The sequence below is a fragment of the Cantharellus anzutake genome (assembly GCF_015039405.1).
Source record: "Cantharellus anzutake strain C23 chromosome Unknown EI90scaffold_18, whole genome shotgun sequence".
In the NCBI taxonomy this organism is placed as follows: Eukaryota; Fungi; Basidiomycota; class Agaricomycetes; order Cantharellales; family Hydnaceae; genus Cantharellus; species Cantharellus anzutake.
Window position 1 is genome coordinate 39,665 of NW_024066968.1, and position 67,291 is coordinate 106,955.

Below are 67,291 nucleotides of genomic sequence, written 5' to 3' on the forward strand. Positions count from 1 at the left end.
CTAACAGCCCTCACCGTGAGAACTCGAGGTCGCAAGTCGAAGACTCTCGACATGTATATCATCCTATGGAATCTGTACCCTATGGGTCCTCATCACTCCGCTCTCCCCCCAGTACTCAACTTATGATGTCACATCACAATCATGGAGATCGTGAATACTCTGAGGCCCACTTTCCCGTGATGCTGGCACATTCGCTATGCAAACGCCAAGTAGCCGCCCATCCACTGTCTGTTCCCTCCTTTGTCAGTCATCATGTTTCCCTGCCAACGGTATGTTCCCTTTGGGAATGCCAAGTCACCGAAGGCCCTGTTAGTCAATCCTCATTGCACGCTTATGATATCAACCCGCTACCAGTACGTTCGCACTGCGAATGCCAAGTACCCGATGGCAGCTATGCAAAGTTCTCACCCATCTCACAAGTCGTGACCTCGCACACAGTATGCTCCATTGAGGAGCGCCAAGTACCCGTGGCTGACCCGTCCATCCTGGTATCTCTGACTACCTACCATCAATCCCTTAATAGCTCACTACATCACCAATCACAATCAATGGGAATTCGATCGTCCACTCCCAGGCAAGACTGGGATCACTCATCGATTACATATCCCGTTATGGTACAGACTAGACATGACCTTCGTCTTCCCACTATAAGAACGGATCGAGGAATGGGGAATTTCCCCCATCCCCATAACATTGGTGCCCCAACCCTGGTGCGAGAAACTTGCACCATGCCACCAAAGATGGTGTCCCTGTTGGGAGATGAACCAGTCACCCCGGTCCAAGTGACACATGAATTGTATCCTCCTTCCCGCCCCATGAGGATCAGTCAGTCAGACCGTAGATCCAACTCGAGAGATACCTTGCCAGTAGGCAAAGATGTGCATTCCTCGCCCAGTGCATTCCTAAGACAACAAGCTCTCAGGCAAGTCATCAAAGCTCTTGGAGAGTTTGAAGGTGGAATTTTTGAGGATTTGAATAACTACATGAAACGTATATGAAATTGGCGCCGTCTCACTCCCGCTGATCTTGAGAAAGAGTCTGTTGGAGCCAGTCTCGAAGGAGAGCCTTTGAGATATCGACTAGGGACTGTCTGGCGGGTCGAGCTAACTGACCTGCTCATGAAAATTACCGAGTTCACCCAGCTAGCCACCAAGGCCAACTTAGCTGCAGGTGATTTCGTAGTGGATCCCCAAGGCGACCTCGCCCTGATATTCACCATAAGAGGATGGTCATCGCCGAAGGACTTCAGCATTGCTTGGAACTTCCTAGACCAGCATTTCAACTCCTTCGAAAAACATTTTGACGCCATCAAGAAAGCTGCTTGTCCTTCACGAGAATTTGACGAGTTGCGCATGAGTGGACTCAGATTGGCGAATGTCTCGCCCGCCAAGTTTACGGATCCTGGGCAAGTCGAGGAGGTGTGGTCGACCGAAATGCGACCCACTCGTCAACCTGAAGCCCTCCCATCGGGATGGACCACTTTTGAGGATCTCATATCTCCCGCTGAAGAGACCACTTTCATTCGTAAACGCACCCTACCATCCAGGGCCTTCCCGGTGCCCAGACCAAGTATTAATGTCGCTGCAGGGATGCTGCCCAGAGACGAACCCTCAAGGCCGTTTGTCACGATTCATCGAGAGACCAACGCCTTCGAGAACCCCAAGGAAAACGTGGGTTACACAGAATTTGTGTTGAAGGTCGGAAGGAAGACAGAGCTGGGACCTGTCAAGGATAGACTCGATCCTGACAATCGTGGACCCAAACCCCCTTGTGTTCCTCTCCATCCGGCAAATGAAGGACCCATTGGATCTGGAGATCCAGATCATGATCCAAGACAACCGCCTCTCGACCCCTGGCAGCCGCCACCATGAGGTACGGGTCCACCACCCCCATCAGGACCACCGCCTCCACCTGGACCACCTCCTCCGCCCAGTGGGGCTCCATACCTGGGGTACATTCTACCCGTCAGATACGCTGGGGCACTGCCCCCTCCCCCGCCTCCCGGACCTGGAGCGTTGGCAGCGCCTCAGCAGAATCCTGGATACAGACCTCCTCCTCTCGACCGTACGCAACCTTATGTGGATCGCAAATATACAATGTCAGACTTCCTGGAGTTTGATGGTTCGATTGACAGCTATATAACGTGGTGCAGTACATGTTGGAACCTGGCCAGGCACTCGCCTGCTTTCGCCCAACAAATGACCCGCATACTCCCTGATCGTTTCAAGGGTGCTCTGGCAGACTGGTGGTCGACTGTACCGGTCACCGACAAGTTGTATTTTACCACCAATTGGGAAGATTTACACGGATATGTGCTACATTTCTTCCTAACGCCCACCTTCCTCGACAAGATTCGAGATCGATTCCATGCTTGCAGATACCGTAAGGGTGAGAGGTACTCTAAGGAGTCCCCACACGATTCGCGACTCGCAAACTACGACTCTTGCACATCCTATATCCACTTGCCGATGTTCCTGGACCAGAGGTCTTGAGGGGCAAGGCCCAAAGACCCCTAGAAGACATCCTGAAAGGATGGTGGGCCCACCTCAACATTGATCAGGTCAACACAGCCGAAGAACTCTTACAGCTGACTAAACTTAAGCATGACGAATTAGTAGCCAGCGACGAGTTCAGTATTGACACTTTAGCGAACCAAGTCACCTGCATTAATTTGGAGAGGAATAAACGTGGAGGAGACCGTGTCGAGACCAGAAGCGTTGCCGTCGCGTCCGGGAGCCAGACCTACCCTACAAGCAACTTTAAGTCGCGGAAGAAACCGCCCAGACCGTGTCAACACTGTGGAAGTGTGAACCATTGGGACAACGACTGTCCCCCTAGGAAGGCTGATAGAGCCAGGAACGACTGTGAAAGGTTTGCTTACTATTTTGGGGATGGTACGTTCCATTCCCCCGTTCGCCTCAGGCCTCAGGTAGTCCGTCTAAATATAAGCTTTAATGTGCTGTATATTCAACGGGGTAGAGGTAAAAGGCTACCGGGCCTTTACAACTACTCCGAGGTATATATATGTAATTTACATATCTCGGCACAAATAAATAAAGAAATAAACACATCACTATAATGGGAATTATAGTGATGCAACATAATATAAATATCACTATAATCGGAATTATAGTGAAGTAAGGTTAATCCCTTACAGACTGTAAGGAGCGTGACAACTCGTCCAAGTTGGAAAGTACCTACCGACGGGCTTATGCTGCCTTAGTGGAAGGTCAGGAAGCAGAATTCGCAGTGGCCTACACAGAGTTTTGTACCCTGTCCGATTCCGAGTCGTTGGATGTACCTGACATAGATAATGCCGAAGATTCTTCCTTTTCTTACATTGCAGCCTGTATGTTGTAATGGGTCTATCACCACTAGACTCGAGACAGAAGAGAGGGGGAGGGTTGGAGTGGTCGCTTGCACAGGTTTGTTAACTGGGAGTGGATTCCACTACTCCTCACTGTCTAGCTAACTATACAGTTGGTCACGGTATCACGGAAGAGTCCGAAAAGACAAATAAGGAAAGAACAATGAGACAGGGAAACATTAGGCTCTAGTGACTAGAAATGGAATCAGAAAAATCAGGAAAAATAAGAAATATGTAGGAGGGAACATTGGCTAAGGGTGGTAGAATCGCGGGATTTGGCTTGTTTATGGTACACCAGCAAATCCCCGTTACAATGTGGAAGGAGATCCTGCCCAACGAGAGACTCATTGGGGCCACCCTGGTCCTGGGCGAGATATATGAAGCCCGTAAGATATTCGAGCGACCCCCGGGTCAGCAGTCCTTAGGATCTGACGCTTGTTGGGTCCGTTGTCGCATCAACACAATAGACGGGATCGAGATAGAAGCATTGGCCGACTCTGGGGCAGCCTGCACGCTAATATCGACTGACCTGTACGACCGTATTAAAGGAGAGGGTACCCGCATAAAGCAAGGATTGAAATTGAATTTGGTTCAGCTAACAGGGAAGGCTAAATGCCAAGGCTACATGACGATTGACTTATACCTGCCCTCACAACGAGGTCATGTCCTGTTGCGAGGTGTGGAAGCTTACGTACTCAAAGGGATGACCATCCCTCTGTTGATAGCCGAAGACGTGCAGACAGTGTTCCAGCTGCATACTATGTGCCCACCCGAATGAGAATTCTGGCAAGTGGCAGACTCAGACCACCGGGTTCCCCTCAAGAGCCAGATTCATCACGCGCCCATCTATCCAGTTATAGCCGGTCCTTCTCATTCTCGAGAACCCAAACAAATGAATGTCTTGGGTACAGGTTGACTAAAAGTCACGGAGGATGTGACTTTAGAACCGTACACAGTCCACCTGGTGGGGGTCACTGGTAACTTCGACCACAACTCGGGAGTTCGCCTCGTCGAAGGACGGAGGACAGGATGGAAGCAGGGTGACTGCCTGCCACCTCCAACTATGCTCGTAAACACTGCCCATCCCATTAGGCTGCCCTTGACCAATCTGAACCCATACCCGATCAAAGTCCAGAGCGGGACAATGATAGCATCCATGAGCAATCCCAACGAGGATCTAGATAGTGCCAAACAACTAAGCGAGCCTCAGATCCGTGAATTCCAGAGTAAAGGACTATTGATACAGGCTGTCGCAGCGGAAGCCAACATCCTGGGACAACCTGAGGAAGTCCAAGAGATTGACGGAGCTTTGGTCGGACCAAAGACAGCAGAGATGATACCTGGAGACGAAGTCCTTCCTGAAACTTTGGTGGATGTGGTAGACGTAAACCCAGAGTTATCATCCGATGAAAAGGAACAGCTCTGAGCCTTGGTGCAGAAGCATGAGAGGGCTTTCGCTATGGCTGGGAACCTGGGACGATATGATGCCCACGTGCATATATCATTAAAAGAAGGCGCAAGGCCCATCTCGCTTCCACCGTACCACCCCTCCCCTCTGAAAAGAGAGATCATCGATAAACAGTTAGATGCCTGGCTAGAGATGGGAGTGATCGAGCCATCCCAGAGTCCCTGGGGCGCCCCGGTTATAATCGTCAGCCAAAGAGGGAAGAATAGGCTCTGTGTGGATTGGCGAAAACTGAATGAGGTCACTATCCCGGACGAGTTCCCCATTCCAAGACAAACGGATATTCTACAGGCCCTTTCTGGTTCCCAGTATATGTCAACCTTCGACGTGCTATCAGGGTTTACGCAACTTGAGTTCGATCAAGAATCGAGAGATAAGACGGCTTTTCGTACCCATCGCGGATTGTTTCAATTTACGAGGATGCCCTTCGGGTGGCGAAATGGCCCACCCATGTTCCAAAGAGTCATGCAGGAAGTCCTAGCTCCTTTCCTGTGGCAATTTGCCCTAGTGTACATCGACGACATTGTAGTATACTCCACGTCCTTCGCCCAACACTTGGCACATATAGATCGAGTTCTCGATGCTATAAAAAGGGCTAACCTCACGCTTTCGCCGCCCAAGTGCCATTTAGGATACCAGAGTTTGTTGCTACTGGGTCAAAAGGTATCTCGCCTGGGACTCTCCACTCACAGGGAAAAGGTGCAAGCCTTACTGGAGATCGAAGAACCCCAAAACAGGAAGGCGCTGCATACCTTCCTTGGAATAGCGGTTTACTTCTCCTCGTTCATACCTCAGTATTCACTCATTGCCAGACCCCTCTTCGACTTGTTGAAAGATGGGGCTCCCTGGATCTGGCACGAGCCGTGCAAACAAGCCTTCTCATTGCTGAAATACGCCCTAGCCATGGCTCCGGTCAGGGGACACCCCATGAAAGGGCTGGGTTATAGGCTCTATACCGATGCATCTGACGTAGCTTTGGCGGGTACGCTACAGCAGATACAGCCGATGACTATTAAGGACCTCAAGGGGACGCGTGCCTACAAGAAGTTGAAACTCGCATATGATCAGCAGGAGCAGATCCCTGAGTTGGTAAAGAAGCTGAACGCCAGGCAAGATGATCGCCCCCTACCTGCACAGTGGGCGTCCGCTTTCGAAGAATCTACCGTCCAGGTGGAAAGAGTTATTGCGTATTGGAGTCGAACATGCAAGGGTCCGGAGACCCAATACTTGGCAACCAAGAGAGAAGCCTTAGCAGCTAAGGAATCGTTGGTCAGGTTCACGCCGTTCATCGAAGGTGAGGACCTACTCCTGATCACGGACCACATGGCACTGCAATGGGCGAGGACCTTCGAAAACTACAATCGTCGCCTAGCGGCATGGGGTCTAGTCTTCACAGCATTCCCAAAGATGACCATAGTCCACCGCCCGGGCCTTGCACATTCTAACATAGACCCCTTATCTTGCTTGGCCCGGACCCTGGAAACGATATCCCCGAACGTGGAGAAGCTACTCAGCCTGGAAACCAGCCTGGCTCAGGAGGACCTTATCCAAAGTTGGAGCATGTATCTGCACAAGGACCCAGCGAAAGGAGCCTTTGTGGTTACCAGGGCACGGTCTAACGTCGTAGATAAGTTAGACCTATCTGTCAGGGGATGGACCCCGGGTCCCCATGACCCCTCTCTACAGTCCACAGTCTAGCCTGTAAACACAGCCCATCTCAGGGCATAACTACTGTGGGTAAGAAAGTGTATAGATAAATGAAGAGTAGGCTACACTTGCCTACTGTGGGTAAGAAAGTGAGAAGAAGGTTAACTTCTCACTTTCCCACAGTGGCCCCAATATGGCGAAAACTTCCGGGGATACCCGGAAGTCACATGAGGTGGGATCCGGGGTCGGATCATGCGGCGCGCGGAGCGTGCGGCGCAGGAAGTGCACGGGAAGTGGAGTGGGTCCGGACGCGGGTCCGGGTCCGGGCTAAGTCAGGGTATGTGCCCTGACACTATTGCGTAGCATGGATATAGTGGACGAAGATCAAGTGGAAAAGAGCACAACAAGTTTATGGTTGGGTTTAGCCCCGAGAACAGCCGAGGAATTCCATCTGGCCTACTACATGGACGAAGAATTTGGGGACATATACCGTAAAACTCTTGATGGCGGTGTATCAGGAGGCACCTACCAAGTGTCGGAGGAAGGGTTGCTACTTTGGGACGACCCGCAAGCCAGCCGACGTCTATGTGTCCCAAGAAGTCTGAGGACCATGATCCTCAAGGAAATTCATGACACCCCTCACGAGGCCGCCCACACGGGTATAGAAAGAACGCTCAAGTGCCTGAAATCTAAGTGTTATTGGAAGGACCTTGGAAAGGATGCTCGACAGTATGTGGAAACTTGCGACATCTGCCAGAAGATCAAGCATGACAGAGACGAAATGCTGGGTCTGCTGAAGCCCTTGCCTGTCCCTGACTTGCCATACCACACAATAACCTTGGATTTCATGATGGGATTACCCCCTCCTAAAGGAACCATGCAGCCAGACGCCATCTTGGTAGTGGTAGACAAGTTCACGAGATATGGGCATTTTATCCCATGCTCTTCCACCACAGATGCGATGGGTGCTGCAGACTTATTATGGCGCCATGTGATTAAACATGTGGGGTTGCCCGCAGTAATAGTCAGCGACCGGGATCCTCGTTTTCTCTTGACGTTCTGGTCTTCCTTAGTGCATCACTTTAACACTAAGCTGGCGATGTCTTCGGCCGTGCACCTGCAAACAGACGGACAGACGGAAATAATGAACCAGCAATTGGAAGTCATGTTACGAGCTTATGTCAATAAGGACAGGGACGACTGGCATGAATTTTTGGACGTTCTGATGTTAGTGTACAATAATAGTCCCCATTCTACTACAGGAAGAAGCTCCTGCTACGCTACTGATGGGTTTCCGACCCCGTCTGCCCAGCTCATTCCTAGTTCCTGAGGAATCCCTCAACGTCAAAGCAGAGGAAAGAGTAGATGTGTTGAACATATGCAGAAGATGGGCACGAGAAGCGATCCATCTGGCACAACTGCATCAAGTTAGAGCACACAACGCCAAACATAGGAGAGTAACGTACGAAGTGGGAGACTTGGTACTGATCGATCCTCATAAACTCAACCTCCTGGAAGTAAAGGGTACAGGGAGGAAGCTAATGCAGAGACGCATTGGACCATTCGAGGTGATGGAGGTGATAAACGAAAACACCTACCGATTAAAACTTCCTGACTCCTACCCTATGCATAACGTGGTGAATGTAGCGCACCTGAGGCCTTATCGTTCACCCGGTGACGTCTCGAGACCGTTACTGTCCAACCCCAGGGACGATATGAAAGCCTCGGAAGAGTTTGAGGTAGAAGAGGTGGTGGGGCACAGGAAGCGGAAAGGGAAACTCCTGTACAGAGTGAGATGGAAAGGATATGGGGTGCAAGAAGACACCTGGGCAACCGAAAGAGACCTCCGAAACGCCCCCGAGATCCTCAGAAGGTATAGATCAAAGGCAGGCCTGAGCAGACGTGAATAAGCGCCCACTTCCTGATCGGGTATTCACACAAAGTCGATTAACGGCACGTGAACAGGATACACTTCGATCACCTCCCATCTCCATCGTTTTCCTCTTGCGATCCCATCAACGAACCTAACTGACAATGTCTCTCAGACTGGCAAGTATGAGCTGCAGGCCCACCCCATGTAACTCTGTTGCGATCATGGACGAACACAGACGGGACTGCCCAGGTCTCGAGGCAGCTGAAGTATCATCTGAGCCCTTCAAGAGAGCCCCATCCGACCCTATGTGGTTAAATGGGCAGCTGGGACCCCTCGACCTGACCTTCTCGCACGTTGCTTTGCACCACATAAGACCCGGTGCTCGATCTCTGGATTGATTGTGGCTCTTGCTACCTGAATATCACCACCTCAACGAGGCCGAAGTGCTGAGAGAAAACGGGAACCAGAACGTTCCACCTCGATCTCTGACCCCATTGCTGGAACGATGGGAGTCTTCAAAGGCCACCGCGCTCAAGGCTGAGACCCTCATGAAATTGCGATTGCCTAACGAATTGAGGGAAGTAATATACAAAGTCGAGTCCAAGTTGGGTGGCGAGCACGAGTTGGACAGTCACATCTTTGCCTTCCAGTTCGCTCCCTGGCAACACCCCTTCACCATAATATCTCGATATACCTATATACTCCGGATCATTTCCCTCCTTATCGCTTTCGTCAATTACACCCGGATCCATGAACACCTGATGGAAGTAGATGTCCAAGAGGGACGTAAGATATCCTGGTTGGAACCCCCGAAAGGAATTTTTCTCGAAGAAAGCTCAACTGATGATCGACTGACGGCAAGTTCACCCAAGTTCGCAGTATACCTAGCTTGTCAGCTGCCATGTCGTGTAATCAAGAATGGATTGCTCGAAGAACTGGACCTGAGCGGACATGCCGAGGTGGCTCCTAATTATCGACTCCCATTGGCTCAAGGGACTGAAGTCCCTTGGTTCCTCGACTGGCCCAGATGGGAAGATGCGCCCGAACCATTGCCTGGTGTTGAAGACAGGGAGGCCTACAAATTCCGACTCCTGTGGCCTGGTCCACCCCCTTCCAACAAGGACCCGTCCACCCTCAAGTTGGTGGAGAAACATCGTCTAAGCCGGACATTCTACTACCCGGATACCGGACGCTTCATGACTCGCGCCGAGGCACAAGAGGTGGTCATGGACGATGCTGAGCGACAACTGGCACAGCCAGATTCACTGACTCCTTTTGACGAAGGCTCAGATGAGCTGACATCGGGAACGTTAGGTTTGAACCTAGGAGATGCTTCCATGCCGCCTCCATCTCCCAACTGGCCAGGTGTGGGGAGTTCGGTCTTCCTACCCCCTCCGAATGTGGTGGTGCTGCAACCAAGCGTTCATCCTACCAACACCCCATCCGCCCTTTCCACTGACAACTCTTCCGCCTCATCCTCTCCCTCAGGTTTGTCAAACCATAACCGCTGGAGGAAATTGCCTTGAGAAGAGAGAAGGTCCCAACCGTATCCCAGCCGAAGAGAAGGATCAGTCTTGGGTCATTCGGGACAGGCTCGTTGGCAAATGGGGAACGAAACCTGTCGAACTCATATCGCCCCGGACCTAGTTGATCCGACTACGACAGAGACATGGATAGAAGGTGGTCTTCTCGACCTACGTCTTGGGAATCAATTGCTCGAAGGGACAGTCGCTCCAACCCGAGAGACTTGAATCCCGATCCTTCCCCTTCTAGTATGGTACCATATAGCGCCGGAGTGCCTCAGTCAATTCCGCTGACGCCAACCTTCACGATGCCGGTCAATCCTACATGGGTGGTGGACAGCAACACCAACACCACCGTGCCCACCTTCGTCGTCAACCTGGCAGCTCCTCCAATGACTGTCCATCCTCCTTCTATGACCTGGCCCTACCCCCCGCCCGTGCAGTACCCGGGATCGGATCCGCACCCATCCTCCTCCGGTGGAGCTCAGTACGATTCCCTCCATCCGGATTCCTATCACAAGCGTTTGAGAAGCCGGTCGCCCTGGAGAGACGACCCATGGAGATATGCCCCTCGGGGACCACGTCATGGTCGTTAGGAGACTGGGGGGTGATGTTATGGATACAGAGTCTCCAACAACCATATCTGTCGCATAGTCACGGACTTCTCCTCTCTATCGCTCCCCCTCTTTCTCTCTTTCATCCTCTATCCCAATACCCTACCCTCCTTATTTGTTCTACCCTTTCCTCCCCCCCTTGTGCAAAGCTTTCCCCATTGGGGTTTTGGTGCTGGCCGAGGTTACTTGTGTTTCGCGGGATTTCCTGCAACCTTACCATTTGTAGATAGTCACGTGTCTTGTACGGAAACGGCCGAAGGCGGTTCCTGCTAACTAACAACTGCTCTACAACTGTCTTGTGTGTCGTCTTCTGTAACAACCCTCCCTGTGACTCAACTGAACCCGTGTTATTGTACAACTCTCAACATGTCTTATAAGTCTGGTTATATCAAGTCCTCTAATGGCCCTCGCCATGAGAACTTGAGGTTGCGAGTCGAAGACTCTCGACATGTATATCATCCTATGGAATCTGTACCCTATGGGTCCTCATCACTCCGCTCTCCCCCCAGTACTTGACTTACGATGTCACATCACGATCATGGAGATCATGAATACTCTGAGGCCCACTTTCCCATGATGCTGGCACATTCGCTATGCAAACGCCAAGTAGCCGCCCATCCACCATCTGTTCCCTCCTTCATCAGTCATCATGTTTCCCTGCCAATGGTACGTTCCCTTTGGGAATGCCAAGTCACCGAAAACCCTGTTAGTCAATCCTCATTGCATGCTTATGATATCAACCCACTACCGGTACGTTCGCACTGCGAACACCAAGTACCCGATGGCAGCTATACGAAGTTCTCACCCATCTCACAAGTCGCGACCTCACACACAGTATGCTCCATTGAGGAGTGCCAAGTACCCGTGGCTGACCCGTCCATCCTGGTATCTCCGACTACCTACCATCAATCCCTTAATAGCTCACTACATCACCAATCACGATCGATGGGAATTCGATCGTCCACTCCCAGGCAAGACTGGGATCACTCATCGATTACATATCCCGTTATGGTACAGACTAGACACAACCTTCGTCTTCCCACTATAAGAATGGATTGAGGAATGGGGAATTTCCCCCATCCCCGTAACAGTCAAAGTCCGAGGTTGGGACCATGATGGAATCTCAGAGCAAAGGCATGAGCGGTGTCCAAGTACGGGGTATGGGATGGTGGCAGAAGGTCATAACTTGGTGGAGGTTGGGAGAAGAGGGATGGAAGGAGAGGAGTGAGAGGGAGGTGATGTCAGGTCTGAAGGTGGATATCGGAGCAGACAGGGATAGGGTAGGACTCTGGAGGTGGTGAAGTGGAGGGTCCAGAAGTTGAATTGGGATCAGGTATGTATGGATATGACAGTTACCCTTTTTGATTATTTCACCTAATAAGGTACTCAGGTGCCATATGGCACCAATATTTTCCATTTATTGTTTCTAAAAATAATTATTAGATATAATCCTGTACATACCAGATTTTTGAAAAGAAGTTCTCCCCTCCCCCAATTTCTCTAAGGTGCTAGGATGCGCTAGAGTTGGTGAGAGTGTGTGGAATTCCAACAGTAGGAATAAGGGCAGCAGTTTAGCCCACAATGAGTGGGTAGTAGATTTGTTGAGCCCAGACCTAAACATAGAAGGGCCAGTTGGTCCGGTCCAGTCTGGCACAGAAATGAGTGGGGATTTTCAAACTGGGTAAAGGACAAGAGCCTGGGAAATGGAAGCAAGGAAGGAATAAGTAAACAATAAGTGGCAAGGGTTATTGATGGGAAGAACAATAACTGAATGAGACCAATTGTTACGAGGATGGGGAGAACTCCCCTTTCCTCGATCCGTTCTTATAGAGGGATGATGGTCGTTGTATCTGGTCTGTACCATAACAGGATATGTAATCAATGAGTGATCCCAGTCTTGCATGGGAGTGGACAATCAAATTCCCATCAATCATGGTTGGTGATGTAGTGAGCTATTAAGGAATTGATGGTAGGTAGTCAGAGATGTCAGGATGGACAGGTCAGCCATGGGTACTTGGTGCTCCTCAATGGAGCGTACCGTGTGTGCGATCGTGACTTGCAAGGTGGGCAAGAACTTTGTGTAACTGCCATCAGTTACTTGGCATTCACAGCATGAACGTACCGGTAGCGGGTTGTTATCATGAGCGTGCAATGAGGACTGACTAGCGGGGCCTCCAGTGACTTGGCGTTCCCAAAGGGAATGTACCATTGGCAAGGGAATATGATGACTGACGAGGGAGGGAACAGACGATGGATGGATGGCTACTTGGCGCTCACATAGCAAACGTACTGGCATCATGGGAATGTGGGTCTCAGAGTATCCACGATCTCTAAGATCGTGATATGTTGTCGTCCATCGAGCACTGGGGGAAGAGCTGAGTGATGAAGTCCTGTAGGATACAGGTTCCATAGGATGATATACAAGTTGAGAGTCTTCAACTCGCAACCTCGAGTTCTCACGACAAGGACCACTAGAGGACTTGACATAACCAGACTTATAGGACATGTTGCAAGTTGTACAGTCACACAGGTTCAGTTGAGTCACAAGAAGGGGTTGTTACAAGGGACAGCACACAAGACAGTTGTAGAGAGTAGTTGTAGTTAGTGGGAACTGCCTTTGGCAGTTTCCGTACAAGATGTGTGACTATCTACAAATGGGAGGGTTGTGGGAAATCCCATGAAACACAAGTAACCTTGGCCAGCACCAAAACCCCAATGGGGAAAGCTTTGCACGAGGGGGGGAAAGGGGTAGAACGAGTAAGGAGGGTAGGGTATCAGGATAGAGGGTGAAAGGGAGAGAGAGGGGGAGCGGTAGAGAGGGGAAGTCTTTGACTATGTGATGGATATGGTCATTGGAGACTCCATATCCGTAACACCAATGACCTAGTGCCAATAAAGAGTGGATCAAATGCCGATATTGGCAAGTTAGGTGAATGAATAAATGAGCATAATAGGCACTTGGCAAGGAATGATATGCTGCTGAGTGGCAAAGGCCAAAGGAAAAGGGGGTCAGCATGCGGCACCGACACAAGTCCATGAAATGGAACACAGAGATCAGTGCAGTGCCAATATGTCCACAGACAGAGGGTGGTCCATCAGTACTGTCACAAACAAGGACAGCATGATGGCCAGCAAAGGTACAGAGGGGTGTGTTGACCTGACTACAGGGGTGTCAAGGACAACCAGAAGTGGGCAGAGGTGCAGAGGATGCAGAGGTGGGCAGAGGTGCAGATGCAGTGCATGGCTGTGTGTGAGGTCTCAGTGGGTAGCTCAGCACACTGAGCCATAAGTGATACAATGGTGTGTATTTTACGGTGGTGTGTAAGCAGTTAACCAGAGGTTCCCGCTTACCCACGTGACTATATGTATCTTTAATTACATATGGCTCAGGGTTTGGGGCTATTGCCCTGACATTCTCCCCCCTTGCATTGCATTTGCAATGCATACAAGGTTGATGATGAAGAGAATAAAATTTAGAAAATGAGTTACATTAAGTTTGAAATTATCAATGAGTGTTTTATTGTCACCACTTTAAAGTGGGTGATTTGTACATGTCAGTGAAAGAGAGAGAGAAAAATTTTTTGGGAATAAATGAGTGTGGGGCTGTCACTTTGAAGTGAACGGTGATACATGGGTATCACAGAGAGGAAAGTAATGGAGTTTTTCAAAAATGAATTTTGACCCAAAGGTTGTATGTCTTTGGTGTTCCTCACTTGTTCTGTGAGGATTCATGTGTAAATGGTGTTTACACATGAGCAGTGGTGGATGTGGGTTTTTTTGATGAAGTAGAGATTTCTGCAATTGTTACTTGTGGTTCCTCACATACAATATTGTGTGCAGGGCCTCGAGTTGGGGGAAGGTGTTTTCACAGGCGCCTCAATGGCATATTACCATGTCACTTTCCCTTTCCTCAAGGGTAGAGTTATTGCCCCGGAGGAGGGTTTTCCTCTGGGTTGTTCATCTGGACATCCTATTGCTGCATCGGATGTGATAACGTAGCCTGGGCTACATTGTTGAGCTGTGGGCTCGATGAAGTGGGCACTCCCTGGGTGGGAGCGGGTTGTTGCGTTCCTGAGCTGCTTGGCTCAGGTGTAGAGTACGGTAGGTCTACCGTTCTTCCCATGGGGAAGGGTGGTCACTGGCCTGGTTGTCCAGCACAGAGACTTGCATCTCTTTCCCAGTATTTGCAAGCTTTCGCTTCCTGCTCTGCAGTTCTTGCAGCATGTTCCTCAGGAGTCCTGAGTGGTTTGAACTGGGACTTTATATAGGCAGCTTTGCCTAGACTTTCCCAGGAGATTTTTCCCTTGTTCTCTGGGGAATTGTACTCCTCCGTGAGTCTTGCAATACTGTCAGGGCCCGGCCTCCGTCCGGGGGCGGCCCTACCTCAAAGCTGGACACTTGCGGTGTCCCAGGCAGCCAGGTGCTGGATCCTATCCCAAGCTCCTCAAACTCACTAAGCGGGGATTGAGTTGTCATGTATTATGGAAGGTAGCTACAACTTGCCTAAGTGGGGATTGAGTTGAGAAGAAGGGTAAGTTTCCCTATTCCCCGCTTGGCTGCTATAAAAGGAAATGTACTGTACAGTTCGTAGCGTGACTATGGGTAGAAGCCGAGCATGTTCCCGCGATGCGGAAAAGGTGTCACATGGGTTAAGGCGAGTTGCTCGCCTTGACCCACGTGATTTTTCCCACGGGTTCGCATGCGGCCTGTAGTTGCGAAAGATGGGAGGATGAGGGAAGTGGGGGGAGGTTAGGGAAGGTGGTTCTGGGGTTGTATGGTCAGGTGTGGTTGCCCTGACATCACCCCCCCTCTATGCCGCTTCGCCTCGGAGCGGCTGGGTGTCTTGGCTGGCGGGTTCTATTGGACCTTTCTTGTCTCGGGGCATCGGGGTGGGATCGATGGAACTCTTCTATGAGCTCTTGAGAGTGCTCTAAGTTTTTGTGGGGGAGCCATTCATTTTCCGAGTTTGGCCAGCCCAAGAATTTAACAAAATACCAGAGTTTTCCGTACCTGTACTTGGAGTTTAGGATCTTTTCTACTTCGTATTCTTCTTCTCCATCAATAACTTCTGGGCCGGGGTGGGGGTCTGCTGTGCGCTCGGCGATCTCATCTGGGAGGTAGGGGCGGATGTTGGTGACCGAGACTACAGGGTGGACGCCCTTCAGCTGGGTGGGGAGCTGCAGCTTCACGGCTGCTGGGGACACCACCTTGGTGATGCGGAAGGGGCCAATCCATTTGTGGTCCAGCTTCTTAGTTGGTCGGTCGGTTGTGTAGTTTCGGGAGCTGAGCCAGACCTTCTGCCCTTCTTTGTACTCTGGGGCAGCCTTCCGGTTCCTGTCATAGTACCGGGCCATTTCGTCTGCCGCGTGCTCTAGTGCTGCCTTTGCCTCTTCCTGCATTTTCATCATCCGGGAGGCAAAGGCATCTGCTGCTTCGACATCAGAGGAGCGGGTTGGCTCAGTCCCCATCCGGGGGTGTTGTCCTGAGTCAAGCTCAAATGGGGTCCGGCGGGTGGCTGAGTGGACCCGGTTGTTGTATGCAAACTCAGCTAGTGGGAGCCAGTCAGTCCAATCATCCTGCCGGTGGTTGACAAAGACGCGGAGGTAGGCTTCGATCTCTTGGTTCACGCGTTCTGTCTGCCCATCCGTCTGCGGGTGGTATGGGGTGGATGGGGTGAGCTTGATCCCTAGGAGTGCTGCCAGCTCGCTGGAGAATTTGGACACAAAGGCTGTGCCTCGGTCACTCAGGATCTCCTCCGGAAGGCCATGGTGCCGCCAGACGTGTTCCAGGAACAGCCGGGCTATGCCTGCAGAGTCCACTGTGGTGACGGTAGGAACAGCATGGATCCTCTTGGAGAGGCGGTCTACTACCACCAGGATTGCATTGTAGCCCTTTGACTCTGGGAGCTCGCCTATGGTGTCCACCGAGATTATCTGCCATCGGTGGGAGGGCACTTTGTTTGGGATGAGCTTCCCGACCTTCCGGGAGGGGAAGGATTTTGCCCGTTGGCAGGTGTCGCAGCCTGAGACATAACTAGCTATGTATCGTGACAGTCCCGGCCACCAGTAGTTCCGGGAGATCAGTTCCAGAGTCTTCCATCTGCCTGGGTGTCCTGCTGGGACCGAGTCATGGTGCAACTTCACCAGGTCGTGGCGGAGCTGAGGGTCCCTGGGGACGTATACTCGCCCCCGGTAAAGGATCAAGTCCCCATCTCTATCCCATTCGTCCGGGCGCAGAGAACCTTTTCCTAGTTCTCTTAAGGCCTTCACCACTGCCTCATCATGTTCCTTCCCTTCTCGGATCCTCTTCAACATGTCCATCTCCTCTCCTCCCATCGACACCCCCTCCGTCACCCGGACTTCAAACCACTCCGGGTGCAGTAGGGTTACGCCTGTATTGTCCCCTTCTCCTCGGGGGTGGTCTGCTCTGCGCGACAGAGCATCCGGCTTCCCCATGAGCTTCCCTGGGCGATGGGTTAGCATGAAGTCGAAGCGGGAGAGGTAGAGGGACCAGCGTGCTTGTCGCCGGTTCAACCTCTGGGCCGTTCGGAAGTATGAGAGGTTTTTGTGGTCCGTGAAGATGGCAAACTTCTCTGGGGCCCCTTCTAGGAAGTGGCGCCATTCCTCAAGTGCTCGTATTATGGCGAGCATCTCCTTGTCATAGATCTCGTAGTTCCTTTCTACCTCCGAGAAGCTCTTAGACATGAAGGCCACCGGGTGGTAGTCTCCATCCGACTGAAGCTGTGAGAGGACTGCCCCCGTCGCAAAGTTGGAGGCGTCACACTCTAGGCGGAATGGGGCAGTGTTGGAGGGGAAGGTGAGCACCGGGGCCGACGTGACTGCTCGCTTCAGGTCCTCAAAGGCAGTCTGTTCTACTAGGCCCCAGGCCCAATGCTGGGTCTTCCGGGTGAGTCGGTGAAGGGGCTTTGCCTTTTCTGAGAAGTCCCGGATAAAGCGGCGGTAGAAGTTGACGAAGCCTAAGAAGGATTGAACCTCCTTGACCTTCGTGGGGACCGGCCAGTCAGTTACTCCCTTCACCTTCACTGGGTCCATCGCAACGTGACCTTCAGAGATGACAAGGCCCAGGTAGTCGATGGTGTTCTTCTCGAACCTGCACTTCTCAGGCTTGAGGAAGAGCTTCCGCCTCTTCAGGGTGGCCAGAACCTCTCGCACGGCCTTCCGGTGCTCTTCAAGAGTGGGGGAGAAGACTAGGATGTCATCCATGTAGCAGATGACATCCCCTCGGTCGATGAACTCCCGCAGGATGTCATTCATCATTGTCTGGAAGGTGGCAGGGGAGTTGCAGAGGCCGAAGAACATCACTGTAGGCTCAAACAGCCCTCGGTTGGTGGCAAAGGCTGCCTTCCACTCATCCCCCTCCTTGATCCGGACATTGTTAAACCCCCATCGTAGGTCTAGGGTTGAGAACCACTTAGCGCCCCGGAGGCGGGTGAGGACGTCGGATATCAGGGGGAGTGGGTAGGAGTTTTTAACCGTGACCTCGTTCAGCTTGCGGTAGTCTTGGACTAACCTCAGGGACCCATCCTTTTTCTTCACAAAGAACACAGGGGCCCCTGTCGGGGACTTAGATGGTCTGATCCGCCCGTTTGCGAGGTTCTCCCTGAGGAAGGCATCCAGCTCTTTCTGCTCCGCTGGTGAGAGTGGGAACGTCCTCCCTCGGGGGAGCTTGGTGTCTGGGGCGAGGTCGATGGCATGGTCCCAAGGCTTCCGGGGGGGGAGTTCGTTGAAAGCTTCCTTGGAGAATACATCCTGGAAGTCTCGGTAGTGCTCTGGCACCAGTTCCTCGAAGGGGCGTTCTACCGGGGGGCCTTCCTGTGCATCCTGGGCCATTCGCTGAGAGGGGGTGGATGTGGCTCGGAGCTCATGGCCCCACTCTGGTGGGATCATGGCCGCATAGACTCCATCTCCGGGTTCGAGGGCGAAGTCGGGTTCCCCCTGGGTTCCCTGCTTCAGCACTGGGTTCCGGCCATAGCAGGCTGGTGGACACCGGGACAGGGTGACCCTCTGCTTGACCCAGTCTACTTCTGGGTTGTGGTGGAGGAGCCATGAATGGCCAATTATCACTGTCTGGCGGCCCAGGTTAGCAACTGCAAACCGGGCCCGCTCCGTGTGTCGGCCGAATCGGAGGAGCACTTCTACCTCCTCTGTGATGGATCCGTTCTCGTTCAGGGTTCCGTCCACGTTATGGACGGGGACCGGTTGCACTAGAGGCGAAGTCTCTAGGTTGTGCTTCTGGACGAAGTCGCGTCCGATAAACATTCCAGTGGCCCCTGAGTCCAGTAGAGCAGAGGTGGTGACTGAGCGGAGTGAAGTGGTGGACGTCAGTTCCACTGAGAGGTTGAGCGAGCGGGGGGAGTGCTTAGACAGGATGTAAATTGCAGGGGCTGGGACGGCAACCTTGCACGGGGGTTCACCCCCTTCTGGCTTTCTTGGTGTGGCTTTTCTCTTTTTTGCAATTACCCGGAGCAGCTTAGATTGCATGGCCCGTCTGGGGCGGCTGCGGTATTTACAGGTGGGTACATTGCTCTCATCACGCAACCGGGGCACACTCTTCACCGGTCGCCCTCTAGAAAATCCCCTGTTGGATCTTCTTCCGCTTCCTCTGGTTCTGGGGGAGGGGCCTCCACTGCATGATGGCCTCTCAGCGAGTCAATGATCGCTCGAAGGTCCTCTGGGGCCAGCCGGGATGGGGTTCTGGGGCTTTCTTCTTGGAAGGCCCCACGGATCTGGCGAGGTCTCGGCCTTGGGCAGTCGCGGGCTATGTGCCCTGGTTGGTTACAGTTGAAACAGAGCCCACTGCGTCTCTGCTCAGTGCGGGGGGAGCGTGTGCGGTCCAGATCCATTGCCTGAGGGTCTGGCTTTGGGGTTGCAGCAGGAGCGGTGGTGGACGGTGCCAGGGGAGGGGTGGAGCGAGAGAGGAATGGGGAGGGTTTTGCTGCGATGGTGCGAGGTTGGGTGGCTTGGAAACGTCGCCACTGGTTGTCGAGGACGGAGGCCTCACGCTTCCATTCGGCCCAGGTTGCAGGCATCGGGCGGAGGCGGTAGATGCTCTCTCGGAGGCGTGGGTGGAGGGCCTGCTCAAAACGGTCCACAAGGGCAACATCTCCCATCCGTGACACAGGTCCGTGGAGTTCAAACTGCTGGATCAGTTTGTCCACCGACTCGCTGCCTTGCCGAAGTGAGGCCAGCTTCTGCCGAGCTGTGGCCTGGCGGTTGGGGTCAGCAAACATGGAGTCTAGTTCTTGGGCGAAGTCATCGAAAGCGATCCTTGGGGAGCCGGGGGCAAGGAGGGAGTTGATGCGCTGGGTAGCCCATGGGCCAGCAGCACCTCCCTTCATGTACGACATGACGAACAGAACTTGGCTGTGTTCATCTGGGAACTCGGCATGGCGCATGCTCATGGAGAGCCCGCATTCTGCCTTGAAGCGGTCCAGGTCATCTTGCGATCCGGAGAAGGGAGTGGGGGTAGCTACTTTGGGTGGCTTGCGAGTCGGAGCAGCAGCAGCAGCAGGGGGGGGGGCAGGCTGCCTTTGGGTAGCCAGCTGGGTCTGGAGGTCTTGGAGCTGGCGGGTCAGCTCTAGTATCTGTTCTTCTAGCGACATCAGGGGGTGTGGAAGTAGGTTGAACCCTTCTTCTGCTGTCAGGGCCCGGCCTCCGTCCGGGGGCGGCCCTACCTCAAAGCTGGACACTTGCGGTGTCCCAGGCAGCCAGGTGCTGGATCCTATCCCAAGCTCCTCAAACTCACTAAGCGGGGATTGAGTTGTCATGTATTATGGAAGGTAGCTACAACTTGCCTAAGCGGGGATTGAGTTGAGAAGAAGGGTAAGTTTCCCTATTCCCCGCTTGGCTGCTATAAAAGGAAATGTACTGTACAGTTCGTAGCGTGACTATGGGTAGAAGCCGAGCATGTTCCCGCGATGCGGAAAAGGTGTCACATGGGTTAAGGCGAGTTGCTCGCCTTGACCCACGTGATTTTTCCCACGGGTTCGCATGCGGGCTGTAGTTGCGAAAGATGGGAGGATGAGGGAAGTGGGGGGAGGTTAGGGAAGGTGGTTCTGGGGTTGTATGGTCAGGTGTGGTTGCCCTGACAAATACTCAGGAGTCCCAAGAAGTATTTCTCGGTTTCCTTTGCTTTCTCACGAAGGACTCTATGTACCTTGCCGCTTTTGAAGGTGGCTTCAGCCTGTTTGTACCAGTGTACAAATTCTTTTCCACTCACGCTTGTCCACCAAGCTGTCAGGGACAGCTCTGAAAGCGGCAAGGTCCCGGCTCAGGGGACTCAATGGGACAGATGTCGGCTATGCATAGCAGCGGTCCCATCGCAGGGTGAGCGTCCCTGACCACTTAGGCTGAAGTGGGAAGTTGAGTTATCATTAAAAGGGAAAAGCTATGGTACTTACCTGAAGTGGGAAGTTGAGAAGAAGGCTGCTTCTTCTGTTCCCACCCCAGGTGCTATTATATACATGCAGTTAGGGTCACATGGAGGAAGCCACATCATCTCCGCACACAGCTGCACCTCCCTGGGTGTCTCTGCAGGAGATCCAGGAGGTGGCCGCTCAGTAGGCAGGGTGCGTGTGGCGATCAGGGGAATGGGGTTAGGTATGTTGTTATGGAAATGGGAAATTCCCATTTTTAGCCTCTTATGGCCTCCGTACAGTATATTATCACGTGACATGTATAGAATAACAACCAAACCAACTATTATCACCCAAAAACACCCGATGTCCATGTTATTGTAAACCCCACTGTTACAACATCTGTTACATTAATTGTAACATCTTCTCAATGTCACAGCCCCCTCCTGCACCTGGACGCTATAGAAATGGGCCAATTAGGCCCCATTTTTATAACATATGTAGTGGTACATGGAGAAAAGGGAAATCGACTGTAGAATAATAGAGAGAAAGGGGGAAAGTGAGAAAGGAGGGATGGGGAGTGATAGCGGGGGAAGCAGAGTAGGGCAGTATGGTGCGGGGTGCAGCGCAGGGTCAGGCGGGTGTGCCCTGACATCACCCCCCCCTTAAGCTGCTTCGCCTCGAAGCGGCTGGGCGGTTCTCCTTCTCTCTCCCTGGGGCGTGGGGGTGTGTTCGATGGAACTCCTCAACTAGGTCAGAGGCGTGGGTCAGGTGGTCGCGTGTGAGCCACTGGTTTTCCGAGTGTGGCCAGCCTGTGTCATATCCATACAATCCTGACCTCCGCTCTGGGCTCCCGGAAATCCGAACCTGACTTCCGGAGTCCTACTTCCCTTCCATCACCTCCTCCTTGCCAACTCCCAAGAGGTTATCCCACCTCCGGCTCTGACACCACCTTCGGTCCGACTCTGGAACATTCTGGGTCCGACCCCAACCTCAACACCTTCCAGACGAATACGCAACACCTATGCTCCCGACTCCGGGCCTCCACTCCGGAATTCCGTTCATGTCTCCGTCTCCGGAACCTCCGGTCTTAGCTCTGACCTTGGACTTTGACCCCACCTCCGCTTATACCCATTGTATTGGTTAGCTCATTCCATTTAATTACGTTTGCCAATATTCCGGAGTTTAACTTCCGAGTTCGGACTTTCCGGACTTACCTCGGACCTTGCAACTATTTCATTGTCCTATTCAATTCCGCTATTCTCCCTCATTCCTATTTGGGCTGCTGCTTCCTTTCTATTCAGTCAGCTAGCCATTCCCCACTCCCAACCTCCTTCCTTCCTCCTTGGGCCTTGGCCCTTCATTCCTCCTTTGAGAAACACCATTGAGTCAAACCCATGACCCTCGGTGTTGTTCCTCTTTCCATCTCCCTTTGTCTCCTTTCGTCCTACCTTCGCTCCTTTTGATTCCGGACCCCTCCTTATACACAATGTACATAGTAACTTGTAACCTCAGTCCGAAATCGACCTGAATTCCCCCCAAGAGACTTTCCCTCTGCTAGATCCAAAATTAGGGACCCCCAGGACAACCAGCAATGGCACAGCGCTCCACTTGAGTCGCTGAGGCTGAGGTCCTTCCATGCTAAGTCTCCGATTCCACTCTGGAGTCGTCTGAATCCGCCCATTCTAACAGCCTGTATACTTTACCAGGTACCGGAGTTTTTGGCGTAGCCACTTAGAGTCCAGGATTTTCTCGACCTCATACTCCTCTTCTCCATCTACGAGGTCTGGGCCCGGGTGGGGGTCAGCGGGGCGTTGTAGGCAGGATAATCGCCCATGCACAGACTCGGCTCAGATACCCAATTCTACAATTAGGAAACGACTTTCATTCACGCGACGAATCGGTACAAATTTGGTATCTAAAAATAGTCCTAATTCGTACGATTCTGACGATATCAAGAACGTCCCAATCGGTGGAGATTTGACGGAGTTCCGTGTTGGAGAAGTTAGGCACAGCAGGTCACGGGCATGTGCGGGCGTGGGAATCTCAAGCAGCAACCCAGAATTCCAGCCTCACTCGTTCCCACGGCGTCTAATAAATTGGTAAAAATGCTCATTGGCTGCGTGAGAGTTATCCCCGGCTACATTTTCAATTTCGGCTCTTAATTCCGTAAATCCGTTGAGAAATCGCTTATTTTCTTATATTTTCATATTTTTGCATCATTTCAGTTATTGATCAATATTCTTTTATTGATACTGTTACCCTTTTCTATTATTTCGCCTAATAAGGTATCCAGGTGCCACATGGTACCAATATTCCCCATCTATTGTTTCTTAAAATAATTATTGGATATAATCCTGTACATACCGGATTTTGAAAAAAAGTTCTCCCCTCCCCCAAAATTCTCTAAGGTGCTAGGACACACTAGAGAGGGTGTGAGTGTGTGGAATTCCAACAGTAGGAATAAGGGCAGTGATCTGGCTCACAACGAGTGAGTAGTGGACACTGAGCCCGGACCTTGCGGAAATCCTGGAGAACCCACTGCAGAGTTAAGGATCGAGAGAATAGCAAGTTTAGTCAAGAAAGTAGGATTTTGGAGAGTTTGGCCCCACGAGCTTAGTCGGCATAGAGAGCTGTGAGCCCTCTTTCAGCGTTCCGCAATTTCATCAGAGCGGTGCGGTCTGATGTTCATCATGGTTACAACTGGGTGGATCCCTCTTTGTCGGGTGGTGAGTTGGAGTTTGATGGTGGTGGGGGAGATGACTTTAACAATCATGAAGGGGCCAGTCCATTTATGGTCTAGCTTCTTGGTTGGGCGATCAGTTGTGTAATTCTGGGTGCTGAGCCAGACCCGGTCGCCTTCTTGGTATGTAGGGGCCACCTTGTGGTTCCGGTCATAGTAGCGGGCCATCTCGTCCGCTGCGTGCTCTAGTGCCACCTTTACCTCTTCCTGCATCTTCATCATCCTCGATGAGAAGGCGTCAGTGGCTTCTACCTCAGATGTGCCTGTGGGCTCTGTCCCCATCCTGGGGTGTTGGCCAGTATCGAGCTCAAAAGGGGTACAGCGAGTGGAGGAGTGGACGTGGTTTTATAGGCGAACTCCGCTAGCGGGAGCCAGTCCACCCAATCATCTTGGCGGTGGTTGACAAATACCCAAAGGTAGGCTTCCACTTCTTGGTTTACTCATTCCATCTGCCCGTCTGTTTGGGGGTGATAGGGGGTTGAAGGGGTGAGCTTGACGCCGAGGAGGTCCGCGAGTTCTTTTGAGAAGCGTGAGACGAAGGTGCTCCCTCTGTCACTGAGGATTTCTTCCGGGAGGCCGTGGTGCTTCCAGATGTGTTCAAGGAAAAGCCGTGCAATTCCTGCTGAGTCCACCGTCGTCACTGTTGGGATTGCGTGGATGCGTTTGGATAGGCGATCCACTATGACCAGCATGGCATTGTAACCCTTTGACTTGGGGAGTTCTCCAATCATGTCCACTGAGATCACTTGCCAGCAGCGAGTGGGGATCTTGTTCAGGATGAGCTTCCCCACTTTATGGGAGGGGAAGGATTTGACATGGTTGCAGGTGTCACATCCATGTACGTACCGCCCGACATACTCCGCCATCCATGGCCACCAGTAGTCGTGGGAGACGAGTTCCAGGGTTTTCCACCATCCCGGGTGCCCTGTCGCCCGTGCGTCATGGTGCAACCGCACCAAGTCATGGCGGAGTTGCGGGTCTTTCGGCATGTATACCTTTCCTCTGTATAGAACCAGCTCTCCTTGCTTCTCCCACTCATCTGACCTTAGCGTGCCTTCCCCAAGTTCTTGCATCACCTTCACCACCTTCTCATCTAGGTCCTTTGCCCTGCTGATCCTCTCAAGGATAGTCATCTCTTCACCTTCCACTAAGACCGCCTCCGCTGCACAGGCCTTGAACCAGGCAGGTTGGAGGAGAGTCAGCCCTTCGTTGTTGTCTTTACCCTTTGGGTGGTCAGCTGTCAGGGCACACCTGCCTGACCCACCTCCACCTGGGCCCACCTCACCTGGTACCCCTTCTCTCACCCTGCACCCTTCCCTCATATCCCTCCCCCCTCTATCCCTCCTCCACTTCTATTTCTATTTCTATTTCTATTTCTATTTCACATGGACGACCTTTCCTTTATATCCATGTATTATTGACCCACCCGCGACGCGCACATGACATGCCTAGCCCCAGATGACCCCGGGCGGCTCTAGGGTGCAACCTAGTGTGTGCGCATGCAGCATACGCCCTTGGGATCCCCCACGGGGACACCCAGGTGACTGCAGCTGTATGCGGGGTGATGTGGCGGACCTCATGTGACCCAAGCTGCATGTATATAAACACACCTGGGGTGGGAACCGAAGAAGTAACCTTCTTCTCAACATTCCCACTTCAGGTAAGTAGCATAGTTCCCCTTTTAATAACAACTCAACATTCCCACTTCAGTCTAAGTGGCCAGGGATCGCTGTCCCACATCAGGCCTGCCAGTACGCACGCCTGATCTACCCCCCATGAGGTCCTTAGCATCGGACGCTACGCCTGGACCGCCTCGACCCTGGATGCATCCCTGACATCAGCATGGTGTGAGAGCGTGTCGGGTTTTCCCATGAGTTTCCCGGGGCAGTGGATGAGGGTGAAGTGGAACTGGGAGAGGAAGAGTGACCACCGCGCTTGGCACCGGTTCAGCCATTGCACGGTGTGGAAATATCCTAGGTTGCAGTGGTCGGTGTAGACATCCACTTTCTCCTCTGCTCCTTGTAGGAAGTGCTGCCATTCCTCGAGGGCGCACACTATTGCGAGCATCTCCTTGTCATACACCTCGTAGTTGTACTCTACATCCGTGAAACTCTTGGACATGAAGGCTATGGGGTGGAACTCCGATAGGACTGCACCAGTTGCAAAGTTAGAGGCGTCACACTCGAGCTTGAAGCGGCCTGTATCAGTGGGGAAGGCAAGGACTGGGGTGGAGGTGACAGCGTCTTTAAGTGTGCGGAAAGCACAGTCCTCATCTGGTCCCCAGGCCCATGCTTTGGTTTTGCAGGTCAGTGCATGGAGGGGGCGGGCTGTCTTGGAGAAGTCCTTGATAAACTGGCGATAGAAGTTGACGAATCCCAGGAAGGATTGTACTTCTTTGACCTTGGTCGGGGTTGGCCAGTCAAGAACTTCGCGGACTTTCATGGGATCCATTGTGATGTTTCCCTCAGAGATGATAAGGCCGAGATACTCGATCTGCTTCTGCTCGAACTTACACTTCTCTGGCTTTAAGAAGAGTCTCCGCTTCTGCGGCGTCTCTAGGACCTCTCAGACGACCCTCTGGTGTTCCTCTAGGGTGCTGTGAAGATCAAGATGTCGTCCATGTAGCAGATGACGACCTCTCAATCGATGAAGTCTCGGAGAATGTCATTCATCATTGTCTGGAATGTCGCTGGGGAGTTACACAGGCCGAAGAACATGACAGTAGGCTCGAACAATCCCCTGTTGGTTGAAAACGCCGCTTTCCACTCATCGCCATCCTTGATGCGGACATTGTTAAATCCCCAGCGCAGATCTAGTGCTGAGAAGTATTTGGCATTTTGGAGGTGCACGAGGACGTCCGAAATGAGTGGGAGGGGATATGAGTTTTTGACCATGATCTCGTTGAGCTTTCGGTAGTCTTGGACTAGGTGCAATGATCCATCCTTCTTCTTGACGAAGAAGACCGGTGCTCCCATCGGGGATTTGGATGCCCGTATGCGCCCGTTCTGCAGGTTCTCGCGCAGGAACTCGTCCAGTTCCTTCTGCTCTGGCCATGACAGGGGGAAGGTCCTCCCTCTTGGGAGCTTGGCATCTGGCACTAGGTCTATTGCATGGTCCCAGGGCTTCTGTGGAGGTAGCTGGTTGAAGGCCTCTTTCAAGAATACGTCTCTGAAGTCCTGGTACTGTTCTGGGACTAGCGCTTCGAACAGTGCCAGCTCCGCCTCTGGCTTGCAGGCCTCCTGGGCCATCCACTGGGATGGCATCGTGGTCGTTCTCAGCTCGTGTCCCCACCCCAGAGGAATGATAGTGGTGTAAATCCCGTCCCCAGGTTCCACCACAGGGTCTGGGTCAGCCTGTCCTCATACTGACTGGCAGGAGGACGGGCAGCAGGACATGCTGACCTTTTGCCGCATCCAGTCTACCTCTGGGTTGTGGTGCAGCAACCATGAGTGTCCTATGATGAGGGACTGCCACCCAAGGTTCACGACGGCGAAGCGGGCCCACTCCGTGTGCTGCCCAAATGTCAAGAGGGCCTCTAGTTCCTCAGTTCTGGCTCCGTTCTCGTTCGGGGTTCCATCGACGTTGCGAATGGGGATGGGTTGGGGGAGCGGGGTTGTCTTGAGCCTATGCTTCCTAATGAACTCGGGGCTTACAAAGTTCCTGGTGGCTCCTGAGTCTAGGAGCGCTGACACAGAGACAGTGGCGAGGGAGGTCAGGGTGGTCAGCTTTACAGCCATGTTGAGGGATCTGGGGGGTTGCTTGGACAGCATGTAGATGGTGGGTGGCGGGACCGCTACCTTCGGCACTGCACTTGGGGTTTCTTTGCCCTTACTACTCGAGGACGCGATTTTCCTCTTTTTCTTGGTGATGACTTGGTGGGATTTGGACGTCGGCACTGGCTTAGGTGCCTCACAGTATCTACATGAGCTACTACTATCGCCTACAGGTGGCCGGGGTGCATCCCTCACCGGTCACCTTCCTGAAAATCCTCTTGGGGCTCTGTCTCTTGCCCATCTCCTCCATCCGTTTCTGGTTCGTCTACCAACTGCCTTCTCAGCCCTTCCATGAGTGCCCTAAGGTCCTCTGGGTGCATCTGCCTGGCTCGGTGGATTTTCGGTTGCAGGCAGTCTCACATGACGTGCCCCGGTGCGTTGCAGTTATAGCACAGCCCATTCCGTCTCTGGTCTATCCTCGAGCGGTCGAGGTCCATAGGCTGCGGTGTAGGAGAAATAATATTCAAAGAATAAAACAATGATCTATCAGAATAGTCAACGAACAGGTGACAAGTTCAGACGTTTAACAGATCTCATGATCTTTATGAGACTGGACAGACATTAGAAGATCATTATAAATTATCTACACCCATGTAGCATGAGATTTAATCTACTACAAGCATGCCTAGAACCTGGCATAGGTGTAATATTCAAAGAATATATCCCTACAACAAGAAAATAGCACATAGACGACAGAATAAGAAGGAACATTGGGAAAGAAATGTGAATATCTCAGGAACCAGTAAACCTTATCTTTTTGCCATCTAAAAGGACTGTTTCTAAACTTTATCCACGGTTTTGTTTCATTCTAAAAGCTTCAAAACTGATGGAGATATCGCTCAAACGGCGAAACACCTTATAATTCATATATATTTATTTGCTAATTCTTACAAAAAGTAATGTGACTCAAGGGAAATATATTGGCGCCCGGAAGTCTGGCGGACCAAATACCATATGATAGAGTATTCCCTGGCGTGGGCGGACAGTTTTTGATCGCATCAGAAGAGGAGAAAATGCTAAAAAACCGGATCTTGTATATTTTCCCATGATTCATCAAAACTTTTTGATTTTAAGCTCAAATAAATCGGAACAAAGGAATGATTGATGATCTGGATCTCGGATCATAAGCATGAAGTGATTCAGAAGTCCGCGGATCAGTTAATTAATTGGGAAGGCTCTAGAACATTAGTAATGATGCAGCTTCACAAAAAGGGGTCAATTAGAGAACAGTCTAGAAAGTTCCTTTATAGCCAAGTCATTTCTAAAGATAACCGTTCGTAATTAAGGCGGTGTAGAGCATAGCTTCAGCGCTACAAGATCCCGCTAAGATCGGCCCAAAAGACAAAGAAATGAATTACTTATTGCTGAGTCATGTCCTAAGTCCATTATTAAGCTTACACAGCCCAAGCCCCTATATCATTCTAGAACTATCTATAATACAAATGTAGCACATGTAACTAGTGCAAGGCATGGGAGTAGAGAGGCCTCTGAAAAGCATAAAAGGCCGCCGCTTCTGCCCCCTCTCAAACCTCAGGTAGAAATAAAAGTTTAATTCTCCTCACCAGTGGTTGGTTCGTTTGCTCCAAAAGATAAAAGCAAATATTAGTTGTTAGCTAATATAAAACTAACACGTCACTCTAAGCGTGAGTTAGGGTCAGTTAGACACAGCTGAACAAAAGTGTCATAGTGAGAATTAGTGAGAATTTGGTGGAGGGACTTCTTAATTGAATAATCTCTCAGCAATACTTGGTTATCACACCACAGGAGAAAAGTGAGCAATCCTGTACCTGCTAGATAACTAGCACGCACTCTAAGCGATAGAAAGAGCAGTTTGGTCACTCCTGTATTGAGTAACATTTATTGCAGAATTATTTTATTGGTAGTTTTCCTTCAGTAAATTATCAGGAAAATCATGTCCTACTGAAAGTGGTATATCTAGGTGTAATATTGACTAGAAATCATAGTAAAGTCAATATAGAATTTTATCCGTAGACGATGTATACGTCAGGTGAGATCGTTGGGGGGTGTTTATTGTTGTTTAGACAGTGAACAATCATATATTTGGCAACCAAAACACGGTCAGTATGCAAATCAGCACAAACTCTAATATCGTTATTGGACATAGGAAACTGGTTACATAAGGTGATCCAGCTCCGCTCCTTCAGCGGTCCTCCTCCCACTGCAGGGTGCGCTGCAGGAGGCGGCGGTGCAGCAGTGGCTGGGGGGTGTAGGGGTGGAGGAGCTGGGTGCACTTGCAGGAAGGTAGTAGGGAGCGGGGATCTCATGGGTGGGAGTTGGGGTCTGACTGGGGGCAAGCAGGGCTGCATTGCCTCGAAGTGCTGCCACTGGTTGTCGAGGAGGGTGGCCTCGCGTTTCCACTCGGCCCAGGTAGTTGGCATGGGGCGGAGGCAGTAGATGCTCTCTCAGAGCCGGGAGTTGATCGCCTGCTCAAAGCGGTCTACTAGCCCTACATCTCCTAGCTGTGAGGCGGGGCTGAGGATCTCAAACTCTTGGATGACCTTGTCCACAGAGTCGGTGCCTTGTTGCAAGGTGGCCAGCTTCTGCCTGGCTGTGGCTTTGTGGTTTGGGTCTTGAAACATGGCATCGAGTTCCGTGTTGAACTTGTCCATGGTAAGCCCAGGGGAGCCTGTTGTCAGCAGTGCGATGGTACGCTGCGTTGCCCATGCTCCCACAGTCCCTCCCTTCATGTAAGACAGGACAAAGAGGATCTGGGAGAGGGCATCAGGAAACTCCGCCGCTCAAACATGGAAGTAGATGCCACATTCAGCCTTGAAGCGGTCAAGGTCTTCGGTTGCTCCAGAGAAGGGGGTGGGGGGGGGGGGCAACTTTGGGTGGTTTGGGTCTGGGGGCGGGTCTGGGGGTGGGTGTGGGCGCTGGTGCGGGCGCAGCTGGGGGTTGGCTCTGGACTTGGCTCTCTACGATGGCCTGGAGCTCTTGGAATTGGGACAGTAGCTCGTCATACTGCTCTTCGGTCACCATAGCGGGGGAGATGGGGGAGGCAGGGGAAATGAGGTTAAAGCCTTCTTCTGCTGTCAGGGACAGCTCCGAAAGCGGCAAGGTCCCGGCATGGGGGACTCGATGGGACAGGTGTCGGCTATGCATAGTGGCGGTCCCGTCACAGGGTGAGCATCCCTGACCACTTAGGCTGAAGTGGGAAGTTGAGAAGAAGGCTGCTTCTTCTGTTTCCACCCCAGGTGCTATTATATACATGCAGTTAGGGTCATGTGGAGGAAGCCACGTCATCTCTGCACACAGCTGCACCCTGGGTGTCTCTGTGGGAGATCCCAGAGGTGGCTGCTCAGTAGGCGGGAGTGTGCGCAGCGTGTGCGGCGATCAGGGGAATGGGGTTAGGTATGTAGTGGTACATGGAGAAAAGGGAAATCAACTGTAGAATAGAAATAGAGAGAAAGGGGGAAAGTGAGAAAGGAGGGACAGGGAGTGATAGCGGGGGAAGCGGAGTAGGGCAGTACGGCGCGGGGTGCGGCGCAGGGTCAGGCAGGTGTGCCCTGACACAAGCGTATGCGGTGTTGTGCACCACCTCTGACCCTGCTATTCTCCTCATGGGGAAGTTGGGGTCGATTGTTACATCGACTGGAGCTTCGACTTTGCCAAACTCATTGAGTTCGGCAGTCTCGTATAACATGTGGACACTTCCCTGCAGGGTGGCTTGCCCATAGGGTGCTGAGGTACTCAGCGGCCTGCCGCCTCTGGCAGTGGTCCCTGTTTTGGGGTCTGCCATCAGTTGCCTACCGCTCTCCCTCTTCCCCTCAACATGGGTTTGCCCTTCTGAGGGCGGGCCCTTATGCAACCCAGACAGGGTCACCTGCCCACAGGGTGGCAGGATAGTCGGTGCCCCAGCACCGTATCCCCTCCCCCTGACCTGGGAGGCCCCCATCATGATGGGTTTGGCAGCAAGGTCTGCCAGTGTGCGTGCTTCTTTGAGCTCGTGTTTTAGTAATTCAATCTCCCTCTTTTAGAGATTGACTTCTCTCTCTGTGTCTTTCAGAGAGGTGAAGATGCCCTCAGCATCTCTTCGTGCTCTGTTGTATTCGTGCCTCCAATGGGCGCAATTGTTGCAGGCATTGTAATGGGTCTATCCAACTAGACTCGCAACAGGAAAGAGGGGGGATAAGGATCTCACTAGGTCAGGCAGGTGGTGTATGGGTATATTTGGTCCTCTAGAGTGTGGTGCTGATACTCTCTAGCTACTGTACAGCAGTCATGGAAGAGTCCGATAAACAAATAAGGAAAGAACATCACATGACAATAAGGAAATGGAAACATCGGGCTCTAGACACCGGAAATGGAATCAGAAAAATAAGGAAAAATAAGGAGTGTGTATGAGAAGTGCATGAGAGTGCGTGCTATGTGTCTAGGATCTGGGGAGTTTGTTGAGCATGGTGGAATCGCAGGATTTGGCTCGTTTATGGTACACCAGCAAATCCCTGTTACAGCGTCATGGTGTCATCTGATGCCCTTGAGTTATCAGACCATGCCTGTTTGGACAGTCTGGACAAGGAGCCACTGTCGCTCCCTCATCTCCCTCCTACAAGAGACTTCATCTCTTTCAGCTCCTGGCAGAGCTGACCTGTCTGAGCAGCTACTGCTGATGCAATAGCTGATTCCCAGCCTGCATTTGGCTGAGGTGTTGTTGGACCTGGGCCAAATTGGCTGATCCAGGGGTTGATCTGGCCAGGGAAGTTCCCTGGGGAGTATGCCTGTGGCTGCAGCAGCAAATGCTGCCCCTGGAATGGCGCTTGTTGCACCATTGGTGCAGTTTGCACTGCATATGGTTGGAAGCCCCTTTGGGGAGGCTGGGGGTATGCGGTGCCTGTTGGCAACATGGATGGTTGTTGGTTTGCAGCACTCATTTGTGCCACATGCATTGTGTAGTCCATGGTGCTTATCTGTGCCTGGTGTTGTTGTTGTTCTGGGGAGCCTTGCTCCCTGGGTTGTCGTATCTCAATGTCTGGTGGCTTGTTTGGGTCAAATCGAGGGTTGCCTCCCCCCAAGAACAACATTTTCATCGTTTTGTTTCTTGTGGTGGTGGGAGGAGTTTAGGTTCTTGCATGTGTGGGATTCGCCGCAAGTGTGTGTGGTTTTACATGTGAGCCTGTGGTTCACATGATCTAGGTAGGTTACTCCTAGCCCATGTGATGTCTAACACATGGTGTGGCTGTCCGGGTGAGTTGCTCACCCAGAATTTTCCCACGCTCTTGGCTGTGGGTAATCGCCCCTCAGCTTTACTTCTGTCTCCGAGAGTTCCCTATCTTCTTTGATAGGGAGGTTTTCTGGTTCCCTCACATTTTGTAATGTGAGGTACTCATCCAGGTGGACGAGGTCGTTGCAATTTCCTAGGGGTTCCCATGTGGTGTCCCCTAGCTCCCATTTAACCTTAAACCAGAGTTTGTCGTGAACCCATGCATGGTTTAAGATTTTGCGAACTACTGCTTCATGATTGGGGTCTTCCCTGAAATCGTAAAATATGTTTACTTCCCTATTTGGGAAGATTTCTTGGTCATTCGGCTTGTGAGGCGCAAGCTGGGATATGTGGAATCTTGGGTGGATTCCATGTTGTTCAAGTTGTGGTGGCAACTTGAGGACATAGTTTGATGTCTCTGTAAATGTTTCCAGGATTTCATAAGGCCCTATATACAGGGGCTTTAGTTTGCCTGCCCTCCCTTTGGGTAGGTTCAGCTTATCCGTGGATAAGTATGCAAGCTCACCTTTTTTCAAGGGCAGGTCTGGGTGTCTTTTCTTATTCGCCTGGATTGTTTGAGCAGTGCAATTGTGTATTATTGTGTCATGTGCTGCCATGAGGTTTTCCTTCGCCTTCTGGGCAGAGTCGTTTACTCCCGGGTAGTCCGAGGGTGGTGCTGTTAGGCACATCTTTGGCATGTGGCCATAGATTAATTTGAATGGAGCAAATCCTGTCGATGTGTTCAAGCTCGCATTGATTGCGAATTCTGCCATCGACAGCTTCGCTGCCCAGTCACATTGATCTGGTCTGACCATTGGGTGTAGTGTCTGTACTACTTTTTGTATCATTCTTTCCACTTGGCCGTCGCCTTGCAGGTGGAATGCAGTTGTGAATTTCAACTGCACACCGAGTATTCAGTGTAGTTTGTGCCAAAATTTTGACATGAATTTCAAGTCTCAATCTGATATGATCGAGTGTGGTAGACCATGAAGTCTTACAACTTCATGAAGGAATATGAATGCTAGTTCTAATGCATTTGTTGTTGTTTTTATTGGAATTAGGTGGATGTTGGATGTCAACCTGCAGATGATTACCCAGAGGTAATCATATCCCAAGCTTGTTGGGAATGGACCTGTGAAGTCCATGGCTATTGACAACCATGGTGTTTCCAGGGTCAGGAGTGGGTGAAGCAGTCCAGGATTTCTCCTGGTGCTTTTCTTTGTTGTTTGACAAGTTCCACAAGACCTGCGGAACTTGTGGGTGTCCTTCCTCATCGACTTCCACCAGAAGTATCAATGGTGTTAGAGACCAGATCGAGATGAAGTATTGTCTCCATGACGGAGGGCTTTGGCCTCAGTGACTCAAGCCAGGAGTGCTGTGCCAAGTTACACATCCATGCCCTAATTTACTTATTGGCAACGAGAACTAAGGGGGATCAACTCTAGTTGATTTTATTCCTGAGGTGTAACCTATGTACAAGTTAAGTATATATATAGTTACAGCGAGGGCAGGCCCATAAATGATGGGGCCGAGCAGAGCGGAGCTAACGGGGTTAAACATTAGCCGATTGAATATTACCGACAAGTCGGGTTATGGGGTTAGTGGAATGGTAGGCAATAACCCAGAAATGGAAAGGAGGGATAGGCCTGAAGGTGGGCTTGCAGGGCAAGCAAGTGAATTGCCCAGCAGAGGCGGGAGTGCGCTAGTGGATGTCAGAGCTGTCCAGAAGCCTTTGGGGCTCCGTACTTAGGGAGGCATAGGTAATATATTGAAAAGAGGGGGTGGTGACCATCGAGGGAAGTGGAGGTGATTGCGGAATACAGGAGCTCTGAGGTTAGTGAAGAAGGAGCAGAGGTAGTCCAGAGGGATCAGAGGTAGTGGAAGTCGATGGCCGTGGATGGATATGACAGTTGACTGAAGTGAGCTAAACTGGATCTAAAGTGAAATTTCTAAAGTGGCACGTGGGTGACAAAACTGGACCTTAACTGGACCTTAACTGGCCACTTTGACTTGGGGCTCAAGAGCCCCAAGTCAACTTTCTTAACTGGATCTAAACTCGGACTTATCACTGGTAAGTCCATGAGCCCTGAGGGTGACCTGTCTTTTCACATTGTTGTCTCTACCACCGTCTCTGCTGTGTCACCAACATGCTGTTGAACTCCCATGAAAACTATCATAGCATAGGCCACTAGGGGCTTAGGGTATGTGCCCATAGTTTAATATCTCTTCTTTTTATCCAACTCCCATGTTGCTGACACTTTGACCTCAGGGTGGTGTACAGATTTTGTGTTCATACCACATCCACACCACATCCACACCACATCCACACCACATCCATGCTGCATTAATGCCACATTCATACTGCATTTATGCTCACTCTCCTTTGGTTCTCCAACATAAGACTGAACTCCACTCATTTTCCCATTTCTGTAACCATCACACATTGTGTTCATATATGTAGCTGCACAATTGTAGTTGAATGTTATTGATTTTCCAACATGGGACTGAGCCGCAAGCTAGGGTGCTTTAATAAACAGGCAGATTGGTCATATGGGATTCAAGATGGGCTACTAATAATTTCCAGAGTTGTCGCTGCAGGCAGGGATATGAGCACATTGATGTATGTACAAGGTGAGTGGGGATGAATGGAGGAAAAGTGCTATGGACTGGAAGTTGGATTGATGCAAGGACCACAGGACATGTGTATGTGTGATGCAAGGAGTGGCAGAGCGAGCTGTACAGTTCTTACATAATACAGCATGATAACAGACTTAGGTTGGATCGGGCAGCTCCTTGAGGGAGCCATCTAGATGTGGGTTGACATGTAGATAGTTATCAAGTGGATGAGTAGTTGATGTGAGAATCAGTTGTTGGTGGGATGAATGACATGATGATGGGTAAGTACAGGTGAAATGGAGCTGTGTGAACCGACATCCCTAAGGATGATGACCTCCTCCTTGAAGGGGGAGGTAGCAGGTGGGTCTGGGCTTGGCCATAGGATGGAAACAGAGGATGAATGGTGATGTGCATGACTTGGAGTAGCCAAGCACATGCTGTATGGAGCTGAACAAGAGTTGAGGCTATCGGCAGGGATGACCCATAATGGGGAATACCGAGACATGTACAGAGGCAGTTACAAGGTGGCACAGAAGTCTTACAGATGTTGCACAGGTGTGAGTTTGTGGTAGTAAAAAGATGGTCATTCTTCTCTCAGCTCCAGCTGTACATAAGTGTGACTCTATACTATAGAATAGAAAGGTTGTGGGAAATCCTGTGAAATATAATAAATAACTGGTGAGCACGAAAACCCCAGGAGGGGAAGGCTTAGCATGGTATTGAGGGGGGGTAAGAGAATGGGTGAAATGTAAGGGAAGTGGAAGAAGGGGGACAACAGATGAGATATGGCCTGCTTTAGTCATGGGAGACTCCATTCTCATACATTAGGGGGTTTCACAGTTGACTGAAGTGCATCTAAACTGGATTCTAAATTACATCTAAAGTGACCCAAAATTTACATCATGTGGGGCCTCAGTTTGGAGCAACTTTGGGTTGAGTTTGGAACTTTGCACTAGGGCGTTCACGGTTCACAGTTCTAAAGTACATCCAAAGTAGTCAGAGCCAATTAACCTTGTTGCCAGTATGCCCTCATGGGTGCTGTCAAAGACCGGATTCAAAAAGGAGGTATGACTCAGTGTTTGGAGGGCTTCAGCCTCAGCAACTCAAGCCAGGAGTGCTGTGCCCAGTAGCATGTCAGAGCCTAATTTTCAGACAGAAGAGTCTTCTGAAAGGGGGAAACTTTAATTGATTATTGACTGAGGGTTTCCAGTATCACAAGTATGGTGCATATAGATACATGGGAAGTCTAGGTGGGGGCCCATAAATGGCAGGGGCTGGGCGGAGCTGACATAACAGGGTCAAGGGTTAGTCAACTGAATATTACCAGCAACTTGGGTTATGGGGTTAGCAGGCAACAACCCAAAAGGAGAATGGAGAGGGCAGTCTGAAGGTGGACTTGCAGGGCAGGTGTCATATCCTGGATCTTCCACCTCCCTCTGCCCTATTCCTATATGACTCCTATGACCTCCACCAGCCCTCCCAATCTCTCTCTGCTGCCTCCAGTCAATGCCAACAGCCCTAGGACTACCTCCTCCTTCAACTCTCTCCCACTCTGCCTCCCATCTACATCCACATCACCTCCAGACCTCCACTACCAGACCTCCACCTCCTTGGACCTCTTGTTCTAAGGAAATGGACCTGCTCATTGTTGGTAAATGTCAGGGGATGACTCCCAGGTCCCCATGACCCTCCCCTATGGTCCACAGCCCTGTGGTGTAACCAGCCCTATCCAGGGCACAACCTACTGTGGGTAAGGAGATGAGAAGGAAGCTAACTTCTCATCTTCCCACAGTGGCCACAATATCAGCAAAACTTCTGGGGATACCTGGAAGTCACATGAGGAATAGGAACCAGCCTGGAGCATGTGGGGTGGAGCACACATGCAGGTCCGGGTCTGGGCTAGTCAGGGTGTGTGCCCTGACAGTAAACCTCAACTTGCCTATCCACCCTCCTTCTTACTTCCAGTCTCTGCACCTCCAGTACCTCCCCACTCCTACCTTACCTCTGGTCATGATAATCTTTATTGTTCTATCATTTGATATTTTCTACAACCCCAATGTTCCAGACTGCAACTTCCAGGCTCTGGACCTTTCTGGACATCTTCCTCTGTAGTCCCCTGCTTATTCTTAGATGGTTCCAGGCCTTACCATTCAGTTGGCTTTTAATTCTCCCACTCCACAAACCTCAGATGTAATTTGGGCTTTTTGCCTATTCCTCATTTGTCCTGTGGATTCTTTTCTATTTACTTCCCCTTCCCCTTGGTAACCTTTGTTTACCTTCAGATCCAATTGTTTCTGCTATATGTACATGTGTACCCCTCCAGTAAATAGTTCCCCCAGTTATAATACAAGTCTTAAGTCCTTGAATCCAAACCTCCTCCAGGGTGTCTATCACGTCCCACTTGTCTGCTGCTCTACCCTGACCCAAGAGCTGAGTAACAGGCATGTCTAAAGGTGCCTTGGTATAAAACCCAAACAAATCACATGACAAATGATTGACCCTCACTAACACCTCCATCGTTAAGTAGTAAGGGGGGGCTTCTGGCCCCCTTCTGCTGGTGGCCTCGGTTCCTCCGTTGCCAGCTCCCCTGACAAATTGGGGACAACAAGAACGTAATGGGCACAGTGCTCCATTTTGAGTCGCTGAAGCCAAGTCCTTTCAACACCCCATCACCCTTGGAGCTCCGCCCCACCTCCGGTCTGTCTCCAACCCACTGTCAGATGACCTGGAATATTGAGCTCCACCAGACAGTGCCACCTGGGTAGTGACCAGATCTACCCCAAGGAACGTTTCTTTGACAGCAGGCAACTAAATGGCCCAATGGAGGCAGGGGTGCACTTTCAGACATTGGAGCTGTCTGGAGGCCTTTGGGGTTCCATACTTAGGGAGGTGTAAGTAATATATGGAAATGGGGGGTGGTGACCATCAGGGGGGCTCCAAGGGGAAGACAGGATTCAGGGGCTCCAAGGTCGGTACAAGGAGAGTGGAGGTAATTGGGGATGGCTGGAGGTGATGGAAGGTGGTGGTGGAAGATGGATATGACAGGCACCAAGTCACTGTCAGCCCATGCCCAGATGGCTCCCTCAAGGAGCTGCTGAACTCAGAAGTCAAACTCTGGAATATTGGCAAAGGTAAATAAATGAAATTAGCTAACCAATACAGTGGACATAAGTGGAGGTGTGTCAGGGACAGCTCCGAGAGCGGCGAGGTCCCGGTGCGAGGGACTTGATGGGACAAGTGTCGGCTATGCATAGCGGCAGTCCCGTTGCGGGGTGAGCATCCCTGACCACTGAAGTGGGAAGTTGAGAAGAAGGCTGCTTCTTCTGTTCCCACCCCAGGTGCTATTATATACATGCAGTCAGGGTCACGTGGGAGGAGCCATGTCATCCCCGCACACAGCCGCACTCCCCTGGGTATCTCCGTGGGAGATCCCGGAGGTGTGCCGCTCTGTGAGCGGGAATGCGCGTGGCAGGCACGGCGATTGGGGGAGCGGGGTTAGGTGTGTTAGTAATACATAGAGAAAGGGAAGTCGACCATAGAAGGAAATAGAAAGAAAGAAGGAAAGGGGAGAGAGGAGACAAAGGGTGATAGCGGGGAAGCGGAGTAGGGCGGTACGGCGCGGGGTGCGGCATAGGGTCAGGCGGGTGTGCCCTGACAAGGTGGGGTCAAAGTCCAAGGTTGGAGCTAAGACTGGAAATCCGGGAGTGTAGATGTCACATACTGTCAGGGCATACCCTGCCTGACCCCATGCTGCACCCCACGCTGCCCTGCCCCACTCTGCTCCCCCCATCACTCCCCACTCCTCTTTCCTCTTTCCTCTTTCTGTTCTATGGTCGACTTCCCCTTCTCTATGTACCACTACACCCTAATGCCATAGCCTCTATTGCTGCACCTGCTGCACACATTCCCACCCACACAGCGACCACCTCCAGGATCTTCTGTGGAGACACCCAGGGAGGTGCAGCTGCATGTGGAGATGATGTGGCTCCCTCCATGTGACCTTAACCACATGTATATAATAGCACCTGGAGTGGGAACAGAAGAAGCAGCCTTCTTCTCCCTTTCCCACTTCAAACCAAGTGGTCAGGGATGCTCACCCCATGACAGGACTGCTGCTACGCATAGCTGATACTCATCCCATTGAGTCCCCCACACCAGGACTTCGCCGCTTTCGGAGCTGTCCCTGACACATACTTGTCTGGAAGGTGTTGAGGTTGAGGTTGGACCCAGAATGGTCCGGAGTTGGACTGAAGGTGGTGTTGGAGCCAGAGGTGGGATAACCCCTTGGGAGTCGGCAAGGGAGAGGGTGGCAAAAGGGAAGTGGGGCTCCAGAGTCAGTTTTGGAGTTCCAGGAGCCTAGAGCAGAGGTCAGGATTGCATGGATATGACACATATTCCCCATCTGTCCCAAGGCACTGAGTACCAGCCAAAGCTGCCTCCTTCACCCACAAGGCCACAGCTTCTCCAGCAAAACATGCTACCTGTTGGATCAGACCTTACAACATGGCTCAACATGTTCATCTTATATTGATTATCATTCTGACAGATCAACAGTGGTATCAGCAACCTAACTCCCCTACACACATGAGGCTGACAAGCTCAAGGTCTCATCTATAGGAATGGGTCAGAGTGGGTCTCTGTAAGGAATGGGTGGTGGTTACATATTATTCCTTGTTGTACTTTTGTATTTAATATGTATGGTGTGGAGTTGGGTAAAGGGAACTTTACTCTTCTCCTCACCAATGTCAAATCATAAGTTCTGTATAACCTAGATTTCAACTGATGAAGAGGAGGCACCAAGGTCGGCACCTACACTGACCTTACAGTCTCCCAGAACCCAACTCTGTAACAAGACCTCTCCCTGATCCCACACCTGACTTGAGCCCAACTCCAAGTCTGGTGTCACCACCCCCACCCTACATTCCTTGCACCGATATCCCTTTGTTTATTTGTTTACTTGTCTATTGTTTGTTTTGACCTTTGGCCATTGCCAGCCACTATCCAGTCTACTCCACTCTTTGCTCCTATTTGCTTCCAGACCCCTTGGCCTTGGCCTGGGTCCACTTCCATTCATTATATCTCCCTTTATATATCTGGTATGATACACTGTAGTACCTTGGTTCTAATATCGACCAGATCTCAACTTCTAATTCTTCCCCAACAAGGCAACATGAAATGAAGGGGTGCTTGCACTAACATCAAGCCCAAAGCTCATCCAAAAGAAACATGCCATCACTCTCAAGGTGGGTCTCAATGTAAGTGGTGGCATCCCCTGGGAAAACACCTAGTCATTCAACTCTGAAGCACCAGGGATATACTATTGTTGGTGTTCCAGCAGTTCAGAATCCTGTACACTAGAGTTTTGCTCACAGAAAAAGTAATACGGATGCTGGGACCATCTAGCCAGAGAAACGGGATACACAGCTTTAGGTCATCACTCAGGCAGCATGCAAGAGGCATGTTGGTTATCGTTTACGTTCATCAACAGCAGGCGGCTGAACGTAAGATTTGCGAGGATCATTTGATAACAGGTCCTAAGAGTTTTGCTCCCGCAAATTTTCCCTGATAAATTGGTTTTCGCTTTAAGTCCCAAACGTTACAGTCATCTTACAAACGCAATGTGTGGCACCACGAGCCTTGGCCTGCGAAAGGGCTCGTATTAGAGGGATCATCACGTCATGGGGCCTGATTGCTCACCATGGGTTTGCAATGTGGAGCACATCTGGTGCACATGTGTAGTCACTTGGCGGAGGTGTGCTTCGCCATCATCCTCGAGTATGTCTAATCCCCACCATTTCGCGGGGGCCCTGTCATTCACCCTGCTTGCGTCTTTTTCAATAGCTGCGGGGACTATCCGCCGAGTTGCACGATCGTACGAGTATACGCAAACACAGGACCCGAGCGCACTGATCCCGTATAAAGTATCTATGCTAACTTGTTCGGCGAATGATTCGAATCGTTCCCTCATCTGATCATCGGCGGCGGCACGATTTGCAATGGTATCCACATGCGAGGAAGGCTTGATCTCGATGAAAAATACCGGATGCTTATTGTGTTGCACGATAAAGATGGTCGTGAAGTCTACGAATTGCGGAAATCGAGGGCGTTTGTACTGTGGCACCACCATGAAATGAGAGCGACCAGGAAACAGTTCACCCAAGAGGCCATTATAGGGACCGTAGTACCCGCCCCCATCGACGTCACCCCGAGCCACCGTGCCAAATTGCTCAAGGGTGTGTGGCGGCCACGGCATGTGGCAATGCAGAATACAGAAGCTTTCTGGCTGATCGGCATATGCCGTACAGCGATGCAAGGAGCCGTTCCTCTTGCTGAGTCAATGAGGAATTGATTCAAATTTAATCAGCGGAGGAATGACACCTGTCTGGGAAAACGGTGGCCCAGTAGGCAGAAACAACCTTGAGTCATCTGTTGGAACCTCATCTAGCTGCATTGCGCCGGAGTTGGCCGAATATATTGCATCATAAATCGTATGGATGGCATTGTCAAGAGGGCGAGGAAGGCTGTCTCAGGTGAGCGAATCGCCCATAAACATAAAGTGATTAGTACAAAATTATAACACCATTCACTTCAGCAACCGGCTGGACGACAGCAGGATCAAGCAAGACAAGTCCCAGATAGTTGGGATGATGATGAAGACAATGTCGAAGACGAAGAGGACAACTCATTCGTAGCGGGGACATCTCAGCTCCGCAAACGTCCTTCTATTGAAATGCTTGCAGATGGGATACACCAAGGGGCATGGGATACGTGAGTACTTAGTGTAACACTGTTCCCGCGATACATCCGAGTCGATCCGCAATCTCTCATTTCCTTTATTAAGAGGCGGACCCGCGCCAATGCCCACCGTCATCCTGGGTGCGCCATTGACTGCCGGGAGCAGTCTCCCGCCTCCATCCGCTCTTGGACCGACGATGCGCATTCTAAAGCGGCCTGTTCAGAACAGTTCATCTTCAAGTACGGACTCAGTTAGAAGCCCCCAGAGCTTAGCAGAGAGAGAGGCTGCCTATGCGGTGGCGCGCGAGCGGATATTTGGTGATTTCAGTTTTAAAATTTCTCCTGTTGCGAAGGATCATCTAGAACCGTCTGCAAACGATGAAAAAAACGTCAAGTCTAGCTCTACGAGTCACACTCCTCTTCCCCCTAGCTCGACCGACGATAAGGCAACGGTTAGTTGATTGTATCTATGCTAGTATGCATTTGGGACATATGTGTGTTGGTCACACCTGCTGATCTTCTGTGACACGACATTGGACATGGGTAGCAATAAATCAATCAGACTTGCTTCCAAAATGGGTCTTCCCACCACAAACCAGTCGATGCGACGGCTCTGACTTTCCTCCCGCCTCTATTGCACACCCGGCTCTGTTCAAGATGGTAGATTGTTGGGACCTCAAGGACATCGTGCAGATAAGCTCTCAGTCTGCTGTAGTTCAAGCCAATGAATTCTGGTCCATGCGAATCGTCTGAGAGAGCGAAACGGCCGCCATGGTCTACAATGAGCTTCTCGATGCCGCAACCGATCAGTGAGATGAGCATAAACCAAAAGTAGTCAAAATACCCGCGCAATTTCCTTTCCTGGGTAGGCAGTGTCCCATCCCTTTCTGAACGCAGCTGCATTTGCCTCGAACAGAGCGCCGTACTCGATTGCATATTGAACGTTTCGCATAATTCGCTCCCAAATGGCAGGTGTGGAACTAGCTGAAAAAGTGATTGAGGGATTGTACAGTCGGAAAAGGTCGAAGTGGCCGATAATTTCAGGATGAAGCCCTTGCATGAGCTTGTACTGGGAGTCTAGATAAGAAATAATCAAATCCTGGTAGTTTTGGGGTATGTCTTGATTAATAAGGGATGCCGTGGTGGAATCAGGAGCATCCGACCCTCCAAACGAACCCAACGCCCTCTCGAATGTCTCTCTGTCGAAATCTATGGGGATCTCGTTGACATGATGTATGGACCCCACGATATAGTCAAATTTATCTCCATGTCTGGCAAGTAGGTTCTCAGTCATAACAAGGTCGAGGTCGGTAATGTAGTCTGTTTCGAGGCCCACGAGGAACGCTGTCGCGGAGGATGAATGTTCCTCTCGTACATTATGAGCCTCATTGACAAAGGTATCGAACGCGGAAGAGAGGTCTTCGATTGATAGATCGGACTGCAGGTCCAAAGTTCAGCTTCTAGCAAGTGGGATGCGGATGAATGGCCATTACTTCCTCAGGATACAGATCTCGAGTGCGATACCGCGGCGCGTGTTCAGTCAGGCCATAGACACTGAACCCTTTTAGTACCGCGGCTTGCGCGACTTCAGACAGCGCTCCATTAGCATGTCTGCAAAATTGACCTGAGTGAGAATGGTGAGAGTGCATGCTGTTGTTGCTGTTTGTTCTGGCCGACTTTGTACTAGAAATGGCTGCTGCTTAGCCCTGCCCTCAGTGCTTGCGATAAAACTTTTTTGCGTCCGGTTACAGCAATCAAAACATAAATAATCTACATAATCACCGATACCTATGTTGACATGAGTACCCCTAGCATTAATGGGCTCCAGGTATGGAGGGATGATCAAGAATAAAGAGTGTTAGCTAAATAAAATGCGTGAGGATAAATTGGTTCTGATAAGGGTTTGAGCATGAGAACACTTCTAGATTTTTTAAAAAGTGATTATAGGTGTTGAGGAATGGATGGAGAGTCTGTCAAATGAATGAATGTGAGCAGACTCGTACCCAGTAGTTGGGAGCGGAATGGTCTAGAAAAGAAAAATAATTACATAATCGGTGGCTGGCCGGAGTTCCTCGCTCGGCCGTGGGAACGTGGCTGTACGAAAACTCGCACGGCCGTGCTAGCGCGCTGTTCTCCAACAGAGACCACATTACTTACTACACGCTAGAAGCACCTCCTCAAACCTCGGCTTTACTCGCATCAAACGCCCGATTCAACGTGGATTCCGGGGCAACGTCACATCGCATTTGGGGCACGTGAATGTGAGAACATTGGGACACTATGGACAGACCTCTGTTGCAAGATCAGCATTGCGACACAAGCAGGAAGGTGCCTAAACAGATACCGTTAATCCGGTATCTGGTCCCATTTATCGTAGCGACTTCAATTGCAGTAAGCACTGTGCTTCCTCTATTACACGGTCGTTGACTTGATTACGGACAGCGAGGCGTTACAATTGGTCCGCGGGTGGAAGTGTATACAAAAGTTGGTGAGTATCGGGGTTTTTTCATTACGCTATTTATACTCTATTGGGTTATCAATCTAATAGCCTGCGAAAAGCAACAAGAGGACAGCAATGCTTTGGCGTTCGCAAGCATGATAACGCCCTCCCAGGGCCCTATTTCAACGTCCATTGCTAGTCACCCAATGGCATCTATCAGTTACTTCCAAGTGACACAGCAATCTCATCTGGAGCAATCTCAGGACTGCATTTCCGATGCGGCAGTTCGCGCGAGGGCGGCAACGATGCAAGCTGTGGCTCTGACAGCTGGTGGAATTATGAGCATTTTAACGTCTGGTCTTTGGGGAATTTATGGTGGGTTATTCCGTGATGGGTTCCAAGATATGCAGAAGTAAAGCCCTTCTTTCAGGAGATGAACACGGACGAACTCGGGTCATGACTACTTTGATCATTGGATTCTGGATAGGGCGCGTTATTCTACCGCGCATGAAATGCTCTCCTCCTCATCTCCTCATCTGCTAGGGATTTGATGTTTGCTTTAGCGTCCAGCACTGGATCCTCCGTGAGTCCGTTGACGAAGAGTGTCCTATTGGTGTCGGGGGCAGCGGTCGAAGGCCTAATGGGCAGCTGGGCGACCTTTTTCGCTGTAATGAACGCATATATTTCGGATTGTACAGAGCCAGAAACCAGGTATTGACTTTCTCCCATCATGATGCAATTTTCCTCCACTTCCCAAAGTCTCTAGGGCGACATTCTTCTCAAGGTTCCAAGGTCTTCACTTCGTTGGTAATTCGTTGGGCCCAGCTATCGGCTCTGTGGTCCTACGAGTTTTCAGGATTCCAGGGCCCGCAAGGGTACCAACGATTTTCTACCTCGCTTTGGCGACAAATATGATCAATCTCCTTTACGTACTCCTCATACTTCCCGAATCCGTCTCTAGTGAGGACCAAGATTTCGCAAGGAAGCAGCGGGCGAAGGTGGAACGGCGGCAGGCTGTGACTAGTGAGATAGCGGACACCTTATTAATACCCAAAAGATTGTTCTGGAAGCTGAAACGTCAGTTGAGGGAGGTGCTTGCCCCTCTGGCAGTCCTTCTGCCAAGACGGAACGATTATTTGGACATGAACGGATCGGAAAGCTATCTGAATTTCGGCTCGAAGCCATATGCATCAATTTGGAGATGGGACTTTGATCTCACTTTTATTGGGCTCGCTTTTTGGTGCAACTTCCTCAATATGGTAAGAAGTTGCCTCGAACACCCTTCCCTTTATTTCTTACAGCAAGTAAATCATAGGGCGTCTATCCGAACAAGTATTTGTATGTTGAACATATCTTTAACTGGAAAACGGAAAAAGTCAGTGATTCTCAATAAAAAATTGCCACCTGTGGGATGACGTTGGGGTACGCTCTCAGATCGGGTACTATGTCACTGTCTCATCGGCTTTGCGCTCGTTATGGCTTGTGGTTTTTTTGCCAAGTGAGTCTAAGAAACCTGACCGCATTGAGCCTGCTGACGTTTATCGCAAGCGATCATTCAGTTCTTAAAACCAGAGTTACCGGGTCCACCCACTCAACCTGAACCTGTCTCCTCCCGAACAGGGGCAGCAGCCGTTGCCGCTCGTAGACGAACATACCTCCTCCCAACGATCTACTTTGATCTTCGAGTGGCAAAACTATCTCTTCTAATGGATGTGATGTCATTCACGCTCACCAGCATCATTTCTTCTGAAATTTCATTCATCGTCACGTCTCTACTGAGCTGTTTTGGTGGCGGAATGGCGCCCGCTACGCAGAGCGTGGCTCTCGCGTTGGTTGATTATGGAGTCCCCACCAAATCACCCCCTCGAATGGCTCCATACACGATGGATCCTCTTCGGAGACAGGTGAATATCAACAAATCTCAGAAGATCAAGAGGGACAAGAAATACAGTGGGGCACGGAGGTGGTTGCTCCAGGTCAATTTTTTGGCGCTATTGGTGTCCTTCAGGCATTGGGTCAGACAGTCCTTGGGGTGTGTAATGTATATCACCTTTCATGCTTTCTATCACTGAATGTCCGATGCAGCCGCTCATCATTGGTGAACTATACGCCCTCACGGCCGGCTTCTTTCCGAGAATGATATTTGTCGCGGGTGCCATTTTACTTTCTTGTGCCTTCATCTTCCTTAGCATGGTGCGCCCGGCCAAAATTCGGCCGCACGCTCTCGACGTCCCAGTCAATCGAAGGCAGTGATGACATCACGGCTTGACACCAATCCTCGAATTCGCACGCGTACATGCGCGTTACTCGCACAATGTGTAGAATCCGACCAGCAGATATATAGTAACCACTCTGTAGGTGGATATGTATCAGGTAACTGGGGTTGCCGATATGGGCTACAGAAAGATGGCAGACTGGCAGTAATCGATAAATCGATAAATAGTAGCGAAATAATCATCTGTCTCTCCCAGGGCAGGAAGATGATTGTGCATTATTCCTTCAGCGAACCATGAGTTAAGACAAAGTTGGAGTGCCTGACTTCCGCGTACATCTCAGTCACTTCTCGTAATCATGTTTGAACGGATCAGATTCGAAGACGACTTCCCCGCTCTTATCCCATATTTCAAGGAATCCATTTTGCCGATCACGATTTACGAAGAGGATCTCGTCAGTAAGGCGTTTTTCGGGCACGTCCCACCAGGCTAACAACAAGGATAATCGGTTTCCCTTCAAAATAAGGGGAGAGGGAATAAAGACGTACGATTGTACTTTTCATGCTGAAAATGAGTATAAAGGCACTCGAGAAGATAAGGGTGATCTGTATACGAAAATCTGTGCAACTTCGTGCGGGCCAAGGAAGGAAGGCCACCATCGGCATCCCTCACAGCATGAGAATCCGCAGAGATGTCAGCGAACTCGATGGTCTTCAAGCGCTCCACACGCTCTGTGATGGGTCCTCCTCGTTCTCGGCGCATGACGTACCTGGCGTCCAGAGGGTGATAGATGACCGGTGAGAAGACAACCACCCAACTTGAGCCCCAACGTCGCAGATTCAAAGGTCACTCACCTGACGCTATCAGCCCTCCCAAACCCCTTGCCCTTCACTAGCTCATTATCAACTGCGTACGAAACCGCCAACTTCTTGTCGAACCACGCGAGTTGATAACTCCCATATCTGATCTCAACTTCATATTCAAACCCTCCCTTAGAAAATTTATGCCAAGACCTGCTGCCAGCGCGATGTATTGATGAAAGCAAGTGTTTGTGGTGGGTGATATGGAGTAGAAGTCTATCCCGCAGGTCCGTTCTTAAGGAAGGGACAGTGTGTTCCACTATATGTTCACTATTTGGCTGCTCTTTGTCTGGTGGAGGCCTTGTCCTCGATCCACTTGCCTCGCTCGCCAAAGGCGAATTACGAATAAGGAGCCCATCCGAAAGGTGATGAGCATTTAAGACAGAATAAGTGCCAAGCTTTGGCGAGGAAAGGTATGTGTCGTGATTGTTCATGGCGTAAAAGGTAATGAATGTGAGATTTTTGTTCGTAAATGCGAAATGAGAATATTCTTGTTCCTCTGTTCACGGGAAATCAGTGGGTATTCTGAAGGAGACAAGAAAAAAAGTCTTTACCTGCGTCTGAGCCTATCCATCTCCCATCTTTCTCAGCAGCTCTAAATGCCTCCAGGCTCCTTAAAGCGGGGTATTTCAAAAATTCATCAACAATACTCTGGGAATGACGGAAGAAGCAGAGATGTCCGGGAAGGTATAAAAGGATCTCGTCGAGATAGGACTGAGCGGAGGCTACGATGATGTCAAACTGAGGCGCCAGATCCCATGGGACTGATGGCGAAGTAATCAGTGTGGGTTAGCAGAACCAGAAAAGGGGTATAATGGACATACAGTTTCGCTCAAAACTGGATTCAATATGCGAATAAGACATAGAAACGGTAAGCGATACACAACGACTTACTTTCCCCACATTGTATCCAGGTCACCCCAGCCCCTAGCAAAGGTCATGATAAGAAACCTCAAAAGTTCGTCAATGAGCTTGACCAAGGACTGTACCATATCGGAGTATCTGGGTGAATGTAGTCATGGAAGATGGCAGCCCTGAAGGGGCGAAAATGAGACGAAACCTGATTGGTCAAAACGCATGTTACGTCCAAGCAAAACACATTCCTGGAAAACACATACCCTATCCCAAACCCCAAACTTCTTCAAGTCGCTAGTCAGCTTCACGAATTCATCCTGACTGCATTCCCATCCGGGCAGCCCACACAACCACCTAGCATGCCTTTCGTAATAGTCCTCGAGAGAAAAACATACTTCGCGAATATTCGAATTATCTACTTGAGGAGCCATGGGGCCGCAATCAACTCCGTGTCCTTCTCTGTCGAATTTTATGAGAAGCAGGTCAATTGTCGGGTTTGCTAGGACAGATGAAAAGTAGGTGTTCATGTATACAGGTGTCTTGCCGCCTGTGGGACTCCACATGACTATCATCGTTATAGGAGATGGGCTTTTTGGTCGGTGAGGGTACAGGACCTGGCTGCTCGACGAGTGATCATCGCCGTGGAGTGACGGCAACGCGTCTTTGAGAAGATATGCTGGTGATTGAGAGTCCTCATCAAGAGTCCCTCCGAATAATGAAATGGAATTCTCCAGCTGGGGGCGAAGAGAAGAGAAATAGCTCGAGTTGACTGATGATGGAGGTGTTTGAGAAACCAGAAACAAGACGATGACGAAGAACAAGGAAAGGAAAGGAGCTCTTCTAGAGCGCAAAACGAGAGAAAGAAACATGATCTGTGCAATGTATGGCTTCTAAGCGCCAAAAGACTAGTGTTGGTGGCAAGCGAGGTGGCCCTGTAAGGTTGGGGTAAGAAAGGAAGAGTGTGTTGAAACAGAACTTATAAATAAAGTTAATTTGGCGTTGCATGCTGTCATGATGTAATTGAAATTGCCTGCCAACGAATTCATTCAACGGGATTGTAACTCTAATTTTCCATCCATGGTTCAATCTCATCATCGAGCTGATAATAAGTAAATCATGTTGAAAATGTGAACATGGGCGACCAAGACGTGCTTTTTAACGAGGACGAAGCGTCCAGCGCCGTGGATTGTCACGCCCCCGTTTCCGCGTTGCCGTGGCATCGTCCTGCCTGGTCCATTCAATTGGTACCATGGCTCCGAGTGGTTGCAATTGATATGATCATACCCACAGAAAGATCGAAGGGCAGATGCCCGTCGCCGTTCGAGAGTATTGGAACACCTTGGAAGTGAAAAGCAGAGGGCAGCTGCATATAGCCCTAAAAGCACTGGAGCACTGGAGCGCCTCGATGTTGCACTCACTTCTGTATTTCCCCCTCTCCTCTTTATACATCTTACATACTTAGGATCCCAGCCTCTACTAGAGTAGATGTACGTCTGTGCAATATTGCTGCCATCCTTTGGCCTTCTATATGGTGCGATTGTGGATGTAATATAGATAGTCAACATTTGATATTTCCGCGAATGAATGACATTCATTCAGTTCCGACGGAGCCCGAGGCAAACCCTACCTTACATAATCAGCGTTCACCTCGTCATCCCTCAAGTCCCAGCGGGGGCCTTGTCGGAAAATCCTCCGCTCCCACGGATAAAAAATATCCTCGGTCCAAGTCCATACCCGGCGCAAATACCATGAGGCCGCCTTCCTTTTTTTTTGCACACGTCGGCGAAAATCCCTCGATAGTGTGTGGCAGGTCAGGGTCTGATCAGTGCCTATAATAAGGAGCAGTATCAACTACCAAACGCTCATTTTCCCCTTCCCCTCGTTTGATAACATAATGTTCACGTTTACTGTCACTCTTTTTACAGCCTTCTTTCTCTTGTCCTCTTTCACCCTCGCGTCCGAACACGCCCGCCGTAGACATGGTTCAAGTTTTGAGGGGCTCCTCGGCGCAATGAAGCGTCATCACCCCATTAAACCTCGTTCCAACCCTCGGGCCAACGACGATCCCTGGACCTTTGTCGGATGTTTCAGCGGGAATAACACCCTGCTTCAGGACATCGCCCTCACTTCGACCGTAACCAGCCTCGCTTCCTGTCAGTCTACTTGCTTTGAAAAGGGATTCAATTACATAGCTTTGGGGAGTGGACAGCAGTGTCACTGCTCGAACAGTATAGACAAAACTGCTGTTGCGTCTTCCCTTCTGCCCGAGGCAGGATGCACCACCCCAGCTTCACCCGGTTTACCCCTTGGGGGTACAGTCAATCTCCTTAGCTTATACGCTCGAACCAGCAACATCTTTCCTTCCCTCTGGCCGCGTCTGGGCTGCTTTACCGACACGGGCAATCCTCCTGCACTTGGCTCAACCCCCCACAAATTTCCGCTCAACTCTCCTCTCACTTGCTCGGCTCTTTGTGCTTTCATGGGGAGCACTTTTGCTGGGCTTGAAAATGGGGATCAGTGTTTCTGTGGGAACACCATTTCGTGGACAGGAGGCAACGCACAACCAGTGGCTGACAGTGAATGTTCGACGCCTTGCCCTCTGCTCAACATTGGTACCTGTGGTGGAACGAACAGGATTGAGATTTACGCATCTCCTTCATATGCACTCTCGAGTCCGTGGGATCTGAAGCAGAATTATGTGAGTACCAAGTTTGTGAAATGAATAAATGACCGATTTTAGTTGTTTCCAGGAGGGCCCGACTTTCTTTGATGAGTGGGAGTTTTTCACCCGCAGCGATCCTACGCATGGTAAATAATATCAACGAAGAGTGTAAGTATGCTTGTTTCTCACCTTGGACTGTTAGGTGCCGTGAACTACAACAATGCTGCATACTCGGTATGTTTACACCCCCGCACCCCCCTACTGTGCCGTTCTGATCTCCATTCATGAATGTTCAGTGGTCGAAAGGTCTGGTATCCATAAACGGTGCTGGAAACGCGATCATGAGGGTCGACACCACTCCCAACATTACATCCAACCGCGACTCTGTTCGGATCTCGACGATCATGCATTATGATGGGGGATTGTGAGTACCTGTCCTTCTCTGTACAACCAATGCTAACTTCAGCTATCTAGAGTCATTCTCGATGCTGTGGGCCTTAAAACATACTTTATGATGGCCGTGTTTACAAACTCCTGCGATAGGTCCATATGCCAGTTGGTTGTGGCACTTGGCCGGTGAGACCCTTCCCAACGTGGAGGCCTAGATTCAGCCCTAACCGGTGATCCATCCCAGGCATTCTGGAGCTTAGGGACACCAACGTGGCCGGTCGATGGCGAAATAGATATCGTCGAAGGTGTACACTTTGCTCAACAAAACTTGGTATTGTGTTTTCCGGTTGGAATACCTGTCCTACTTACGGAAGGCTCATACATGGTGCCAAAAAGATGTCTATTCACACAGAGAATGGATGCACTATGCCGACTGATTTCGGTGGTACTGGAACTTTGACAGGCTCCCCTAACTGTGACGCGCATGCCAACTCAAACACGGGTAAGGGCTTATCCTCTCGCATTCATCTCACTTTAAATCTTTATTAGGCTGTGGCATCAGAGCCTCGGGCCCAAATACTTACGGCGAGGGTTTCAACTCGAACGGAGGTGGTGTGTACGCCATGATTTGGGACGACGCAAGCGGAGGCGAAGGTATTAGGATTTGGTTTTTCCCCCGTGGATCTGTCCCGTTTGATGTCTCCGCTGGTGAACCTCAACCGAGTGGATGGGGCACACCCCAAGCCAGGTGGCCATCGACGAGCTGCAACCCACCTGATTTCTTCAAGAGTCATATGCTAGTGTTTGACACTACGTTATGGTAACGTTTCTCCTGATAGTTCTTATTCAGGAATCTGATGCTGGAGTGACTTAGTGGGGACTGGGCAGGGGCGGCGGGCATATGGAGCTCCCCGGTGAACAATGGCCAAGTTGGTGGTAGTTGTGCTACTCGCACTGGCTACTCAACTTGCGTCGACTACATTCGTGCAAGAGGAGAGGATTTTACTAATGCTTGTGAGTGGGCTTTCTTCGACACCGTTGACGCAAATTGAGTTGTATGCGTTACAGATTGGGAAGTTAAGAGCGTTAAGCTCTATCAATAGAAACCATACTTTACTAATACATTTACATAAACATTTAAGGATGAATGCCTAATGTATGCTCGTGCAGTTGTCCACAATTTTTTCTTTCATCCCGTCTCTTCTACTTAGATCACTACCATACATGTTTTGATTCAAGTCGGCCATGCATCCGTATATATTTTACACACGAAGAACCTTTATATTTGGTGTGCTTCAGCAGTACTATCCAGATCACCGACCCAATGATAGACTTCGCGACGTTGTCTTTGATCATTGGGCCTCTTTATTATATAGGACTAGTTGAACTGCCTTCGGCTGGTTCCGAACCCAGCCGACAACGAACAATGCAGGTGTTACCATATTTACCTTGCTTGCAAGGTTACTCTGCACACAGAGTCACCCCGCAGGTAATATTACGCAATTTTCGACGCTGAAAGTTTGTCATCTTCTTTTTCTCTATTGTGTTACATAAGTGTTTTTATGTTTCCCCTTTACCCTTTATGTCACAGAGTTTACAGTTTGCTCCTCTTTGCCTTTGTCTCCTTCTAACTTCCTTTTCCACCATCTTCCATTCCCACTCTGCCTTGGTATGTCTGTTTGCCTCTGCCAGTCATTTATCTTCCTCTTCAAGAACATTGCATGGCATCATAGTGAACAACATGTCCCAAATTAAACATATGTTCCTTTGGCCCCTTGCACATGATAGTGTCACATAAACATTAAAAGGTGTCAACGCTCCTCTCATATGTCTGCCCACAGATATTCTATCATGCATGGTAATCTGTGAAGGTGTACACTGCATCCATGGTGATTTGTCTCCACACTGTTGGAATATCAATGCTCATTGACAACAGCCAAGCTGTAGCGAGGATTGGGGAGTTTTTGAGTCTTTAACTTAATATCATCGTGGCTAACAATGACTATATCCTTTTTGTTTCAGAGTTGTGATACCACGCACTCTCAATCTGTCATATCCATCCACAACCAGCACCCTCCACCACCTCTGGTCCTTCTGGATTGTCTCCACTCCTTCGTCACTAACCTTGGAGCCTCCGAATTCCACAATCCCCTCCGACTCCCCCGATGGTCATCACCCCCTCATTTCAATATATTACCTACACCTCCCTAAGTACAGAACCCCAAAGGTCTCCGAACAGCTCCAATGTCCACAAGCACACCCCCACTTCCACCAGGCACTTAGTTGCCTCCCCTGCAAGTCTACCTTCGGGCTGATCCCTCCTTTCCATTTCTGGGTTATAGCCCATCACTCCGCTAACCCCATAACCCAACTTGTCGGTAATATTCAGTCAGCTAACCTGTCATATCCGTGCATACCTGACCCCAACCCGACTTCCGGACCTCCACCCTCTTCACCTCTGGAGTCATAACCTACCGCTGCCGTTCCGATACTCACCTTCGGTCCTGGCAACACACCTCCTCCTTACCTCCCCGACCCTATCTCCGTCCGCTCCGATACTCATCTCGGACCGAACACCACCCCTCTCGCCACCCTCCTACTACTCCGCCTCCCCCTTCACAACACCTCCACCCTCCCGTTATCCTCCTACGCTTCCCCCGTCCGCTCCGATACTCACCTTCGGACCTGACTACTCTCCTTTCCGCCACTCCTTCTCCCCTTACCTGTCCCCTCTCTCCTCCCTCCGTTACTCCTCCGCCACCCTTCCGCCAAGTTACGACCTTCCACCGCTGTCCCGTACTTCGCACTCGGACACCGCTCGTACCTGCTCCGAGCCTCCGTCATAGTCCCTACCTCGGACTTTGACTCCACCTCGGTCTTAGTCCATTGCATTGGTGACCTCATACTATGTAAACACCATTGCCAATATTCCTCGGACTTTCAACCCCGCCTCCGTAACCTCCGTAAGCTCCGCAATCCCTGAGCTTCGCGGACCGCCTTCGGCACTCTCGCCGCCTGTAATGTATCTCTCGCGTTTTCCCTTCATCCCTATTTGGACTACTGCTTCTTTCTATTCTAGCCAGTTAGTCATCATCCCCACTTCCCCTCATCCTCCTGCCCCTCTGGGCCTCGCCCTCCCTACCTCCTTTCGGATGTATCACAGGTCCTGCCTTATGACCTTCAGTACCTATCTGCTCCTTCTACCCTTTGTTCCCGTTTGGACGTCTTCGTTCCGATTCGGTTACCCTTTGTTTTCCTTGTGCTTTTGCCCCTTCCATTATATATATCGGCACTTGTACATACTCGTTTTGGTTTAGTCCGAAATCGACCTGAAATGCCCCCAAGAGACTTCCTGCTCACCTACTGTGAAATTAAGGACCAAATGGACAAACAGCAATGGCACAGTGCTCCGCTTGAGTCGCTGAGGCCAAGGTCCCTCCACGCTAAGTCTCCGATTCCACTCCGGAGTCGTCTGTTCCCGCCCGGTTCTAACATAACCTGTAACTCTGTTAGCTCTGCTCTGCTCAGCACCCTCTATGTAACTATATATACATAACTTGTAGATATGTTACACCTCAGTGATAAAATTGACTAGAGTTTCCCCCTCTTCTAGAGTTCCTTGCCAGTCAGTAAATTAGGGCATGGACATGTTACTAGGCACAGCGCTCTTGGGATAAGTCACTGAGGCTGAAGCCCTCCACCACGGGATGTCATCTTTTGTCCTGGATCTGGTCTGACACAACCTTTCTTTTGTCTTATATCGCCAGTTGTCACTGGCAATTACTTTAAGCGATATTGACACCAGTCATATAAGTTATGCTGTGCGAACAAGCCAATTATCGCGATTCTACCACCCACGTCAAGCACCCCACTCCTGAAACACATCTACCACTGTTCCAGATACCATTTCCATGTTTCCCATATTTTTTCCGATTTTTTCAAGCCATTCCTGACCATGGACAACCATCAGTTTCCAAATTGGGCAACTGTCACCCACATATTCCGCCGCTTCCTCCATATCTCCATCAATTCTCCACTGATCTGGACAAATTTGGTATCGTTGGGAAGCCCTTGTCAACACGGGTCGAACAATGTTACGAGTGACGAAATTGGTTCAGCGGTTGTTCCGATCGCCATGGTTCTTTATTTCCTTAACAACATCAATATTACTTTGATATTGCTTTTTTTCTTAAGTGTTCCTTGTGGATCTGTTGCCATCCTAAACCCGTCAGATCATTCGGATTTCCATGCATACTTTTTTTCATATTTATAACAGCCTCTTTCCTGTATTTACAAAGAGGACTCCCCCAACAGAGAGAGGTGCTCCCCAACAAACATGAAGTTTTAGAAGAAGTTACCAGCACCCAGAGCGGCGAATACGAAGCCAAAGAGGCTCAAGATATAGTGCAGGGACAGAGTTCCCATTAGTTTGATTTCTAGTGAGATTTATGAGTTTTTCATTTTTATCACATCACACCCAGACCATTTCCCCCTCCCCCCTCATCATCATCCAAACCTCCCCTTGAGCACTCCCAACTCTGTGGCCCCCTCTCTTTCTCGTTAGGGTGGTAGATCCCCTAGCCTGCTTACAACACTGGATGCTGTAATTTTCCCCCTCCCTCAGTTCTCTGTATTGAGACTGAGGTGATACCATTTTTTTCTATCTATGTTTGCATATAACTCATTGTACTTTCATGTTATAGTTTATGCATAATAGGTAAAAAGAACAATAACATCAGTTCTCCGTATCTGTCATATCCATACACAGCCATCGACTTCCACTACCTCTGAACCCTCCGGACTACCTCTGCTCCTTCTTCACTAACCTCGGAGCTCCCGTATTCCGCAATCACTTCCGCTTCCCTCGATGGTCACCACCCCCTCTTTTCAATATATTACCTACACCTCCCTAAGTATGGAGCCCTGAAGGCTTCCAGACAGCTCCAACATCTGCTAGTGCACTCCCGCCTCCACTGGGCAATTCACTCGCTTGCCCTGCAAGTCCACCTTCGGGCCTATCCCTCCTTTCCGTTTCTGGGTTATTGCCTACCATTCCGCTAACCCCATAACCTGACTTGTCGGTAATATTCAATCGGCTAATGTTTAACTCCATTAGCTCCGCTCCACTCGGCCCCACCACTTACGGGCCTGCTGTCAGAAACTGTATTCGAGGTGATCGCGGGAAGCGGAGCGGAGTACGGTGGCGTGAGTGGTCACTTAGCTAATGAGCTACTCCGTTGCAAGGCGTCGTGGGGGTTGGGACTTCGGCTTCAACGACTTGGCTAGAGCGTTGCGCCACGCGTTCTAGGCTGTCCCGTATTTCATGTTAGCGGGAAAGACCTTGTGGCGACGTTGACTTAAGCGGGAATGAAGTTGAGAGGCGAACTTAAGATGAGAGTACTAGGGGGGGAATTCTAGTCGATATTTGAACTAAGGTACATCGACAGTAAGCTACAAGTATAAATAGGAAAGGAGAACAGAGAAGGGACCAGTCGGTCCGGCATGGGATGGGAGCGGGATGGCAAGTACGACAGAACTAAAAGAGCGATGAGGACCAGGGAAGTGGAACAGAAGAAATGAATGGAACAGAGGACGGCGAAGTTGGGAGGCAGAATGAATAGGCCGACAATCTAGGCGCGCGGATCAGAATGTCAATATACGAATAAATCAAATGTCAATAAAGGAATAACCAATTGTCAATAAAGGAATAAACCAAATGTCAATAAGGAGTGGATCAACGGCGACCATATCAACCGCTAGTTAGTTAAGCGAATGAATAGAATAAAACGGTATTGGCCGAATGGCTGAGGAACTCAAGTGGTGGCAGGAGAACGAAGGAGGCGCTGCTACGGGGCCGTAGGACGGGAACCACTATCGGCGCCGCTAAGTGATGGGCAATGGCGCGATTTAATGGGCGCAAGTAACGGGCGCAAGAATGGGGGTGCAGAAAGTGGTAGAGGGGCGGGGACTTTGTGGGGCCGTGACACCCGCCCTCGTTGTAACTATATATACTCAACTTGTACATAGGTTACACCTCAGTAATAAAATCGACTAGAGTTGACCCCCTTTAGTTCTCGTTGCCAGTAAGTAAGTTAGGGCACGGACGTGTAACTTGGCACAGCGCTCCTGGCATAAGTCGCTGAGGCCGAAGCCCTCCGCCATGGAGACATTCCTTTGTCTCGATCTGGTCTCTGACAGTATTGAGACTGAGTTTATGCATAATAGCTCCTATTTTAATATGTACTACTTTCTTGCCTGTGAATAGATTGAAACTGCATACCACAGGGAAAATGTGCTCCCAGATTTTTGATCACTCCTCCCTGGTAGTGGTCCAGTTTGACCAGGATGCAGCTGGGGGGTATTCCATTTCCCATGTGGCTCCCCCTGCTACCCTGACAGCTTCCCTTGCATCCACCCATATCCCATCCACCTCTCCTCTTGCACCATTTTCCAGGTCCATGTCCATGTCAATGTTCATCATGATGATAACCTTGCAACACCGATCAGGAGTTCCATGGTTGCTTCCAATCCACCTTGCTGCTTCAGCTGCCCAGAATACTGGTTGTCCTTGAAAATGTGGGGGGTGTCAGGGCACACCCACCTGACCCGGGTCCACCCAGACCCACCTGGCCACACCTCACCCACTGCCCTGCTGCCCATCCCTCTCCTTCCTCCCTCCTCCCTCTTTCCTTCTTTCTTTTCTCTCTTTCTTCTCTCTTCTTTACTTCATTCTTCCTATCATTCTCTCCTGTTTATTCCTTCTATCTACACAGACCACTTTCCTTTGTATCAGTGTACTATTTGTTAGAGACTGGATCAAGATGAAGGAGTTGTCTCTGTGGCAGAGGGCTTCGGCCTCAGCGACTCAGGCCAGGAGCGCTGTGCCAAGTTACACATCCATGCCCTAATTTCCTTACTGGCAACGAGAACTAAAGGGGGATCAACTCTAGTCGATTTTATCACTGAAGTGTAACCTATGTACAAGTTAAGTATATATAGTTACAGCAAGGGCAGGCCTGTGAATAGTGGGACCAAGCGGAGCAGAGCTAATGGGGATAGATGTTAGCCGACTGAATATTACTGACAAGTCAGGTTGCGGGTTTAACAGAATGATGGGTTAAGACCCACAAGCAGAAAGGAGGGATGGGCCAGAAGGTAGACTTGCAGGGCAAGCAAGTGAATTGCCCAGCAGAGGTGGGAATGCACTAGCGGACGTCGGGGCTGTCTGGAGAGCTTCGGGACTCCGTACTTAGGGAGGTGTAGGTAATATATTGAATTGGAGAGGTGGTGACCATTGGGGGGGTTGGAGGTGATTGCAGAAACCAGGGGCTCCAAGGTTAGTGGTGGAGGAGTGGAGGTAATCTGGAGGAGCGGAGGTGGTTGAGGGTGATGGCCATGGATGGATATGACACTCATCGTCTGACACAAAAAACTAGCCAGCAACCCTCTGGATGCCACATGATCAGAGGGTTGTGCTCAACCCCTTCATGTGAAGAGGGAGGTACACTTAAACATGTCCACCCTACCTGACCCCAATTCTCTCTCTGTTTGTCAGAGACGGGATTATTGTCAGAGACTGGATTATTGTCGGAGTCGGAAGTACTGTCAGAGTCGGAACACTGTCAGAAGGTGGATAGAAGGCGGATTGGGTTCTGTCTGAGTTGAGGTCGGAGGTGATGCAGAGGTCTGTTGGAGCGCGCGTGCGGATATGCGGTGCATCCAGAAGCGCTGTTCAAGGTTAACAGAGTGGGATCGCAGCCTCAGCGACTCAGGTGGGGCGCTGTGCCCTGAGCTTGACGTTTGGGGGAGATCCCGTATTTACAGACTGACACTCACAGCAGACTTCAAACAAGACTTGCAGGCAGAGCGGACCTGTAGGAGGAGCGCAGACTCCGCGAGCACGGACTCAGAGGGGGGGAAGCCCCCTTTGCAGAAGGAGAGACTCAGACCAGACAGGGGGGGTACCCTAGTTGATTTCAGACTAAGGTCCCCAAAAGTATTTACAGGATATAAATAGGCAGGAGGGAAACACAGAAGGACCGGTCAGTCCGGCACGGTCCAGCACGGAAATAAGTGGGGATTGTCAAACTGAATGAAGGACAAGAGCCCGGGAAATGGGAGGCAATGAACTAAACAAAAGCAGATCAAGTGCCAATATTGACAGGTAATAAGAAGTGCATCAGCACATGGATCAAGTGCCAATATTGGCAAGTTAAGCGAATGGATGAACAATATAGGCACTCGGCAAGGAATGAATGGTATGCTGCCGAGTGACAAGATGGCCAGAGAAAAGCGGAGGTCAGCGCGCGGCGCCGATACAAGTCCGCAAATAAGCGGGGTCGGTGCGGTGCCAACACAAGTCCGCATACAGAGGTTGATCTGTCAGCACTGTCACACAAGGACAGCATGAAGGCCAACAGAGGTACAGAGGGGAGTGGGAGTGTTGGCCTGACCAGAGGTGTCAAGGGCAACCAGAAGTGGCCAGAGGGTGCAGAGATGGGCAGAGGGCATGGAGTGGGGAGAGGGTGCGGAATGCACGGAAGCGGGGCATGGCTGTGACCACATAGCAGGAAGCAATGAGTGTGGTTCAGATGGAGACAAGGCAGGCATAGGAACTGGAGGTAAGGTCGGAATACCAGCAGGGTCTAGGTTCTGATTATTGGCCAAGTCTCATGCAATAAGGCAGGGGCCAGACAGTGGGTTGGGGGCTGGTTAGGATGGGTTTCGGGTTGGCGGATTCGCCTATCGGCATTGGTTCGCCACTGACGGAGCCCCGGGATTTGTCGGTCGTGACACTGTTTCCATTTCTTTTGGTTCCTGCGATGGTCAATTTCCTGCTTCAAGGGGGAATGCCCCCAGCTCTCTTTTGTTCTCCAATTCTGGGGCTTCTGTCCCCCATTCAAAAATGTTTCCCATTAACAGTCTACCCTCATTTTTCCCCAACTAATTGTGATCCCTCATTTGTTTTTCCCACTTTAATTGATTCAGGTTCTTCCGATTGTTTTATTGATACTAAACTAGTTAATAAACACAATTTACAGACCTACTCTGTACCCACAATGCAGCTCCACTTGTTTGACAGCACAATGAATCACATGGTAATGTGTGCCATTGATCTCCCTGTCCACTTCATTACCAGCAATGTTACCCAAACGACATTCTATGTCACCCTGTTGGATGGCTCTTGTGCTATCATCCTGGGACATAACTGGCTTGCCTGCTACAACCTGTTGATTGATTGGGCAAAGAGCAGTATAACCTTCCAGATGTCTGAACAACCCAGGCCGACCTGTCAGGGACCGACCCGGGGTCGAGAGCGCCTGGGTATATCGCCCGGGGCTGAGGGTCCGGTAGGTATGATGTGGGCGCACATAACAATGGGCCCAAAGCAGACAAGGGTCCCTGGCCACTCAGGCTAAAGTGGGAGATGTGAGAAGAAGGTTGCTTCTCAGTTCCCACTTAGGCTGTGTTTATATACATGTGGTTGAGGCCACATGGGAAGCGCCACGTCATCTACACACACAGCCACATCTGTCCGGGTACCTCTGTAAGAGGTCCTAGGAGCGTCCGGTATGTGGGAGGTCATCCAGTGTGTCCAGGTCCGGGCACGTTACACTGCAGCTGGGTCAATGGTACATTGATACAAAGTGTCAGGGCCCGGCCTCGGACTTGGAGGCTCCCTGACCTCAACCCCCATCTGGCCTGTCCTCACACTATGTGGGGCATGAGATGTATAGTAAAAGGAAAGAGAATATATACACTTGCCTATGCAGGGCATGAGATGAGAAGAAGGGTAAAGGTCTCATCTCCCCGCATGGTTGCTATATAAAGGAATGGGTCACATGCCCACAACTATACAGCTCTTAGAGTTGTGTAGTGTGACCCGGAGGGAACATCCAGGTGGCAGTGCCAAGCGTGGGAACGTTCTGGGCAAGTTGCTCGCCCAGAACTGTGGCTGTGACCCGTGGGAACATTCTGGGCAAGCTGCTCGCTCAGAAAGTTCCTGCGCTATCCCGTGCATGCGCATGTACACAACACACAAAGGCAACAACAAGGCAACAGTCGAAGAATAAAAGGGGGTAAAGTAGGTGGGGAGTCCGGGGCACCCTAAGGCAGGGTGCTGAACCCTGACACAAAGGAAGTCGTCCGTGTGATAAGAAAAGAATAAAGAGGAAAGAAGAAAGAGAAGAGTAAAAGGGGAAGAGGGGGGAGGTTGGGAGGAGCGGATGGTGGGGCACTGGGTCAGGTGGGGCCAGGTCAGGCGGGTGTGCCCTGACATGACCCCCCAGAGCTCTCCTGAAATCCTGTCATGTGAAGTCCCTTCAGCAGACACACTGGTCCCTGCTACCAACACACCATGTAATCCTGACCGCCAGGCCCCTTCCATCGAGTTTGTTAGCCCAGCAGCATTTGCCTGGGCCACAAAACTCAATGGTGCAAGCAGGAACGGACTCCTAGAGGGGAGAGAGGGGGAAGAAGGAAGGGAACGCTCCAGCTTACTTCCTGACAACTCAGGGAAGAAGAAGAGGGGGAAAAAAGGGGTTGGGAGGTCCACTGTACTAGGATCGATGTTTTTAGCAAACAAAACCAACCACTCAACTAAACTGGTGGAATTGCCCTAAGGACCAAATTTTTCCTTAGCTTTAGTTACTAAGCCTCTCGTCACACCCCAGAGTGCACTGACTCCAAGCTAGATGTGAAGAGGGGGGAATTCACTTCTATTTCCTAACTAAAGTACATACTTATATCAAATTGCTACATTGTGCCAAGGAATGGTTCCGAAATAAATGGCTTTGGCTAGAGTAAGCCTCCACCACCAACAGTGGTAAGGTTTGGGCACTGTTGGCTTGAGTAAAATCCCAAGGAACAAAAGAAAAATGAAGTGAAAATCAAAAACTTCATCCCTTCATACCATCCAACTCTCCTCAACTGTAGCTTTCGAACGATACCAATTTTGTGGAATTTGGTGTAGAATTGGCTAAGAACAGGAATTCAGTGGCATGGGATCCACAATACAATTGTCCATTGAAGGAGAGAATGAAGGAAGGTCAGTTGGGAGGTTCAAAAGAGACCACCACCAAGCTGTTCCCTGGTTCTTTAGTTAGGATGGGGAAGTGTACTAGTAATATCTGTTGTAATTATAGTACCTGTCATATCCATACAATCCTGACCTCCACTCCAGGCTCCCAGAACTCCAAAACTGACTCCGGAGCCCCACTTCCCTTCTCCTTGCCGACTCCCAAGAGGTTATCCCACCTCCAGCTCTGACACCACCTTCAGTCCAACTCCAGAACATTCCGGGTCCGACCTCAACCTCAACACCTTCCAGATGAGCACGTGACACCTATGCTCCTGACTCCGGACCTCCGCTCCGGAATCCTGTTCGCATCTCCATCTCTGGAACCTCCGGTGTTAGCTCCGACCTCGGACTTTGACCCCACCTCCGCTTATACCCATTGTATTGGTTAGCTCATTCCATTTAATTACCTTTGCCAATATTCCGGAGTTTAACTTCCGAGTTCGGACTTTCCGGACTTACTTCGGACCTTGCAACTATTGCATTGCTCCATTTCAATTCCACTATTCTCCCTCATTCCTATTTGGGCTGCTGCTTCCTTTCTATTCAGTCAGCTGGCCATTCCCCACTCCCATCCTCCTTCCTTCCTCCTTGGGCCTTGGCCCTTCACTCCTCCTTTGGGAAACACCATTGAGTCAAACCCATGACCCTTGGTGTTGTTCCTCCTTCCAGCTCCCTTTGTCTCCTTTCATCCTACCCTTGTCCCTTTTGATTCCGGACCCCTCCTTATATACAATGTACATAGTAACTCGTAACCTCAGTCCGAAATCGACTTGATTTCCCCCCAAGAGACTTCCCCTCTGCTAGATCCGAAATTAGGGACCCCTAGGACAACCAGCAATGGCACAGTGCTCCGCATGAGTCGCTGAGGCCGAGGTCCTTCCACACTAAGTCTCTGATTCCACTCCGGAGTCGTCCAAATCCGCCCGATCTAACAGTACCAATCCGAGCGTTTTGGCTAATTCTATTTTATGGGTTAGTCTAAAAGTTTCTGAGAATTGACTTACAGATAAACAAAGCCCTGCAGAGCTGTTCCTCTATTGTAATTTCTCAATTTGTCTGGGTGTAATTCTGTATAGGATCGTTTAATTTGGATTTTAACTTGAACTAAATCTTTTACTTGGTGAATTTTCAAAGATTCTACTCAGTTAATGGGTTTTGATCGTGTCTGAAGTGTTTCTTGACCTTGTCTTATTTTTATCTTATTTTTATTTTAACAGTAGCAAAATAACTGTCTTGTGTTTACACTTTGAAATCTGGAGTGTTAACCAGCTCTCCTGTTGAAATATTTACTTAATATTCCTCTCCCTATTTGCTGCCTTTTACTACAGTGGCAATCTTAACTGTATATCACTTTTTTGCACTGGAGTGACAACCAGAAATGCTTGAGAAAAATAATACTCTATTTTCTTACTTCTCTGAGGGGGGCAAAAAGTCGCAGAAAGGGTCTCCCTTTTATACTCCTTTCCTTTTTCATGCTCTACCTCGTATTTACAGGATTTATTTACAGTGTATTTTCCTCAAACTGAATAAAAATGAATTTTTCACGCTATAGTTCTACTGCACTTAGACTGTGCTGAACTGTGGCTCTACTGCAGTCAGACTGCACCTAGAATCCTTATTGTCCTTCCTCGCCTAAGCTATTTTAATGGTTTAATTAGAACTTGACTGCACTGCATTTGTCACAGTTTTCTATTTCAAATTCCTCTTATTTACCATTTAGTTTGCTATGACTCGGTCATTCTGAATTCAAACTTCGCTTTACTATGCGTACAGCTGCGCTGAGACCTTCAGCTGATTTATTCTATTTTTATTCAGTGACATTTAGTTGAAATGAGACTTGAAATGATAAAATGAGTGAATTGTTCAGGTTTAGAACTGAAAGAAAAAGTTGCTAGTAGTAAAGAATTGATCAAACGAATGTGTTATAGCTCTCTGCTTCATTAGTATATCATTCCCTAAAATTCCTGCCATGGTCCGTCATAGTTTTAGTGGATTTCATGGATTTCGTCCATCTCCCCTGATGCCCATTTGTATTATTGCATCCTAGTTCTTCTTATGTATTGTTCGTTGTTATAATAGGTCGTCCTTGAAGATATCATATTTTTATGTATTTTATTTGGGGCTCTGGACCTCTAGAAGCTGTCTTCCTGCGTGTTTTCAGGGTATTAGCTTCATGTCCTTGTATCTCATTCATTTCCAAATGGTTTTTCACGTTCTCGGCATCATAAATTTTCATTTATTCCCACCTTTCCAATGGTACTAAAGTTGTACTCTATCTCTCGGTATTCGTTGAGTTAGCTAAAGTTTGCGCGCACATTCGGTAATCACGTGTGTTGTTCCTGTACTCGTTTGTATGCAGGCACCATTTCTGTTTAATTGTTCAGAGTTTATTGTATGCGCGGGTGTTTGTATCCTCAGTACGGGCTTCCATGATTTATTTCAGATTTTTCCCTCATGATCTAAGGTAGTTTTGTACTTTCTGTGCTTTGTTTTGACCGGGGTCTTCCTTATTTGGACAGAAATTGGTCTTCGTGATCTGCCCAAGTGCGGATCTCGGTTCCAATGGCCGGTTCCCTTCGCATTGCCACCCTCACATGTCTTTAAGCATGATGCGGATTTCTATATTCCCATTGTTGGTGTAACTTCACAATGGTTGGACCGTTTGGGCTGAAACTTTGCATAACGATAGTTTCCAATTTATAATATCTTCCATGTAAATTTCGTTAGGTGTTTTAAATATGGATCTTGCTTGAACGTTGTCTTTTCCCTGAACCATGACTTTGATGTCGCTCATCCCGTTAATGAATTTCTCATTGATGCGTGATCCTTTTATTATGAAAATTTGGGTGAATTAAGAGTATATCCCTTCCTTTCTAATGGGCCCTCAAGCTCGTCTCAGTCGTTACTGGTTGTTCTTCGCGCTTTCCTTTTGTATGTTGTCCTCATTTTCCGTGAATTTCGGTCATATCTCCATCATTTATGGGTAGTTTTCTTTGAAATTACTTTCATTGGGTCCGTTTAAAAAACATCTACGTTCCCTATTATAAACACGACTTTGAATTTTGCATTGGTTCCTAAGGAATCCTTGTTCCATGGTACTTCCAACCTCAGCTACGTGTGTGGGCGTGGGAAAGTAGTTTCCATGGAGGTTCTCTGGTTGGTTTTATAGTCAAATCTTGCTCAATTGACCTAGTTCCTTGTTCAATATTCGCTATAAATTCCCCCGAGAATTCCGTCTTGTTGGTGCTAAGCTTGAAGTATTTTTATTAATTTTCTTTCTTCCAATTTATCGTATGTAGTCGTAAAAATTCGTAAAAATTCAGGTTCTTCTATTTTCTGATATCTACTTGACATATGGGGTTTTTTGTGGTTTATCTGACATATTTCCATAATGAGTTTCCATAGGGTGACCGTTATTTCTCCTACACCATGCACAGGGAAACTTGGACTAAATTATCTCCTAAAATTCTGAAAGTTCCTTAATAATATCCCTTGCATTGCTCGCATATTCCTAGCTTGAATTTCACTGAGGCTGACCCAAACGTGACCATCAATGTTTCTCATGTAGTCCCATGACATGCATCAAGTCCAGGAGTCAGATAATTCCTGTTAGAGCGTGGGGATTCGGACGACTCCGGAATGGAATCGGAGACTTAGCATGGAAGGACCTCAGCCTCAGCGACTCAGGTGGAGCGCTGTGCCATTGCTGGTTGTCCTAGGGGTCCCTAATTTCGGATCTAGCAGAGGGAAAGTCTCTTGGGGGGGAATTCCAGTCAATTTCGGACTGAGGTTACAAGTTACTAGGTACATTGTATATAAGGAGGGGTCCGGAATCAAAAGGAACAAGGGTAGGACAAAAGGAGACAAAGGGAGGTGGAAAGAGGAACAACACCGAGGGTCAAGAGTTTGACTCAATGGTGCTTCCCAAAGGAGGAATGAAGGGCCAAGGCCCAAGAAGGAAGGAAGGAGGATGGGAGTCGGGAATGGCTAGCTGACTGAATGGAAAGGAAGCAGCAGCCCAAATAGGAATGAGGGAGAATAGCGGAATTGAAATGGACAATGCAATAGTTGCAAGGTCCGGAGTAAGTCCGGAAAGTCCGAACTCGGAGGTTAAACTCCGGAATATTGGCAAAGGTAATTAAATGGAATGAGCTAACCAATACAATGGGTATAAGCGGAGGTGGGGTCAAAGTCCGAGGTCGGAGCTAAGACCGGAGGTTCCGGAGACAGAGACGACAACGGGATTCCGGAGCGGAGGTCCGGAGTCGGGGACATAGGTGTTGTGTACTCGTCTGGAAGGTGTCGAGGTTGGGGTCGGACCCGGAATGTTCCGGAGTCGGACCGAAGGTGGTGTCCGAGCCGGAGGTGGGATAACCTTTTGGGAGTCGGCAAGGAGAAGGTGACAGAAGGGAAGTAGGGCTCCGGAAGTCAGGTTCGGAGTTCCGGGAGCCCGGAGCGGAGGTCGGGATTGTATGGATATGACAATTCCCTTGGTTTCTCCACAACTACTCTTCTGTTCTGGATGAGATTCTGCACTGGGTCTATGGGTATTATTCCACAATTAATGACCCCTAGATCATCCTCCGCCATCGACTTTTGACCTTTTTCCAATTGAGTTTTGGTCAAGTGCATGGATTAAATGTAAGAGGATTCCTCTACGCGATTTCTCCACCAATTCTCAACCGATTCCTTCAGGGATGTGTTCATTCGGTTCATATGAAAGTCCTTTCTTTTCTCTTTTATTGTTCACTTTTCTCATTCTCAATCCTTAATAATGTACAAGGGTGAGTGCCCATTTTTGATGTGTATATCGTGAAAAATTCCATGTTATGGAGTATG

The 67,291-nt window shown here is 50.0% G+C and overlaps 6 protein-coding genes across 6 annotated transcripts; 3 read left to right on the forward strand and 3 right to left on the reverse strand.

The window, feature by feature from the left end:
- Nucleotides 1-40,332: 40,332 nt before the first annotated feature.
- On the reverse strand, nucleotides 40,333-41,611 carry EI90DRAFT_2971137 (uncharacterized protein). The gene is made up of 2 exons (XM_039055713.1): nucleotides 40,915-41,611; nucleotides 40,333-40,859 (listed from the first exon to the last, which is right to left on the reverse strand). The coding sequence occupies exons 1-2, from the start codon at nucleotides 41,468-41,470 to the stop codon at nucleotides 40,825-40,827; spliced, it is 591 nt and encodes a 196-aa protein (XP_038917173.1). The 5' UTR covers nucleotides 41,471-41,611; the 3' UTR covers nucleotides 40,333-40,824.
- Nucleotides 41,534-42,413, forward strand: EI90DRAFT_3153794 (uncharacterized protein; the record flags this gene model as incomplete). The annotated part of the gene is made up of 3 exons (XM_039065887.1): nucleotides 41,534-41,747; nucleotides 41,810-41,985; nucleotides 42,059-42,413. The coding sequence occupies exons 1-3, from the start codon at nucleotides 41,712-41,714 to the stop codon at nucleotides 42,411-42,413; spliced, it is 567 nt and encodes a 188-aa protein (XP_038917174.1). The 5' UTR covers nucleotides 41,534-41,711.
- EI90DRAFT_3280453 (histidinol-phosphatase) lies at nucleotides 42,334-43,668 on the reverse strand. The gene is made up of 3 exons (XM_039066763.1): nucleotides 43,446-43,668; nucleotides 42,797-43,390; nucleotides 42,334-42,738 (listed from the first exon to the last, which is right to left on the reverse strand). Exons 1-3 carry the CDS (start codon nucleotides 43,599-43,601, stop codon nucleotides 42,511-42,513), a joined length of 978 nt encoding a protein of 325 aa, XP_038917175.1. The 5' UTR covers nucleotides 43,602-43,668; the 3' UTR covers nucleotides 42,334-42,510.
- Nucleotides 43,669-44,059: 391 nt separating this feature from the next.
- On the forward strand, nucleotides 44,060-46,956 carry EI90DRAFT_3052711 (major facilitator superfamily domain-containing protein). Its single transcript, XM_039059972.1, has 11 exons — nucleotides 44,060-44,343; nucleotides 44,395-44,440; nucleotides 44,501-44,767; nucleotides 44,823-44,880; nucleotides 44,936-45,103; nucleotides 45,159-45,651; nucleotides 45,708-45,767; nucleotides 45,827-45,890; nucleotides 45,941-46,236; nucleotides 46,293-46,424; nucleotides 46,478-46,956. Exons 1-11 carry the CDS (start codon nucleotides 44,233-44,235, stop codon nucleotides 46,643-46,645), a joined length of 1,863 nt encoding a protein of 620 aa, XP_038917176.1. The 5' UTR covers nucleotides 44,060-44,232; the 3' UTR covers nucleotides 46,646-46,956.
- On the reverse strand, nucleotides 46,945-49,246 carry EI90DRAFT_3052714 (uncharacterized protein). Its single transcript, XM_039059973.1, has 7 exons — nucleotides 48,584-49,246; nucleotides 48,455-48,525; nucleotides 48,385-48,392; nucleotides 48,020-48,229; nucleotides 47,460-47,964; nucleotides 47,154-47,374; nucleotides 46,945-47,094 (listed from the first exon to the last, which is right to left on the reverse strand). Exons 1-7 carry the CDS (start codon nucleotides 49,187-49,189, stop codon nucleotides 46,949-46,951), a joined length of 1,767 nt encoding a protein of 588 aa, XP_038917177.1. The 5' UTR covers nucleotides 49,190-49,246; the 3' UTR covers nucleotides 46,945-46,948.
- A 1,553-nt stretch (nucleotides 49,247-50,799) lies between these two features.
- On the forward strand, nucleotides 50,800-52,475 carry EI90DRAFT_2917348 (concanavalin A-like lectin/glucanase domain-containing protein; the record flags this gene model as incomplete). Its single annotated transcript, XM_039054611.1, has 11 exons — nucleotides 50,800-51,018; nucleotides 51,071-51,128; nucleotides 51,185-51,216; nucleotides 51,279-51,406; nucleotides 51,457-51,472; nucleotides 51,526-51,558; nucleotides 51,617-51,703; nucleotides 51,769-51,874; nucleotides 51,922-52,192; nucleotides 52,247-52,386; nucleotides 52,426-52,475. The coding sequence occupies 11 exons, from the start codon at nucleotides 50,800-50,802 to the stop codon at nucleotides 52,473-52,475; spliced, it is 1,140 nt and encodes a 379-aa protein (XP_038917178.1).
- Nucleotides 52,476-67,291: the final 14,816 nt, after the last annotated feature.

Coding starts and splice junctions, on each gene's coding strand:
- EI90DRAFT_2971137 (XM_039055713.1), bottom strand. CDS start 41,470: ATGCCGTGGCCGCCACACACCCTTGAGCAATTTGGCACGGTGGCTCGG. Junction 40,860..40,914: donor CTCCACATTGCAAACCCATG/GTGAGCAATCAG, acceptor GCCCTTTCGCAG/GCCAAGGCTCGTGGTGCCAC.
- EI90DRAFT_3280453 (XM_039066763.1), bottom strand. CDS start 43,601: ATGCACTCTCACCATTCTCACTCAGGTCAATTTTGCAGACATGCTAAT. Junction 43,391..43,445: donor GAGATCTGTATCCTGAGGAA/GTAATGGCCATT, acceptor TTGGACCTGCAG/TCCGATCTATCAATCGAAGA. Junction 42,739..42,796: donor CAGGAAAGGAAATTGCGCGG/GTATTTTGACTA, acceptor GGCATCGAGAAG/CTCATTGTAGACCATGGCGG.
- EI90DRAFT_3052711 (XM_039059972.1), top strand. CDS start 44,233: ATGGACAGACCTCTGTTGCAAGATCAGCATTGCGACACAAGCAGGAAG. Junction 45,768..45,826: donor TTAACTGGAAAACGGAAAAA/GTCAGTGATTCT, acceptor GTACGCTCTCAG/ATCGGGTACTATGTCACTGT. Junction 46,237..46,292: donor TCGCGTTGGTTGATTATGGA/GTCCCCACCAAA, acceptor TCCTCTTCGGAG/ACAGGTGAATATCAACAAAT.
- EI90DRAFT_3052714 (XM_039059973.1), bottom strand. CDS start 49,189: ATGTTTCTTTCTCTCGTTTTGCGCTCTAGAAGAGCTCCTTTCCTTTCC. Junction 47,965..48,019: donor ATGGATAGGCTCAGACGCAG/GTAAAGACTTTT, acceptor TCCCGTGAACAG/AGGAACAAGAATATTCTCAT. Junction 47,375..47,459: donor GGGAGGGCTGATAGCGTCAG/GTGAGTGACCTT, acceptor TCTGGACGCCAG/GTACGTCATGCGCCGAGAAC.